We start from the raw sequence: 72,089 nt of genomic DNA, 5'->3' as shown, positions 1-72,089 counted from the left end.
CTCGGTGGATACGTAGGCAGCCCACATAGGGACTCGGTCATATTGGGGTAGAATTTTTTTTTTTTTTTTTTTTTTTCCTATTTGCATGTTACCCGAACTACGTTTGACCTGATTTCCTGCCGGATACAGGATACGTAGGCAGCCTATATAAGGCCCGGTCTTATTTATTACAAATTTTAATATTCCCCAAACGAAGGAGCATGAAACTGGGACAATTTTGGAATGCAACCCAAAACATTTTTCAAAACGTCCTAAACTGGGGCAAATTTTTTTAAAAAAATATGCTGGAATTGGTAAGAATTAACTCGGAACCAAGCTTTGGCGTTCGATATGAGTCAACCTTTTTTTTAAAATGGCATGTTCTACTCCAATGTAGTTTTCTTTCTTCCGATTCATTCTCAACCGTCAGAGCTAAATAGCTGATGATTCATTGTCGTCCATTCGTTTCCTTTATATGACTCAAGTCGTCTCTAATCTAGAGCCTGTTTAATTAGATCACTTAAAAAAAAAAAAAATATCTATATCTATATATATATATATTGTTTATGAAGCTTTTACTTCATGCACTAACATTTTATTTTGTTTATGAAGTTTTACTTTTCTCTTTAAAAGGTTGTCTGGCATTGAACATTGTTTTGGCTGCGAATCTGCATTAAGGACGAGACTATAATGGCAGAGAGATTTGAAGCTTTCAACATCGGTATGGGTTTGGTGCAAGAGCAAAACGATAGCAAGGGAAAGGTGGTTCGAAAAAATATTGTAGCCAATCTGGGAAATACCTTAAGCCTTCTTCCTAACACAACCCCAACTTCCAGCAACGTTTCCTTAGCCATTTCGCCTCACTTAGATCCTACCTATACCATTACACAAATACCTTCAACCTACACTCCCGATCAAGTAGCGATAATTCCTAATCCTCAATTTGCCATAACCACCGCTCAATTCGAGAAAAGTAAGAAAAACGAACTGGCAATATCCCCATACAGGAGGCCTGGAAAGGAAATCAAGTCGCTTTACCATGAAGATTTGGGAAAAGAACTCCACAATTTGAGGAAAGTCATTAATGAAGAGTTATGTTCAAGGAATTTCCAGATTTTGAAGTATGAAGATTTGTGTGTGCATCCAAACGTTGAGCTTCCGTCAGGGTGCAAAATACCTAAGTTTAACACTTTCAATGGGAAGGGAGATCCCGTCGCTCATTTAAAGGATTATTGCAGCAGATTAATTGGTATTGGACATATTGAAGCCATACGAATGAGATTGTTCATTCAAAGTTTATCAGGATAAGCACTCTATTGGTACACTAAACAAGATTTTAGCAAATGGCTTACGTGGGAAGATATGGCCCGCGGATTTATAAAGCAATTCGAGTTTAACAATGGAGGCGATCCGCACATAGCCGATTTGCTTAGAATAAAGAAAACGCCACATGAATCTTTCCAAGAATATGCCATACGATGGAGGCTAGAAGCTTCAAAAATACATCCTCCATTATCCGAGAGGGAATTGATCTCAACCTTCATCCAAATTCAGGAAGACTTATATTATGATAAGTTGCTCGGAGCTTGTGCACACAACTTCTCTGATTTGATTAGGATTGGTAGAGAACTAGAAAATGCCATTCAAGAAGGAAGAATTATAGATAGCTCAGCAACACAAGACGTTCACCAAACCTTCCAAGCGAAGATACTGGGAAATCTGCAAAGTGAAATGAAGGAAAACCAATTTGCTTCCACGACTATGCATCAAGCGCAATGCCATAAAAGTCACCAAATTTTTCAATCTTACGCCACCATGCAATGTCCTCGTCAGCAAAACTCCCAGCAAGGCCACCAACAACGGTTTCACCAAGCACAATCAAGCTCTCAACATCAAAAGAAGAGGAAATCTTTTTGCTTCACTCCTCTAAATGAACCACTGGCAAATATATTTGAGAGGTTGAGTGCTAAGGGTATTCTACAACCAAAGGAGGGATTTATACCTAAGCATCCACCGTCAAACTTTGATTTATCTAAGAGTTGTGCTTATCACTCAAACATTCAAGGACATGACATTGAAGAATGTCCAGCACTAAGATTTAAGATTCAAAGCATGATTGAAAGTGGCAAAATAAAGCTACAGCTAGAGCCTTCAACCAGTGATATTGCAAACACAAACACAACTGTTGTTAAGGGCGATTCATCGAAACTGGCACCAAGGCATTTGAAAAGAAAGCGTGCAACAAGTCAAGCCGACTGATAGGGACATCATCTCGACACTCGAGAATATCATCCTCCACATGCCCATCTTTAGGAATAGCCGCTATCTTGTAATCTTTTCTAGACTTTTTAAATGAACTACGGTCGACCTGATTCCTGTTAGTAGCAGGATACGTAGGCGCCCATGTTGGGTCCGGTCTCAATAAATAAAAAATTCCAATTTCCCCCCCAAGTCGAACTGGAGAAATTTTGCAGACGGCTTATCCCAAGCCATATTCACATAATCAGATTTCTGCAATGGCATAGCAACGAGAAGCACAGATTCAAAGCCAAAGCTTCAATGTTCAACGCAAGGCAACCACTTTCTTTTATACTAACAAATTTCCTTTGAGTAACGCAGAACCGATTTTTAGCTACTCCTCAACGATAATGCACGGCATACGAATCTTAGCATCAAGAGAACCTTACGAAAGTCATGAAGCAAAGGGTGATTCAAGGATGATTCAAAATCAACACAAATTTCGAAACTCATAATTTTCTTTGAGCGCAGGAATTTTATTCATGGAAACATTTTAGCAAGGTGAAATATCACCAAGGCTTCCAGTTGCGGAAGCTGAAGTATGCTTACAGCTTTGCGGGGACTGCGCAGCGAGCGGTTTGGAATCCTCCTATAACACGCACAAATATTATTGCTTTAAATGCCCCGCACTGCATGCACTATTATTTTAAATACCACGCACTGTTGCTTTAAATTCCCCGCACTGCATGCACTATTATTTTTAATACCGCACTGCATGTACTATTATTTTTTAATACCACGCACTGCATATGCACTATTGCTTTAAACTCCCCGCACTGCAGGCACTACTATTTTAAATACCACGCACTGCATATGCACTATTGCTTTAAATTTCCCGCACTGCATACGCACTACTGCTTTTAAATGTCCCGCACTGCAAAAGCACCGCACCTGCATTGCATTGCATTATTACTTTCAAATGTCCCGCAAAGGCACAACATCATTGTTCGCAAACGCACAGCATTCGGGTTCTTCCACCCTAAAATAGGATGCTTGGGTTCTTCCACCCTAAAATAGGATATTGGGTTCTTCCACCCTAAAATAGGATATCGGGTTCTTCCACCCTAAAATAGGATATTGGGTTCTTCCACCCTAAAATAGGATGCTTGGGTTCTTCCACCCTAAAATAGGATGCTCGGGTTCTTCCACCCTAAAATAGGATATTGGGTTCTTCCACCCTAAAATAGGATATTGGGTTCTTCCACCCTAAAATAGGATACTTGGGTTCTTCCACCCTAAAATAGGATATTGGGTTCTTCCACCCTAAAATAGGATGCTTGGGTTCTTCCACCCTAAAATAGGATGCTCGGGTTCTTCCACCCTAAAATAGGATATCGGGTTCTTCCACCCTAAAATAGGATATCGGGTTCTTCCACCCTAAAATAGGATATCGGGTTCTTCCACCCTAAAATAGGATATCGGGTTCTTCCATCCTAAAATAGGATATCGGGTTCTTCCACCCTAAAATAGGATATCGGGTTCTTCCACCCTAAAATAGGATATCGGGTTCTTCCACCCTAAAACAGGATACCCGAGTTCTTCCGCCCTAAAATAGGACATTTCGGGCTCAACCACCTTTCATATGATGCAGGGGTTGCGCACCGCCCTTTGCATCGTTTCCATATATTGCCTGGGCCATGCACCGCCCCTTTTAAAATTTTTGCATAAGGCTGCGCACCGCCCTTTGCATCATTTCCATATTCATATACTGCTTGGGCCATGCACCACCCTATTTAAATCCTCTGCATAAGGCTGTGCACCGCCTTCCATGTTCGCATGGGCTGCGCACCGCCCTTTGTAGTTTTTGCATAAGGCTGCGCACCGCCCTTTAAAATTTCTGCATAAGACATCGCGTCGCACCTGCCTTGTTTTATTATTATTTTCAAATGCTCCTGCGTGCGCTCGCAGCCGCATTGCACCGCACTTGCATCGCTTTACTTCAATGTTTATTTTTACTGACTATTTTATCTAGTTTAAAGTTTCGCAGGAGCTTTAGCGCAACGTGGAACTATTTCTTCGGCAGCGAACTGGGGCAATACGTCGGGAAGGATAAGCAAACTTCCGACAAGGGTCAATGATCTACCTCGAACACTCGGCTTCAATTCCAAATTTTCTGTTCGCATTCCAGCACACTCAATTTTCGGAGTTCTATCACAATACTCAGTGTCATCATAACTCGACACTGGGACAATATTTTTGCGAAGATTCGCATCAAATCGTGAGTTGCCAGTCATAGGTGTCGTAGTCTTCCCAGAACTACACACGGCCTGATTCTCGTGCAGCCCGAGATATGTAGGCGATTCAGAGACCGGAGTTCGGCCGTAATTTTCTTTACCCTTAGTCCTTCATAATCCTCTAGCCGGGACAAAATAGGCTACTAAGTCAACGTCTTTGCCCGAAAACTCCTTCATCATTATCAGGCAAAGAGGGACAAGTTGTTGACACCCAATTTTGTCCCGCCTCTCCTCCGAAATACATATTTGCGCTTCTAATATTAAAAAATAAATAAAATAAATAAATAAATAAACAAATAAAAAAATAATAATAATAAAAAAATAATAATAATAATAATATATTATGTTTACTATAGTTATTAGCCTCTTATCAATAACGACGTTTTATTATTCTGTTACAACTATTATTATTATCATTATTATTAATATTAATAACTATTATTATTATTCTTAAATTATCATTATTACTAATTGTCATTATTATTATTATTGTTAATTACTAATCACTATTATCAGCGTTATTTTGTTATCAATTATTAATCATCATTATCATCGTTATTTTATTATTAATTATTGTCATTGTTTTATCAATAATTGTTATTTATTTATTATTATCATCATCATTATTATTATTATTATTATCATTATTATCTTATTATTACCACTATTATTGTTATTATTATTAATTTATTAGCGTTTTGTCACTATCAATAATTGTTATTTATTATTGTTATCTTGTTATTAATTATTATCATCTTTATTATTATTATTATTAATTATTATCATTTTAATTATCAATGTTTGTTATCTACTATTATTATTTTTATCGCCATTATCATTATTACCATTATCATTATTGTTATCATTATTAGCAGTACTATTACCGCTAGTCATTCGCTACGGCTATTTAATATTATTGAAATTGGCATTTCTCGGCATTTTATCAACTTCCGCATACACATCGCATTTATTTAGCACATTTTAAAATGATAGCGTTTATTTATTGTTAAAATACTATTGCACGGTCATTGCAACATCATATATATTTTTATTATCCGGATCTCTTATAATTACACGTTTTTCGCATTAGATAATATTCTGACACCCTTAGTACACCGTTAATCAAAATAGGTCTTTTATTCAAATTTAGAAGCCAAACTATTTCTTGCACTCGGTCCGTATTTTGACTTACCGGACCCCAAATCAAAGTCCGATTAACTCCTAATATTTTTTGGACTAGCCCATATTTTTTATCTCAATTTTTAGACCAATCTATGTTTTAATTCACTAGTCTATTCTTTTAATACCCAGTCTAAAAATCGACCCGGTCCACAAATGGACCGGGTCCGGCCCATTTCCCACTTTAACAAAGGGAAACCCCTCATTTTCCATCTTCGTCCGCTGCCCTTCTTCTCCTTCGTCTCCTCTCTTCCTCCTTTCAAAACCCTAGCGCCGCAGCCCTCTTTCCCCCCACTTCACTGACACCCCACCTTCTCCTGCTCCCCACGCCCCTCTGTCGACTCCACTTCACCATGTTCCCCCTCTCCATGCCTTATTTTTTGTCATCACCCATGCTCACGCTCCTGACCCCATCCCTCTTTGTCCCTCCGTTCCTCCTTCTCTCTTCCTTCAGTGCAAAGCGAAACCCTATAAAAGGGTGGTGTTTTGAATGGTTGAGGGGACGAAAAAAAAAAGGGCAAAAAAACCCCCTCCCCCTAAAAACCAAAGATTTCAGTCAGAAAAAATACCCTAAAAATCGAGTCCTACCAGTTCCTTCAAACCTCGTTGAAAATCTATTAAGTTTCGTACGTTTTAATCGAAGTCGTTCTGATCCTTTTTCGTTTTTTTTATTGTTCCGAGTCTGAGTATCGAGAGTTCGGAGTGTTGTGTTGTTTCGAGGTAGTTCGAAGACTCGAAGCCTCACTTCGCTGCACCCGAAGAAGGTAAAAAGTTTCCTTCGCTGAATTTATAGTGTCTTAGTATGTTTATGTATGTTGACGATTGTTAAGGTTGGATTAATTGTTAGTTTAGCATATTAGTGAGTTTAGTATTAGAAGTTTTTGTTTAATTTCGTATGAAATTTTTAAGTATCTGCAGGTTAGTTAGCGATTATTAAGTGATCATTATGGTTTAATTTAAGTTAATTTAGCTTAGCATCTGCCAATATGGGTAATTTTGATCAGTTATTAGCTTATTGATTAGATCTTATGTAGCAATATTTGTCCTGGGTCGTGCCTAATGGTCACTTGTACCTCTAAAATAGTTGATTAGTAGTAACCTGAGTCATTTGTATCTATATGAAGCTACTTTGCTGTTAGTTGTCCTTCATAGCTAGTATGATTTTCCCCTCAGTTCAGTTAACCATGAGCTGGTCTAGCTGAATATTGATACCAGTACATTCATCTATTGGCATAGTTAAATAAGTTCATGCTAATATAAATTATATATGGCTGGCTTGCTATTTTTTTTTAGAATGATGTTTGCTGCAGGCCAAGGTCAGTAACTTCATTTTCTTTTTATCTTCCAGTTCTGGTGTGAGTCTGTTTTCCATGCTTAATCAGCCGTTTAGTTCAACTGTCGTTAGGATGTGCTCAAATGCTTATATGACGTAGTTTGTTATTTCATCTGGTTGTTTGTTATTAGTTCACCTATGTTCTATTTTAGTTCAGTTTAAGACGTGTCGAATGTTTCTGATTAGTGTTTAATTTGTCTTATACTTCTAGTATGCCTGTTATAGTTTTAAGTCTATTCATGCTTCATCCTATTTTTTTTCTTAGAACTTGTTTGGTTTCATGTTTGGACAATTGGACGAATGATTTAAGTATGAGACCGACCAGACATTGCTGATTGCTTATAGGTTCAATTATTTCAATTTGGTTTAGGCAGTTTGCTACTTTGACTAAATGTATGATGGTTTAAGTTAAGCATTGGTCTGTCACCTGTCGCTATAGTTGTAATCCCAGCTAGTCAAGTTATTAGCATATGAGGCAACTCTAACGTGATTTAGTCCATAATTTATTGACAAGTTGGTTGAAATATGTAGAGAATTTCTATCCATTACATGCCTGTCATGATATTTCTAAACCATTTGCAGTTTCAGATATTACCTGTCTGTTGTAACTTTAGTTGTATCTTCAGTTCATTATGTGCTTTCCTCAACTTTTGTTTAAAACCCGAAATGATTCGATTTCGATGCTTGACTGTCTTACATATTCAACCAGTTGGTGTATAACATTTATGAAAACAACTTTCTGTTCGAATTATGGGGATTTTCTAGTTTTTCTCTTGACTGCTCTCTGGATGGTTCAGCATGCTTTCTTCTATGGTTATTGACTTCATCTAGAATGTTCGTTTTACCTGAAGAAGGATGGAATTACATATCTTCATTTTATTGTTTTTTTTTATTTGAAAAAATAGGAATAAGATAGTTTTCGATACCATATTCATTCACATCAAAGGGACCAATCAGACATCAAATGAATATTTGTGGTCGCATAAACTATTGAAATTTTCTTTAAAATCATGTGCTGCTCCTTTAATATTGCGTTGGTGTTTCCATTGAGATTAAAATAAGTGTTGAAGCTCTGAATAAGTGAAATATGCTAACATTAAGTGTTTGCCTAACTTAGATCCTACTGCTTGTGTTGTTGAGTTTAAACTAGATGCTGAATTGCCTAGGAACCCCTTAAGTATTAACAAACAAGTATAAATTTGGCACATCATGCGTGCGGCCTGTTTTCCCTTTGTATATTACCCTTCTCTTTACTTCTGTTCGATTGAATCCAAGTGGAGTTATGAATGATAAGAATCTTTAAATGCTTTTCTTGGTCAGATTGAATTGTGGAGATGTTAATGTGTTCAACCATTATTGTTTGTCCTCTCTGTGTTGTCCACTCTTGAAGAGAACAACTGATTTTGGTTTCAAAACAAATCACCTTCTCCTGTTTCTGGTTAAATGTTTTAATAATCGATTGTTATTTTCAAAAATAGTAATAACGTAGTTGAGGACCTTTCTGTATTTTTTTCGTCACTGCTTTTTCCAGTTTAAACGTGAACAAATCTGGCGTTTCGATTCTTTTTTATCTCCATCATGATCTGAAATACTTGATCCAATAACATAAGGTATACATAGAGTATACATAAAATATACACAATCTGCCAGTTCGTTTGAGTTTATATTTCATACGTTTAATATAATTCATTGATCGTATACTAATCTCTTTCTTATCTTTCTTTTTTGCATGAACCTCCCATACGAGTCCAAGAGATTCGTCCCCTTCCGCATTCGGTGTTGGGCTGAAAGCCCAACATAATCTCCTCGGGTCATCTTCCCTCAGCCATCCGCAGCAATCCATATATAAAATTGTTATTGGTCCAAAGCCCAACAGCAGTCCCCTTGAATGCAGCATTTTTAAAAAAAAACGTGGGCTGAGGCCACTGCCACCAGTAGCCCAATCAGCAGCCCTAAAGTGGGCTGGGCCCATTTTAATACCTTTTGCTCCTTTATTTCATTTTATGCATTTAATTTGTATAATGCAACTAACTCTTTATTTTGTTTTCTTTTGTTTCTCGACTTAGAGGAATTCTACTAAATTAGTGGGTTTAGTTTTTTGGGATAATGGTAGTTAACTTAAGGAAAATCAATAGTTAATTACCTAAGATTTCTTCTCTTTTGTTAAATTTTTCATAGTATTTATAATATTTATTTTCATTAGAATAATTAACTTTTCAAATAGCACGAGCACATGTTTTAAATTAAAGGACTCCTTTTGTTTCTTTATTATCTTAAAATTGGAAATGTAGTGGATATGCCAAAAATGAATTCAAGCATATTTTATAAATAACTCTTCAAATTTGGAATCAATCACACATCATTTTAGCTAAGCATGATTAATAAAGTTAAAGAAAGGAAACCCTTTTTCCATCATATTTAAAGAAAAATAAGTCTTGGCATTTCTATATCACCATATTGATACAATATAAGTTTCATTTAAAATTCACATTAGCTATTTTGTATTTTTGCTTATGCTCTTAAATCGTAAAAAAGAATCATTAATATCTCACCCTTTGAGTTGTTTCAAATATTTATTAAAACACTGCACAAACTCGCGTTTTGTTTTCTACTTATATATTCTATGCAAGTCTTATTTTTAAATAGCATTATTATTTAAAGCTTTAGCAATTTTTATAAGTTTTATTCGAAATGGCATTTAAAATTTTCTTTATGCAAATTATTATATTTTCTCTAACTCTTATCTTAAGCAACGTTCTTATATTTTTTCTTTAAAACTTTAGCAATATTTACAAGCTATTTTCTTGAATTTTAAATATTATATTTGTATCTTTAGCCCTAATTAATTAACCTAAGTTTGGCCGGACAACCGTAGTTAGCGGATTCTAAAGGATGCCTAACTCCTTCCCTTTAGAATAATATAGAGCCCTTACCTAGAATCACATCGGTTAAGCAGACCATTAACGGAGGTTTAGTTTTAACTTTACCTTAGTTAACATCTAGGTGTCCTAATTCACCGTTAAATTAATTAGGTGACGACTCCTTAAAACACAGCAATTTAGGAATCTCCAATATGTTGTACTCTACTTTAACCCGGGTTAAAATGGGGTATAACAGAGTCCATGGCCAAACTTGTCACCCAAATGGACCTTCTGACAAAGCATGTCATGGGTGGCGGAAGCAAAAAGTTGAACGCGGTAGAATCCTTTGAAGGGGGTCCTCCGGATGAGCAATGTTTCCAAATGTATGATGAGGAGGCGAGTTATGTCAACAATCTAAGGGAGAGTTCCCGTCCGAACTACTAAGGTCCAAATCAAGGATCTTGGCGGCAAGGTCAAGGGAATCAAGGTTGGAACAAAGAACAAGGTCACTCTAATTGGAGAGATAATCGTGACAACAATCAAGGGGGGTACAATAGCAATTACAACAATCATCGGAGCACAAATCCGTATGTCCCTCCAAAGGGAAATCAACCAAGCTCTGTTCAACCGCCCAATAGCGACTCCGCTAGTTCAAAAATTGAAGATATGTTGTCAAAGGTATTGAGGAAAGTGGAGTCCACCGACACCTTTTGCAAGGAGACTAGAGATGAGGTCAAATCCATGGGTCAAGTTGTAAGTTCACACTCCACCTCCATTAAACAATTGGAGTCTCAACTTGGCCAAATCTCGGCAATCCTAAACCAAAGGTAGAAAGGCTAACTCCCTAGTGACACAGTTGCAAATCCACGGAACGATGGTGAACATAAATGCAACGCAATTACTACTAGGGTGGCAAAATGATTGGGGAAAAGGAGTTGGTGAAAGAGAATGTGTTGGGTGATGAAGAGAAAATGGTTGAAGAACCCATGGTTATTGAAGAATAAGCAAACCCAAAGAATATGCGGGCTGGTATTGAAGAGCCCATCGTTAACAAGGACTTTCCGGAAATCAATGATGCCTCGGAAAGCAAGGAAGCGGCGGAGGAGTTACCAAGGGCTTCACCGCCCGTTATGAGGCCTCCCCCTCCTTTTCCCCAACGATTGGCAAAGCAAGCGGAAGATGGAAAATTCTTCAAGTTCATTGATCGATTAAAGGGGCTCTCAATAAATATCCCCTTGGTTGAGGCACTTGAACAAATGTCGGGTTATGCGAAGTTCATGAAAGATCTGGTCACCAAAAGAAGGAGTCCTGGCATTGAAACATTGGGGGGCACTCATCATTGTAGTGCAATCGTCACCAAAGCTTTGGTGCACAAAAAAGAAGACCCCGGAGCATTCACAATTCCATGCACCATCGGTAAATACAAGTTTGCTAAATCTTTATGTGATCTTGGAGCAAGCATCAATTTGATGCCGCTTTCTATATTCAACAAGTTGGGATTGGGCACCCCCCGTCCTACCACGATGAGATTACTTATGGTGGATAGAACCGTAAAGAGGCCCATTGGTATTCTGTATGATGTGCTTGTAAGAGTGGATCAATTTATTTTTCCAGCCGATTTTGTGATCTTGGATTGTGAAGTTGACTTTGAAGTTCCCATAATCTTGGGAAGACCATTCTTAGCCACGGGGCGTGCCCTCGTGGATGTGGAAAGAGGTGATCTGAAATTTAGAATGAATGATGAAGAAATCACTTTCCATTTTGTAAGTCAATGAAACAACCGGCGGACATGAGTGTTGTGTCGGTTATTGACACAATTGATGAAGCAATGGAGACAACCATAGAACATGAGCATATAAGTGATATGTTGGCTGCGGTGATAATGAACTATGAATGGGACGATGAAAAAGAATTTGAGGAGATGATCAATGCATTGATTGGAATGGGGTCTTACCACCTCAATCCAAAGAGACTCGATCTTGACTTGGAAAACCGAGCAACTCCTCCTGCAAAACCTTCAATTATTGAGCCTCCTAATTTGGAACTCAAACCTCTTCCTTTACATTTGAGGTATGAGTTTCCTGGACTCAACAACACATTGCCCGTGATTATATCCGCCCGGTTGACGGATGAGCAAAGAGAGAGGTTGATGGTGATCTTGAAAAGATACAAAAAAGTTATCGGGTGGAGTATTGCGAATATTCAAGGGATTCCACCCGGTATTTGTACGCATAAAATTCAGCTTGATGAAGACTGTGAGCCAAGCGTTGAACATCAAAGGAGGTTAAATCCTCCTATGCAAGAGGTTGTCAAGGTTGAGATAATCAAGTGGTTGGATGCCGGGGTTGTGTACCCCATTTCGGATAGCTCATGGGTGAGTCCAGTTCAATGCGTGCCCAAAAAGGGTGGGATCACTGTGGTTGCGAATGATAAAAATGAGTTGATTCCCACTCGCAAAGTTACCGGATGACGTGTTTGCATGGATTATCGGAAGCTGAATAAGTGAACCAAAAAGGACCACTTCCCAATGCCATTCATGGATCAAATGCTTGATAGGCTTGCGGGTAGAGATTATTATTGTTTCCTTGATGGGTACTCCGGGTACAACCAGGTCACCATAGCACCCGAGGACCAAGAGAAAACTACCTTCACTTGTCCTTATGGGACTTTTGCTTTCAAGAGAATGCCTTTTGGGTTATGTAATGCACCTGCAACATTTCAACGTTGCATGACGTCTATTTTCTCCGATATGGTTGAGGAGTCCATTGAAATCTTCATGGATGACTTTTCCGTAGTTGGGGATTCCTTTGATGAATGCTTGCAGAATCTTGCCCAAGTATTGAAATGATGTGAAGAGACAAATTTGGTTCTAAATTGGGAGAAGTGCCTCTTCATGGTTAGAGAAGGCATCGTCTTGGGGCACAAGATTTCGGAAAAGGGGCTTGAAGTCGATCAAGTTAAAATTGAGGTTATTGTTAAGCTTCCCCCTCCAATTTCCGTTAAAGGTGTTCGTAGCTTCCTTGGGCATGCTTGTTTTTGAGAAGGAGTCGAAGTTTGAGAAGGAGTCGAAGTTTGTTTTTGATGATGCTTGTTTGAAGGCATTTGAGGCTTTGAAAGAGAGACTCACATCGGCTTCTATCATCAATTCCCCGGACTGGTCTCAATCCTTTGAGCTGATGTGTGATGCAAGTGGCTTTGCCATGGAGGCTGTTCTTGGCCAGAAGCGCGAGAAGATCTTTCACCCAATTTACTACACAAGCAAGACTCTCAACAGTGCCCAAATGAATTACACTGTCACAGAACAAGAGTTGCTAGCTATTGTGTTTGCCTTCGAGAAGTTCCGGGCTTATTTGTTGGGCACCCATGTGATTGTTCACACCGATCACGCAGCCTTACGTTACCTCATGACAAAGAAAGATGCAAAACCGAGGTTGATACGTTGGGTCCTTCTCTTACAAGAGTTTGAATTTGAAGTCAAAGATAGAAAGAGATGTGAAAATCAGTGGCAGACCACTTGTCTCATCTTGAAGAAGGGGGGCGTCCATTAGATGGCCTAGAAATCAATGAGTCATTTCCGGATGAACAAGTAATGGCAGGGTCGCATGAAATGATCCCGTGGTATGCCGATTTTGCTAACTTCCATGCAAGTGACATTATGCTGGTAGATTTGAACTTCCACCAAAAGAAGAAGTTTTTGAGTGATGCCCGGAAATTTTATTGGGACGAGCCATATCTATTCAGGGTTTGCGCCGACAACATCATAAGGAGGTGCATACCCGAAGTAGAAATGATGCCCATCATCGAAGCCTGTCACTCATCACCGGTTGGTGGACATCATAGTAGCTCAAGAACGGCAGCCAAGGTTTTTCAAAGTGGTTTTTATTGGCCGACAATTCATCAAGATGCTCATGACTTTTTAAAAGCTTGTAATCAATGTCAAAGGCATAGGGGCATATCAAGAAGGCATGAGCTACCAATGACACCGATTCTCGAAGTTGAATTGTTCGATGTATGGGGCATTGATTTTATGGGTCCATTTGTAAGCTCCTACAGCAACAAGTACATTCTTGTGGCAGTAGACAACGTGTCCAAATGGGTGGAAGTCGTAGCACTCCCCAACAATGAAGGAAGAAGCGTCACTGCATTTTTAAAAAGAGTTATCTTCTCAAGGTTCGGAACTCCGAGGGCAATCATTAGTGATGGGGGCTCTCATTTCTGCAATCGATTATTCAAAACTCTTCTTGAGAAGTATGGGGTCAAGCATAAAGTTACCACCCCATATCATCCCCAAACAAGTGGCCAAGTTGAGGTTTCAAATAGACAGATCAAGAGCATACTTTCCAAAACAGTGAATGCTAATCAGACTGATTGGTCGAAGAAATTGGATGATGCTCTATGGGCATATCGAACAACCTACAAGACCCCAATTGGCATGTCTCCATATCAATTGGTATTTGGAAAAGCTTGTCATCTTCCGGTGGAACTCGAACATAAGGCGTTGTGGGCCTTGAAAAAGTTGAATCTAGAGTGGGGTGACGCCTCAAACTTGAGGTTGGAGCAGATTAACGAGCTCGATGAATTTCGACTGAAAGCATATGCGAGTTCTGCACTCTACAAGGCCCGCATGAAACACTTCCATGACAAGAAGATCTTGCAAAGAGAGTTCAGCATCGGGGATCGCGTATTGTTGTTCAACTCCAGGCTCCGGTTGTTTCCCAGAAAGTTTAAATGCAAATGGTCTGGCCCGTTTGAAATCACACAAGTGTTCTCATCCGGAGCAATTGTACTTGTTTGCCCAAGTGGTAATAAAATCAAAGTGAATGGGCAAAGGGTGAAACATTACTGGGGATCTCAGAATGAAGCAAAAATTATTGAGGTCTTCCTCCTCAATGAGCCATGAAAGGGCTGAACAGGTATCAACGTCGTGCCGTGACGTAAAATCAAGCGCTTTTTGGGAGGCAACCCAAGTTTTATTTTCACGTATTGTTGTTTTTACTTTTGTGATGTTTTTTATGTGTGTCCAAGTGTGTAGGAATAAAATGTGTGTACAAATAAGAAGAGTTTGAAAAATGCCAATTGGCATGACATGCGACATCACCTGCGATTCGCATGTCATGTCCGCGAATTCACCTGCGAATCACGGGTGATGCCAAAACCAAGTTCATGAGAGCCAAACTCTCTGTCAGCATCTGCGATGGAATGGCACAACATGCGACTCGCATGTTAGACATGCGACATCATCCGCGAGTCGCATGTTGTGCAGGTAAGTAAAATTCGCGGGTTGCCCGACCCGACTCGAATCGGTTTAATTTTAAATAAAGGAATCGTAACTGATGAATAACATCAGTTATGACCTTCAGTTTCCCTCTCCCCCCTTCTCCCTCTTCCCTCCTACATCATCCCATAATTCCATTTCACTCAAATCACTCTAATTCACATTATCAAATCTTAAATAGTCATCCCATTCCTTTTACCCTGAAAAAGATTTCCAGGTTTCCAACTTCCATTAATTCTCAAGGTATGTCAACTTCGCTTTTCTTTACATTATGTGGAACTTACGAACTTCTCAATCCCATGTATTATCATGCCTTAACACTTGATATAATTAGTTAGTTGACTAGGTTTCCCTTATGTATTGTGTGGGTTGTTGGAAATTGATAGAAAATGGGGAAGTCTTGAGTACCCATGCTTGTGTAGTCCTTCTAGGAAGTGGTTGTTGACGCTAAATTAGATAGCGACTAGGGAATTATGAGGCATCCATTTGTTGTAAGAACTAATAGTTGACCCACGCTCGCCAGGTGTTTGACGAAATGCCTAAAAGACTGTGTGAGTGTTTAAATGTTGTGCAAATAGGATCATTCGCCAATATGGGGAATTCTTGAGTACCCATGGCACATTACCTGTAAAATAGGACCCGTGATGCCTTCTGAGTTACGAAGTGTCATTGTCCTTTGTGAGGGACAACCATCGAACATAGGTGCGGGTAATTGAATAGATTTTCCCAATGATTGACAGGGTGACAACGCGCTTAAAGGAGAAAGTTACGTAAATATGTTCTGGTGTGTGTTCATCTGTGTTGTGTGTAAAAAAAAAATAAAAAAATCAAATCTGATCAAGTGTCTCACCTGCGAGCATCATCCGCGATTCGCATGTTTGACATGCGAATCGCACCTGCTGCAGCAGGTGTTGCCAGTGAATAACAAGTGTGCAGACATCATCCGCGACACTACCTGCGAGTCGCATGTCACACATGCGACTCGCATGTGATGTTTCGCAGGTGGTGCCACCCTTCAATGTTTTGTTTTTGTTTTTCTTTTATATACCTCTTTCTTGTTGCTAAACGAACACCATAAATAATGGGTATATGTTTTGTATGTGTGCAGGATGGTTCGATCAAATCAACCTCAAAGTGGGGGAAGACGAGCAACACGACAAACCTCCACCTCTAGAAGAATCGAAAAGGCACCGGCTGATCCCGTCCCCCAGTCTGAAGAGGGGACACATAGGGCTTCCTCTCCTGAGCTCGAGGATGCCGTATCCAGAGGTCAACGAAGGGACGCAATGGAGCAACGGTTCACCGTGCCTGGATCCAGGGAACTGTATAAGTCTTGGAACACAATTAAACCTGATGGGAATCCAGTCCGGGGCCTCATTGTCGAAAAGAGAGTCACTCTACAGGGGCTGCAAGATCAATGCCCGGGCATCATTCGCAAGCTTGAGGCCTTGAGATGGACCTATTTCATGCAGCCTACTGAATACTGCCCGACCTTGGTAATGGAATTCTATGCAGCTTATGCGGCCACATTGAATGCAAATAGGACGCGCCGCACACCAAAGAAAAACATGGAGCACCTCTGTTGGGTTCCGGTTCGGGGGAAGGAGATTGATTGTACTGCAGACACCATAACATCTATCCTATATGAGCAACGCAGCGAAACAGACCCTGTTGAAGGTTGGCCTCCGGTGAGTTCGGAATATGATTTGAAGATGAAAAACCCAGAGGAACATCGACACTGGGTTGCTTCAGTGATCGCCTCAGGGACTCCACCATGGCTGGATCCATCTGTCCCGATTGAGAAGAACACTTTCAACCGCGAAGCCAAGTTTTGGCTATCCCTAGTATCATCGCGGGTGATCCCTTCTAAGCACAACACTGACATACCCATTACAAAGTGTATTCTCATTGCATCACTCATGTCCGGGTACCTTGTCGACGTGGGGGTAATTATCCGAGACGAGATCAAGAATAGGTCCACTCAAAAGAACACATCGCTCCTTTTTCCTTGTTTGATCACTACATTATGCCGCCGGAAAGAGGTTCGTGATATTCCTCGGGTGGACAGGAATTTACCGGCTGATAAAATGATTGATTACACCAAATTAGAACCGGGGACTAGAAAGCGAAAGCGGGTGAGCACAGAGCCAAGAGCTTCGGGAACAACACTTGATGCTCATATTCTTGAGCCCGAAGACTTGGCCACCGATGATGAGGAGACATCTCCCACCACTTCCCCTCAAGTACCGAGGTCTGACCCTCCAAGTTCTTCCACTACAGTTCCCACTGACACGGTTCCGCCATCCACCACAGCAGCCCGTGGAGTGTCTACCGAAGGTATGCGAGTACTTCGGGCAGCAGATGCTAAAGTTAATTGGTTGGTTGAGAGGCTTCCCAATTTTGTGAAAGAGGCAATTGAGGCAGCCATGGCACCCTACACTCAGGCGATCACAGATATTAGGGCGGAGCAGGACAAAATTAAGGAGCATGTTCGCCACATTGATCGTCGGTTGGAGCAGATTGATGGGGGCAGTGTAGGCGGCCTTCCGGCCATTCGGGCGGACCTAGCTAAGGTCAAGGAGGACATTCGAGTATTACAGGTCCCCGACATTGAGCTCAGTGCACCCATTCTACCTTCCGGTGCCTCCTTATTCTCCACTGGGCCCATAGCGCCTGCCATGCCTTTGGGAAAAGGGGTGGTGGAGCCAACTGGGGAGGAAGAAGACACTGAGGAAGAAGAGGAAGAAGAGGAGGAAGAAATTGATGAAGAGTTTGATGAGGAGCTGGAGGTTGACCCAGCTGTTGAGGAGGCACGTACTTCCGCCCGGGCTGCTGGTATCGCTGAGGATGAGATTGACACATATGTGGCGATGCAGCAGTCCCTAGAGGCAAGCAGGAAATCCAGGGGGGCATCTCGACCCCCGAGGGCGGGTGAGGCCAGTTCATCCACCGCTCCTCCAGCTGACACACCATTGCCCCCGTCTGTGGGGCCTGAGATACTGACACCCGGGCTGGAGGGTGACACTGCCCCGCTTCCATTGATTGTACCTCCATTGGAGGTCCTCCCTGCTGATCAGTCGCCATCGGACGCCTGATGCGTCCATCGTGAGTTACTCATCCCTTGTACTACATTTTGATGCATTGGGGACACTGCATATTCTTTTTGTTGGGGGTAGGACAGCTCACGCTGTATGTTTGTTTTTATTGTTGTATGATATGTCATATGTTTGTTTTTATTGTTTTAGGATAGCTCATGTTTAAGTTTGTGCACTTGTAGTTTGTCATTGCCAAGTATAATAGTGATGGTTGATCGGTTTTTAAATTTATAAATTTTTCTTATTTTGTTTTTCCATCATATTTTGACCACACCCCTCCCAAAAATTCTTGCATATGTACTCAGAGGGGAGGAACAACACTAACATGACTCATTTGGTGACACACAAATGTTTTGTAAGTCTAGAATGATGGGTTGAGAATTAGTTAGAAGATAGCAAAGTAATCCATGTGCCATGTGTGTGAAAGGTTATTGTTCTAGTCTTGTGCATAATTGTGATCTAGAACTTGCCCGGAAAGTATCTCAAGGCGAAATACTAAACTACACTTGTTTGAAAAAGGATATTAGGCTTTCTTTGGACCGCCACTAAACCTAAAAATTCCTACCCATTGCATTGATATCCTAGTTAACCCATTTTTTAGCCGTAACTTTGTTTTTCTTTTCTTTCATTACACCCTTGTGACAGGCCCCATTCCTTTTGCCCTTGTTTACCCACCTTTTTGCATCCTATCTCCCTAAGCAAATGGAATACGCTACAATTGTCTAAGCGCTTAAGTTTGGGGGTGGTAGCTAAAAAAAAAATGTATATGTAGATATTTGTGTAAAGAAAGGTGTGAATAATGGTTGTGATGTAAGAAATAAATGGAAAACTAGAGAAGAAATAATGATATTGGCAATAGGACGCACGAATTGGCGGATAATGCTTAAATGCTTCAGAAGGAACGGATTAGGTGAAGGAAGCGTATTCGGAAATGCTTAGGGAGACGTCAAGTCACTCTTACCCAAATTTCACCCTACCTTAACCCCAAACCTTAACTATGACCCGCAAGTCCTAATTGATTTTGAACAAAGTGTGTTGATATTAGTGGAGAAATACTTAAAAGGCAAGCTTATGGCACCACATTTTTTGTACTTGTACATTTTCTTTTCTGAGTGTGAGTGGTTCTCTCCTTACTCGTCTTTTGTCCCAGTTGCTATTCATGAATATGTGTGTGTGGGACTTTCTTTGGTCTTATTGTGAGGGCATGTGGATTACTAGGCTCAATGAAAGAATTACTTCTTAACGCCTCATTTGAAGTCGTTTCTTTTAAAGATAGAATAACATTATGTCATCAAGTGCATCAGTTGGTTAATGCTCGCCTATTGAGGAAAGGCACCATGTTTCGCAACAAGAGGGAGGGGAACTCGTATTTTGAACAATTATGTTTTGGCTGATTGCGATCATCATTGTAGTACCTAGCAATTGGCATATATGGTAGTTCTGTTTTAAATGCTTGAGGATAAGCAAAAGTATAAGTTTGGGGGTGTTGATGAGTCGTGAAATTACGGCTCATTCGACGCCAATTACTTAGTCTTTTGTAAATCCCCAAGTGCTTTTGATGTCGTTTCTCGTGTTTTTGTGTCAATTTGTAGAATAACATGTGCCGGAAGCAATTTGAAGCAAAACGAAGCAAAAACCCAGCAGAACTGAACAATGGCACCACCTGCGAATCGCAGGTACCACATGCGAGTCGCAGGTGGTGCAGCACCTGTTGACCGAGAGGACCAAATAAGACACCACATGTGACACCACATGCGACACCACCTGCGAGTCGCAAGTGTAACATGCGAATCGCGTCTCGTGTCGCGGATGCTGCTCAACAAATAACTGAAGATGCGACACCTGCGATGGTCTGGTGAAACCTGCGACTCGCGGGTTGAACATGCGACACTATGTGCGAATCGCACCCTATGCACAGGGGCATTTTTGTCTGGAAATTGTTCCCGTTTTGGACATGCTATAAATAGATTGCTAGGGTTTTGGATTGGATTATCCTGCAGTTTTTAGCATAGACTCTTGTGGAGTTCATTTATTGTTGGTTGGTGAAGTATTTAAGAGATTTCTTTTGGCTTTGTCATCTTCTCTATCCAACACTTTTTTAAGATTTATGAATACATTTTACTTGACTGATTTACTTTTAATGAATATCATTAGCTAATCTTTCAGCTAAGGTTGTGGGATCCAATGTGTTAGTTATGTGATTGGGTTTCATATTCATACTACATTTATATGCTAATGGTGTTTTCTATTAACTCTTCAAGCATTAATGTCTTGTGATGGTGTACAACATTACTTGTGCCTTAATACCATTACTTTGCTTGAAAAAGAAAGTAGAGGTTAGGAAAAGAGTTAATAGCAACAGTGTGGGTCATTAAATCCATCTAATAGCTTGAGCTAAGAATAGGAAAGCTAATTGAGGCTACATGGGTGTTCTCTTATAAAACATTCTAGGGCTTGGAAAAGCCTAAGATGAAATTTGCTGATTTGGTTGGAAAACTTTTGGCAAGAATCGCGTGACCCCTGGCTTAATGCACCTAGGCATGTAAATAAGTTGAATTGATACTCAATCGCATTACTTTGCATTGGAACCACAACCTTAGTCCCATTTACCAATTGGTTACATCTTATAAACATTCTCAGTTATTAATGAACAAACAACAATCAAACTTTTATTATATTTCCTTTCCCCTTGAAATATAGACTAACAGTCGGGTGTTACACTTATTGAGTATATTCTTCATTGTATTCTCTGTGGGATTCGACCCCAACCTTGTTGGGTTCTATATTTGACAACGATCGCTTACTCCTGATCTCAAAGGTGTAATATGGGCGTATCAGTTGGACAAAAGTAAATATACAAACATATACAACAGTATATGCTCACATATACAAATTTATACAATCATATGCAAAAGCATGTCTGTGTATGTACATTAGGACATATACTCCCACTATACACAATTAAACAAATATATACAAAATTATACATTTTAAGACAGAAAAATTGGTAGTACCGTGTCTTTCAAAGGTCGACCACTATGTGCAAACGCCTCGAACCGGTCCTTCTTGTTTATATGACAACAACAACAACAACAACCCAGTGAAATCCCACAACGTGGGGTCTGCGGAGGGTAGAGTGTACGCAAACCTTACTCCTACCAAGGTAGGATGGCTGTTTCCGATTCTTGTTTATATGACACGAGCCAAAAACAAAATCTTCGGGGAGATCATTTTTTTTCCGTCACGATACAGAGTTTTAGGGCTTAAAAATCATGAAGAAAAGAACACCATCAAGACATTTGCAAAAGTGTAAAAAAGAGAACATAAAAAGCTTAAAATGAGTAAAAGTTAACGTCGTGTCATATTCATCCCATCCTCAATGAATTCCACAAACTCTTGGGCCAAATCCGACAAGGGATAAAATTCATCAATGTCGCTCATGAAAGGGTGCTTGATATCAAAAATACACTTGGATGTACCCGAATCAAAATCTCCCACATATGGATCTGGGGCTAATTTTCCTGGAAATTTCTTTCGTGCCAATTTTTCAGGAGTCACGTCTTTTTCTTCAACTTCCATGACGAGTGGTCTAGAAAGCCCAATCTAGGACATCTTTATCTTAGCAACCTCTTCATCACTAATATCCCAAGGTCTAGGGAGCACAACCTGGGACATCTTTATACTGGCAAAATCTTCATCAGTAATACCACACCAGGGATCGTCCTTGACACCATCAACTACTTCCACTTAGAAAGAGGAAAAAGATTAATAAAAAAAATATAAAGCAGAGAAAGAAAAAGAAAGTTCATTTTAGTGTTCAGATATGTGCATTTTTTCATGATCAGGGGCAAAATGGGAAATATGATTTTTTGGTCGGAAAAGCTTAGTGGGAAGATACATATTGATGGAAACAATCATTTGCAATTTTTTTGGGTGGAGAACCTGGTGGTTATGACATTTGCTAATTTTGGCTTTCCTCATACATGTCACAATAAGGACAGTGTGATACTGCTGGTTTCTGATGTCTACTGGTGTTTTTCCATTATGTAGAGGAGGAATTTTATAGGAAACACAAAGGGTCATATGGGACAGTTGAATGACTTTATACACATTTGGAGTATGAGAACAACTGATGTGGTATACAAGATCACAAGCACAACAAATTCTATGTTGGTTGCTGGTTTTTCAGACACCAGTAACACGTATTTTGCAGGCACCATTGATCCAGTATTTGCAGCTGCTCAGATGCTGAAATCTACTGTATGGTGGATCTTGGAAAATATTTGGTGGATTTTTGGAGCAGTTCAAGGTGCTGGTTTTCAATATTTGCAGTTTGGAAATGGTTTAGGGGCTGGGAGCAGATATATTCAGAAAAACCAAGGCTAAGCTGCAGCTTTGAATGCATACGGAGACACAAGGGTTCTGAGGTGGAGAGGAGTAGGGAGCACTATCAACATGTTCAAATCCTATGGAAGGAGAACATGGTGGTAAAGGAGAACATAGTGGTAATTTTTACTAACTATGGTTTCTTTTTTTGCAGGACTGACTGCAAGGAAAAACTTAAACACCAGTTGTGCAGTGTCTCTGAGCATAGTAGGGACAGCTTCAGACACTGTTCTGAAAATAGGAACAAATGCTATATGGACAGGTTGTTACTATATGTATCAAGGATCCTAATTTCATAGGATATGATTTGGTACAGGCCTTGAATATTTGGTACAAATCTATTGATCTTATCACCATAGGAAATGATATAGATGGTTATAAGCAAATGTTCAAAAATGAAACAAGTGATATAGGAATTCAGAGAAACAGGCAGCTTTACTTTGCAAAAATTAGTATGACAGACCTGATTTGCTGGTTTTCAGGAAATATAGGAAGGGAGCTAATTAGTTAGACAGAGAAAAAGATTAATCAAAAGTTTTCAATCCGAAGGCAGAAAAAAAAGACCAAGTACAGGACGAAAATATACCAGGAAGACCCTCAGTAATTTGCTGATTATGCACACCGGGGGGGGGGGGGGGGGGGGGGGGGGGGGGAACATCAGTAACCTCTTCATTTCCCTTGACACTTGACATCTTTATATTGGAAAAGTCTTTATCAGTAATACCACACCGGGGATCGTCCTCAACTGCTTCCACTTAGCATGAGGAAAAAGATTAATAAAAAATGTAAAGGCAGAGAAAGAAAAAGAAACTTCATTGAAAAATACCAAGATGACCATCAGTAACTTCCTCATTTTTCTTGACACTTGATTTTGTTTGGTCAGGTTGCATGTTTACATCATGCACTTGCTCGGGGGGCTCAACACCATCATTTGCTACAACTTAGACAGAGAAAAAGATAAAGGTTTCAATCCGAAGGCAGAAAAAAAAGACCAAGTACAGGACGAAAACATACCAGGAAGACCATCAGTAATTGGTTGATTTCCCTTGACACATGATGCATTTTGGTCAACTCGCAAGTTAAGGTCATACACTTGCTCGAGGGGGGGGGGGGGGGGGGGGGGGGGGGGACCATCAGTACCTCTTCATTTCCCTTGACACTTGACGTTGTTTGGTCACCTTGCATATTTAGATCATGCGCTTGTTAGGGAGGGGAGAGGGGGGAAGGAGTCAAACCCATCATTGCCTTGATCAGATGTACCGTCCTCATCAGCATTGCCTTGATCACTCAGTTGCTTAATTTTCAGATGCTTGAATATGATTCCAAAGGAAGATACGATGTAAGTGTTGAGCGCCTCAACTTTACCAGTAAGCTAGGAAAAGGAAAACAACATAAATTAAATTAACAAGCATTTGTATACGAAAAAAAAAACTGACAACCTACAAAGATGTAGTACCTCTGAAATGTCACTCTTCAACTGAGCAACTTCAACCGTCAACCCATCACTGCTCCCGGAAGGGTCGCGTCTCAATACGGGTTGTTGCTTCTTATTCTGAAGATGAGGTTGTTTAGGCTGCTCCATATTCTGAGGATGTGGTGGGGGTGAAATGTTAGAATCTTTATTCTGAAAAACGGGCAAACCCCGTGAAGAAACATGGTCGGCATTGATATCTTCAAAGAATGCAGCAATTTTTAAGTTTATTTTTTCCTCAGTGGTAGGAGAAATGTTGCAGTACTTCATCTACAAAAAGCAAAAAATAGGTTAATTTTGTATAGTATATATAATCTTGTATCAGAGAATTTGATAAAAAAAAGGATACTATAGGCATTTTACTTTGTCGATACTAGGCATGGGCACATCATCAGCCAAGAACGTATACGTCGGAGAATCAGTCACTTTCCAGTTAAGAATACACGGCACATTATTGCCAACACGAACAACGAGTTTTTTATCGACTGTAGAGCAACATTCGAAAAACCAAGTCTGTAGTGCAAGCGGGAACCCTCCAAGCTTGTACATTGTCAAAAACGCACACTGTTTATCCCTTGTTGTTTTGAGAATCTCTTCAAAGCATTTTTTCCCCCAAGCATAAAGTCTGATATTCACCACTTTCAACGATATCAAAATCTGCTTTGGAGATAGAGTGATCATTGATATCTGAGAATAAGAAATGGTGGATGAATACCATCAAACCCATCTTGAATGCATCATCATCCGACTTCCATTCCTTTTCCTTAAAGCGAGTAAGCAACTGCTCCCTCATTATTGATGTGTTTTCTGGAAAATACGTTTCCATCAACCTACTGGTGCTTGGTTTGTCATACATAGTTGCATCATCTTCAACACACTTCAAACCAGTAATAACAGCAAACTCTCCAATACCAAAACTCAATATACAACCGTTGAGTTTAATCCACAACTCTCTTAACACACCGGGGACAACCTCCCTCAGTAACATGCAATGTATAAGCTGGTTCTGAATCTTAAAAGGAGGCAGGTCTAAGAAATATCCAAAACAACTATCACGGAAGATTTGAAGCTGCGTATCACTCAAGTATTCCCTCAAAAAGCCGATAATATCAGTCTTGGTATGACAACTAACCCTAGTCCGAAAATGTTCATTCGGTTGTATATAAAAGTCACCAACCTCCATTGAAGAAAAGAGAATAAAGAAATCAGTAAACAAAAAGAGATACAAACACAGTTGAGAAAAATATCAAAAAAGCATATACGTATACAAAATTATACAAGCCTATACAAACACTATACAAGCCTATACAAAACCAAGTATGCTAACCAAATTGACTACATGCTACTCATTCTCAGTTAAACTATGTTACTTCAAATGAAACATAGATGCTAGACAGATGAGTGATAGAAAGGATACCTTCAACTAAGATTTTCTTTCATTAAATTTACATCGAATAGATTCCCTTTGTTCTTTCGATAATGCATAAGAGCTACATTCAGCAACATTGACGACCTTTTTTTTTTCTTCTTTTTGGCAGCATCATCTTCATCAACAAGTTTCAACCTCACTTTAGCTTTCTTAGGTCGACCACATTTCTTAGTCCTCGGCTTGATATTCTTAACCTTCTTCGTTTGTGAGCGGGTGATTCGCTTTGTTTCTTGTTGACAACTCTTTGTAATAACAACAGGGGACTCGAAATCATCATCATTTGCAACATCAGGAGTCAAAGGCAAATTGCTTGATGTGCCGGCATTGTATTTAATCCCTCTACCGGCAATCTTCAAACAACTTCTAGATGTAGACATTTTGACCTTCATACTCCAGGAAAAAGCAAACATGATAGTTAGAAACAAAATTTAGAAACAAACCCTAAAAAACGACCAAAATCGACCCACATTCTACCAAAATTTAGAAACTAACCCTAAAAAACAACCAAAATCTACCCACTCTACCAAAATTCAGAAACAAATCATAAAAACAACCAAATCAACCCACATTCTGCCAAATTTCAGAATCAAACCATAAAAAACAACCAAAAGCAACCCACATTCTACCAAAATTCATAATCAAACCATAAAAATCAACCACATCTACCAAAATTCACAAAAAAAAAAAAAAACATAAAAACGAACATGCATACTAAAATCGAAACAAAAAAAAAACTCAACAAAAGCTACAAAAAAGAACAAAAAGAATCCTATAACCAATGTGAAAAAATGAGGGAAATAATGATAGTTGATATACATGTATGAAGGAAAACATAGATAAGCAAAAAAGAAGAATGGGAAGTATCATTAACTGAGCTTGAAGTTGCAATCGTGAATAAGAAGTAGGAACAAAAAAGAGAAAGTAATGGAATTGGGGCCCCTTCCTTTTTTATGATTTTTTCCCGTTCGATTTTTTCCCTTTCTTTAAGTGTAATGGGTCTTTAAGTGTAATGGGCTAACAGAATGTAAAGTAAATTAAGTTAGAATTTTTTACTTGTGGTAGCTTCTCTTAAGACATATTTATTAATAATAACTATCCTTTAATTTAATTATAAATAGTAACTAAAATACTTTTTAAATTTACCACACATAGCTATATCAGTAACTCCTAGTTACTGGGTCAAATACACGCGTAACGGTTAGTCAATTAAATTCGTCGGATTCTCTCTCCAGCAACATTAATCCTTGCCTTTTTTTTCTCCACTATCTTCCTTCACGTTTCATCATCTTCTAACCATTATTGCGAAAATTGGGGAAGTTGTATTTGGATTGGTTTTTATATTCTATTAGTGTATTTTTGTTCATAATAACTTCCTATTTTCAAAGATTTTGAAGCGTATTCAACTTCCAATCCTTTCTTTTTTCTTCTCCAATACCTTCCTTCACGATTCTTCATCTTCAAATCATTGTTGCGGAAATTGGGGAAAGTTGTGTTTGGGTAAGTTTTTTACATTCTATTAGTGTATTTTGTTCATAATTACTTCATGACAGATTTTGGTTCAGCTTCAGGTATGTATTTTATTGATATTTATTAACGTATTTTCAAGTATTTATGTAACCATATGTTATTTCTTCATTATGCATTACACAGGAAGCAGTTCATCGAAGATCCATGTGCCTATTTTTGACAAAAAAATTCCATTTGAGAAAGATCCCATAACCGGTCCACTTGATGTACAGCTTCTTGATCAATACCGTGCGTGGCTTCGTCAGGGATTAATTGTCAGGCACGATAACAAGTATGTTTTTTTATCCACAAGTACAGATTTTGGTTTTTGGGTCATCTTGTTCTTTTGTTCTAAGTCATGTTTAGCTGTTCTTTTGGTAGTTGTGTGTGTTATTATTATTTTTTTTCGTACACACCACTTTATTTGTCTCTCTGTATGTGTATGTGTTTTCGAGATTTCAAAACATAAGTGTTCTTTGGGTTTTTTGGTCATCTTGTTCTTTGTAAAACTTACTAGGATATCTTTTTTTAGCTGTTCTATTGGTAGTTGTGTGTGTCATTTTTTTTTTTTTGGCAGACATACTACTTTCTTTGTCTCTCTGTATGTGTATGTGTTTTTGAGATATCAAAACATTAAGTGTTCTTTGGGTCATCTGGCTCTTTTGTTCTAAGTCATGTCTTGTTGAGTTTTGCGTGAAAAAATGACTTTTTTTAGTTGTTCTCTTGGTTCTTGGATTTGGTGGATTTTTTTGGGTAGTTGTGTGTGTTATACTGTTATATTTCTTGTTTTTTCACACATACCATTTCCTTTGTCTCTGTATGTGTATGTGTTTTTGAGATGAAAACAATTTTTGAGGATTTTGTTGCAATGTCTATCATGGTGTATGGTTTCCACAAGCCCCACTTAAAGCACACCCACACAGGACACAAGTACCTTTTTGGGGCTTGGATTATACTTCTTAATTATTAGCTTTCTTTGTTGTCTTGGTTATTCTACTTTACTAATCATTTTCTTAATTACTTGTTGTTTCACTCTTGTGTTCTCAGTATCTTCTTTGTGATTGGTAATAGTGATTCTCTTTATTCCAAAGTTCCTTTCTTCTGAGTTTTTTCCTATTACACAGAAGCTACAATGAGCTATTCCCAAAACATAATGGATGATGAGTATTTATGTATTTTTCTTTTATATAAAGAATAAGGATGACCATTACAAAAAGTAGATGGCAGTTTTTGAGCATGGGGGCGAGTACAATTTTGGCATCACAACTGTCGCCGATAAAAATTGGTTCTACCTTTTATCAATGCCTTGTCAACTCTGGAATGATGAGGTGCAATATAGCTGACTATATACTTAGTTATTTGAAATACTTCATGTATTTTTTGGTGTTTTTAACTACTGTATTTAATGATTGCAACACATTGACGTCATTTTCTACTACTCTCGAAAGAAAGGCAAGTATGACAAAAGGACCAATTACAAATTCACTACGGTGGACTGTGTATTCAGGCAGAAGGTTGATGTTGTCTATAGTGCCTATCACAATCTTGAAACTTAAACCAATGTAGCCAATGAAGAGAAAGTGTTGTGCGAGTACGTGAAGGGGCACAGGATTCTTGCAAATGTCCTGTGGCATACGGTTGACAATGTGCTGATTCCAGTCAACATACAAAAATAAAATCACTGGATATTGGTTGTGCTTTCATTTAAGGACAGATAATTTTATATATATATATTTTGTTAAGATAAGTGTTGGATGTATTTTGAATGAAGATACTGATACCTTTTTCTATGCATATATTTTTGTGTGTTTTGGTATCGTTATTTTACGGACAGGCGTCTTTATGTGTACGACTCGTATCAAGCAGCAGGGCATAATGCAGTTGTTAAGGCTGAAGTACAGAAACTTGCTACACTTCTACCACATTTCCTACATATTGGTGGATTCTTCATAGACCAAAAAGGCATAGATTTGGTCAAAGACCCAGCTTATACGGATAAGGCACAAAATGATAGTCTTGAAGTAGTCTATGCTGAAAAACTGCCTCAGCAAGCCAGTGGTAGCATGTAAGTTGTTCATGTATTTTTTTTAAAGTATTTATGTATTTTTCAACAATTGATAAACTGAATATCAAGCGCAAACATTTTTCAAATACATGTACACATATGTATTTGTAGTTATTATTAAATGTTTTTTGACCTTATCAAAGTGTACAGTATTCTTAATCTTTCTCATACATCTTTTTTCCAGGGATTGTGGTGTTTACGTGGCATCATTTGCTGAGAATTTGAGCTCAGGTGGAGTGGTTCCAACTACAGTTGATGCAACGATGATGCGTATGAGATATGGTGCACTCCTATGGGACTACGCAGAACGAAAGGTAGCTGAAGATGCTCAGAGTGATAATGAGGTGCCACCAAGACCAATTAGGCCAACCATAGATTACGCATTCGTTGATGCAATCGATGTTTGATTAGTACTAATTTATAACTTTGGATTAAATACCAGATTTGTGACTGGTTTTAAGTGAACCTATTTTGGCATACATTTTTTGGTTTTAGATGTATTTACAATTTGGTTTCACTCAATTTTCAATTTACCAATCTTTTGCTATTATTACTGCATTCAACAAACCAATTTCATGTATTTTGCCAATATTATTCTACCTTTTATCAATGCCTTGCCTACAGTTAGCTATTGTTAATGCATTCAAATATATCCAAATACACAAGATGCATGTGCAGTTGTATCATATGTTGGATTATGCACTTAACAATCTGGTCACTCAATTATTCAATTTAACAATCTGGTCACTCAATTTTCTATTGTGTCCCAGCTGTCCACAAGTGCCGCAAGCATGTCTTTTTTTTACCAATAAGCAATTCCCTTAACGGCTTATCACGCTTCTTCTTCGGCCTATCGGGCGGTCTCTTGTATCTTGGTGGCAAAACTACATCCTCCGAGATGTATGTGAGAATCTTCCATTCACGCTCGTCAGGGAGAGGATCCACAGGTATATCATATGTTTTCATCACAGTCTGCGGTTTGAACAATTCTGAGCAATAATCATCAGCTTTTAGATTTTTCTTTTTTAAGACAGCCCAAGCATGTGGGCAAGGAATTTCATCTATTTGAAACATACGACAACTGCAAGTTTTGTTTTTCAAGCAAACAACGAAACGCCTTCCTCCATCATGGACTGTGTACACGTATTCGGTTGATGGTTCCACCTACAAAAGTCATTAGTTGTATTTGTTGAGTATGCAGTTAAATAAATATAAATACATAAATATGCTTTTAGTCAAATATATATAAATACATCCTCAAAGGATAAAACCATTATGTCCATGAACATGCTTGACATACAAAAAAAAATAAGCAACCGTAGAATTTCAACATCGGATGCAAGTTATCTTAAGATTGGATTTAAAGGACAGGATGTGTAATAAATAAAAGGAAAAATCAGGAATACTACCTTAAGATTGGATAAATACATAAAGGTGCTTTTTAGCCAAATGCATATAAATACATCTTCAGAAGATAAAACCATTATGTTCATGAACATGTTTTACATTAAAAAAAATCAAATACATGACACACATATACAAACAGAACCTGACTAATACAACCAAAATATACCAAATACATCACAAACCTACAACCGACAATTACAAAAAAATACATCAGATACGATGAAAAAATTTGAGCAGCCAAATACAGTGAAATAAATCACACACAGCTAACGATAATTGCAGGTCACTAAAGTATATTTTAAATGAATTGAACTTAAACCGTATATGACAAAATACGGGGATGACTTGTGGCTAGGGGTGAAAGGCCAACCAAGATCGGATATAGCTGGTTTTCCGCGAAATCTATTTCAGTAGAGCGTATGATGTCGATGGCCGTCATACGTAAACATAGATACTCATTTATTGACAGCATCTCCTAGAACTTCTTAGAGAGTGTTGTGAACGTGTATGTACCGTTCCTCCGGTTAGTGTAATTCCATCTCCCAAACATCTTCCTAACTTCTTCAAGAAAATCAAATATAGGCAGTTCTCTTGCCGCTACAAGGTGATGATTGATACACTCTGCTATGTTCGAAGTCATGGTCCACCCTCGGTTAACAGATGCATACACTCTAGCCCACTTTTCTCTTCCAGCTAATTCCAAATACTCTGTCACCCGAATATTTGCCTTAACAACCTTCGCCATCAACTCATCAAATTCATCCCGTGTGTATGCCTTTGCCATTGCATAAAACACTGGACTCAAAACATCTTTACTCTTCTTGTAATTCTTACATACGTTACCCCACAAATGCCATATGCACGCGTAATGCGGAACATTTGGATAAGTTATACATACAACTTTGTTTATGCTTTCATGCCTATCGGATACGGTACACATATTCTCTCTAACTCCATAGACTTCTCTGAACCGCTCAAAGAACGACGTCCAAGACCTGTCATTCTCATAATCTATCACACCATATGCTAAGGGAAGTATATTGCCTGCACATACAGTTGCATTTAAACAAAGAATTCAGTATGTATATATTCATTTAATAAATACAATATTTATTGCATATCAAATATATATGTGTTTTTGGCCTACCTGCACCGTCTAGTGTGCTTGCTGAAACGAATGTGCTGTTGTATGTTGTTTTAAGGTGGCTCCTGTCTACTATCACAATGGGTCTACAACACTCAAAGCCCTTGATAAATGCATATAATGCAATAAAAACATACAAGAACTCGTTGTCGTGGGATTTGCGCATTCGTATATGCGACCCAGGGTATGTTTTATCCATGATATATAGATATCCGGGTAATTTATTGTATGATTCTGATGGCTCACCCATTAAGTATCCCTCTCTTTAGCCCGCCAAGCGACCATGTAAGACACGTTCATGCCAAGGTCCTTCAATACATCATCCGCTATGTCATTAGGTGTGTATTTCCTCTTATGGTTGGCTACTTTTGGTTTAACAATCCCTCCTATTAACCAACTTGTGGCATGCCGTTCCGAATACACTTTATCCTTTAGCGGACATGTATGCTTGTCACGGAACTCCCTAACTAAGAACATTTCGGATTTCCTAGCACTTGATGCCCTGAATTTCCAATCACATTCTTCGGACATACACACACAAGTGTATAGCTACAAATAAATAGATCAACATAAATACATTAAGTAAAAAATACATCAGTCAATAAAAGGCATATAATATGATAGAACAATATAATACATAGCACAATTTCTGACTAAACAAATTATTAGAATAAATTTACTTATACAATATAAATACATAACATTATACACACCATAAAACCTTTGATCATACCTTATTGCATTAGACCTCTCAGTACAAAAATTGAACCTATGTGAAATTGCATAATTTGCCATCACAGCTTTTAATGTATTTTTGTCCTTGTAAACTTGATCAACAGCAACCTCTTTTTGGTTTTTGTCTTCGATAATTAGATTGGTGTCTTTTTCAAATACGCAACAGCCTTGCCATAACTTTAAGACGCCAAGTCTACACACCCGATTGTTTTCATAGAATTGAGCTGATTTGTGTATCCAAGTTGCAAAACCTCTCCTTGAATACAACTTTCATCAGATACACAGTTGTCAAGGCTTTTATCATTAGTAGTTATGCACAAAGGATACATTGCTAACTGTTTATTCTCTTTCTTCAAATCCACGTAAACTCTGACCCCCATATCATTGTGTATTTCCATCGGTATATCACTACCCTCCACCATGTATTTGATGTATATTTCTGTTCTAGTCGTGTCTAATTTCAACGGAGTTGCAATTGTCTGTAACAAATTCATATACGTCGAATACTCTTTGAAAACAACAGCATCGATTTTGAAATTCACGTAACGGTTCTCATCGTTCCAAGTACCACAGTGTCTAATCAACGAAGATATAGACGACATTTTCCAACAATCGAATTTAGTGTGCTTGGTAAAATCCTGAAATACATTATCAAATAAAGTACGGAATTATTATAGAAAACAACTAACAATGGAGAAAATCAACACATACAAAATATATACAAATTATGACACAAAGATTTGAATGCATATGTATTTTTGGACACGTAGTTCCTTGGTGCATCAAATACACTAACACATACATAAGGACAATACACATACATACACGAAAATCTGAACAAATACACGCTCACAAAATATACAAACAAATATACAGATCATCACTGATTCACAAAAAACATACACGAATTTGACTGTCTGTGTATTTTTTTTATCACATTGATGAACTGCACGCACTACACATAGATATGAATAAATCACTGCCTAAAATATAAAAATTAGATACGAACTCACTATTCAGAAGGAAAAAAAATGAAATAACAATGGAGATAATACAACATAAAATCGAAAATCAAATACCACAAAACGATCACTCACCAAAATGCGATTTTATGACGCAACAAATGGAATGCGCGCAACAAAAGCGGTACTTCAATTGTTTGTTTAGTGAATTTGATTTGTAAAAGATTTTCTCCGAATTACCTTTTGTATGATCAAAACCTCTGTTTTTTTATGATTCCTATGTTTTGAATGTTTTTGAAATTTGATTTTACGTTACCATGAAGAATAAGGAGAGAGAGAAGGAGAAACGTGTGATTAATGGGAATCTACTTTGCTGGAACAGATTGTAAAATATTTAATTTCACCTTCCATATTTAACGCATGATTAATGCCTAATATCCAGGGATTTGTTTTTAACATACATGTTCTATACTACATATCCGTGTATTTAAAGACTTCCAAATACACCAATTTAATACGTATTTTCCTATAATATTAGCTACGAGCTGTAATATTGGAATGGTAGCTATGATTGGTTACATCCAATCTTAAGGTAGCTATTCCTGTAAGTTTGCCAATTAAGTTTACGCTGAATGTGGGCTACTGCGGGTTTCAAATATGGGCCCAATTTGGTTGTAATTGAATCCCAATTAACATACAGTGTAATTAACTCAAAATTAAAGACCACCCCAAATGAAGGGCAATCCGCGCAAAAAAAAAAGCATATATAGTATTTATTAATTTAGCGTAAATTATCAAATGTAATAAAAAAAATCCTCCTCATAATTTGCTGGTGATGGTTTTATGGCTACTGAGTAACAGCCAACAGGCATGAGCTGGTGATTTCTAAATTCCTAATACTCTTTCAACTTCAACCAAATATGTCAAAACGTATTCCCAAAAAAAAAAAATGTCAAAACGCCTAATCTATCTTTGTAATAACACTAAGGGCTCGTGTGGTATGATGGATAAACAAAAATAGTCCTGTGATAAAATTTAGTGCCGCCTTATCCCATGTTTAGTTGGAACAAAAACTCGGGATAACTAATCCCGGGAATAGTTATCCCGGGTTTATAGTGTTTTTTTATCCCACCTTGAGGGTGGAATAACTAATACCGGAATAACTTATCCCGGGATTAGTTATCCCGGGATAAGTTGTTTCCAACCAAACGAGCTACGTCTTTGCTAATCTAGCTCAACAAGAAGCACTTCCAAACTTTGCAATGCCAAATTTAACATGCTACTACTTCCAATAGCAAGCCCTCACAGCTTTCTGAATTGCAAATCCATTAATCCGAGTTCAAAAGAAAATTATAAAGATTACAAGCCTAAAAGTACTGCATACACTCTCTAACTTGGACAAGACTCACTAAAGACTAGATTCAATAGATTGAATTTCAGGAGAGGCATACACAAGGAAAAGGGCAGTTCCAAACGAGGGACTCAGTCTCAAGGGGCAAGCTTCCCGGTGTCCAAGTGTCAAGTTCCGAGGGCTTGTGTCCGCCGAAAGCACGTGGCGGCATTTTGGACAAACCAAAACGAACATGCATGGAAATTAGCACCCAAAATCACACTGCAGCTTCCAAGACTGCTTGAAATTGAGAAGGCACTCGAAGCATGGGAGCTTGGATTTCACCTGGTTTACCTAGCTGACCACAGGCGGCCATTTGATCGTCTCCTCTACTCCATCGGAAAAGCACGACACATCCTGCTTCAGCGAGGATGTCTCTGAACTCGAGTATCTTCTCTTTTTTAGTCGGTTTGAAGAAAGATCCAGAATGAGGGTTAAAAGTGATCAGGTTAATCTTGCATGGAATGCCCTGGACAAGATCGATTAGTCTCTTTGCATCCTCAACACTGCAATAAAATTTCAACAATGAGAATCTACAAAGATACAGCAAGTAAACAGAATCTCATATTCTGCTTGATTAAGCAAGCCAACTGATTCTGAGAAAGCTTGTATCTAGAGGGGAAAAGCAAGTATGTGTCCTGGGTAGGGGCTACGCAAGTAAATCCGAAACTAAATAAGAATATCCCCAAATTCATCGGAACGAAACATCCTGATAGTCATTCTCCATGAAGTCGGAAGGAGGGCACTAATCCATGAAGCAATTGGATTCATTAGCATAGGAACAAATAGATACATGACCGTTCAAAGTGTAAGAGAGGAATTGCAACAAACAACAACTACTACACCACAAATCCCAAGCAAGTTGGGAAGAGAGAGTTGCAATGGCTCTTTTGTTTTGCGGAGTGCACAAGCTATTGGATTGTGGAGGGGAAGTAGAAGTAGGAGGAAGTTATGTGATTGACTTGCACCTTAATATGCAGGATGGAATTGCAAAATGTAGTTCATTAGGGTAGAGTTGGCACAATTATGCTGCAAGTCCAACCCCACAGCCCATGCTTTTCATTTCCAATGTAAATGTATTTCATATCTCCGTATATTTACTCTTCCACATCAAGGCTTTTTTTATAACTGAGAATCCCCACGGGCCGGTGGCTAGACCAAAGCCCTTTGGGGCTCATTCACATCAAGCCTTTTCAGCATTCATTTTCTTTTCAAAAAGGCTTTTTCAGCATTAATTTTGAATATATTTACAGTTTTCTCTATAAATACTTTTTAATTTTCTCCCATTTGCTTAACTAATCATCATCTTTTCTACTCTTATTAGCTTCATCAATAATTCATTTCTAGAAACACGAGTATTTCCCCCTTTTTTTTTTCTTTTTTTTTTGAGATGGTAACACGAGTATTTCTCTTTCTAGAGATAATTATCTCGCACAAGAATAACGACATTATCTTGCACAATTCACATTGGCAGAATAGATGGTAGAAATGCTGAAACAATCAAAGTAACGCTGTAGACCAGATTTTGCAGAAGTAGAGTAGTTTATGCAACCTCGAGAAACATTCATCTCAGCAAAGAAAGTAAATTACACTTGTAGTGTCCCTTCTGGTATTTTGCTTTAGACTTTAAAAGTAACAAAGGCAATTTAACTGTTACGGCAGATAGTAACTCCAACCAAAGGGCCATTACCCTTCCTCTCTCCAGGGTAGTCACTCTTTTAGACTGAGAAGTATGAGAGCCCGTTTGGATTGGCTTATAAGTTGGTCAAACCACCTTATAAGCCATTTTAAACTTATTTGGGTGTTTGGTAAAATAGAAAACAACTTAAATTAAGTTAAAAAGTGCTTAAAATAAGCCAAAACCAAGAAGTTGCTCAACCCCAACTTATTTTTTTTGGGCTTAAAAGCCATTTTGGTTTGACCAACAACTTTACCCTTTTATCCCTTATATTTTCTGTTAATTCCAATACTACCCTTACTTCTAAAAACCCTTTAAGCACTTTTATCCAAACAAGTAAGTGCTTATTATAAAATAACTTTCAGCACTTAAAATGTACTTTAAGCATTTATGCTTAAAAGCCACTTTTTTTCAGGTAATCCAAACAGGCTCTGAATAAGTTTATATGGCAAAGGTTTACAACAAAAGGGAAGTAGTAGAAATGAGAAAAAGCCCCAAATAGTCCCTATGTATGACTGTCGGCATATTTTGATCCTCATTATCTACCCATGGAAACAAATAGTCCTTTATTTGATCAAATCAAACAGAACACATCCAAACTAACAGAAAGCTCATTATTTTAACGGACGGATGCTGAAGTTAATAGCAAATTGGGTATCAAAGATTTGAAATTGCAAAACCAAAGTTTGATGATGAAATGGCTATGGAAATTTGCTACAGAGGAAAACATGCTATGGAAGGAAGTCATTACTGCTAAATATGGTTTGGAGGACAAGTGGATGACAAACATGGTTAATACTCCATATGGATGCACTGTGTGGAGGGCAATCAGGAATCACTGGCCAATAATGCTTGCAAGAATTAGATGTGAAGTTGGTAATGGTTTAAAGGTATCCTTTTGGAATGATATATGGTTGGGTGACAGAGCTCTAAAGGTGAAATTCCCTGTCTTGTTCATTCTTAGCCAAAAGCAACATGCTACTGTTGCTGAGATGTGGACTGGACAAGGGTGGGATCTGGATCTGAGAAGACACTTGAATGATTGGGAAATGGAGATGGTAGCAGAATTCCACAATACAATGGCAGCATTCATCAACTTAACAGGGGAAAGGGATACTCTGGAATGGAAGAAGGATAGCAAAGGAATTTTTACTGTTAACTCAGCATACAAAGACCTGAATGTATCAAGTTTTCAAGAAGAAGGATGGCCATGGAAGATGATATGGAAGACAAAAGTATCTTATAAAGTGAACTGTTTTAACTGGCTGTTGGCAAAAGAGGCAGTGTTGACTCATGAAAACCTGAACAAAAGAGGTTTTTACTTATGTTCGAGATGTTTTTTGTGTGGGGATCAAAATGAGACAATCAGTCGTCTTTTCTTGCACTGCAAATGGACAGACCAGCTATGGAGGATGTTTATCAACCTGAGGAAGATCAGATGGGTGAAGCCTGGGAGCATATAAGGAGTGTTAAAATGCTGGAACAGGGATGGGAATGTAACAAGAAAAGAGGAGAGATGGAAGATTGTCCCATCATGTATCTGGTGGACTGTTTGAAAGAGAGGAACCAGAGATGTTTTGAGAACAAGCAGAATAATTTACAGAAGTTAAAGATGAACTGCCTAGCTCTTTTTTATTTTTGGTGTAAACAGGAAATTCTAGATCAGACAGAAGATATTTTTGATGTGTTAGATCTCTTGTGGGAATAGACAACTGTAGAGATCAATGCTGTAAATGTAACCTTTTGGAGGGGGACTACATATTTTGATGTAGTACACCTGTGGATATATAGATTAACTGTTACAAGTCTCTAAACAAAAAAAAAAAAAAAAAAAAAAAAAGATGAGGAAATCAGTCATCTAGCCAGCTTGGCCATTTGAAAAGAGAGAGAAACCCTACAAAATCAAAAGGCCTCCTATCTGCTCAGTCTATGTCTCTTCCCTCCTCCCTCTCGCTAATTTATTTCAGTCACTTCTTCGTATGAAAATTTCTCTCAAAACTCAAGGGAAAACAACTCTCTTTCTTCAAAACAGAACCCCATTGCTCCTGCATTTTTTCACTCAACATTCCCAAAAATAGTCTTAAGAGAACAAAAAATTAAACACAGAGAGAGAGAGAGACCAAAGCATCATTTAGTATGAAATCTCCCACTCACAGCTGTCTCCCCATAATATTATACAAGCAACTTTTTTTCTGTTGATATTTTGCATCTGGCAGCTTATCCTTAGTCAACGGCGGATGTGAATATGTGGATATTTCTGGGAGCGTTAACTTAGATGAATTTTCAAGTTTGAATTTTGAGGGGAAGTAAGTTCCTCTGATAAATCAACTGGTAACCGAAGAGACAACGATAGTGAATATTTGGAAGACTGATTTTGACACCAAACTAACAGCAAAAACTAGAGCATGTCTCAGTAGAAAGCTTGAAGATGAATAGGCTTTTTGTCTTTTGTTTATTTGTTTAGTTTGCCAAGGTTTCGTTAAGTTCTTTCATATTTCAGTTAGTTGAAGTGTGTTCCATTTGATGGGACCAGAAGTGACTCTTTTTCACAAAGATAAAGGACTATTCATGTTCAAGACATACGCTGGGGACTAAAATAAATACTCTTGAAGGAAAAAACAAGGTATGTACCTATCATTAACTCCAGCAAGCATTACATACTCAAATAGAACTTTGTACTTATGTTTTGATTGAAGCTCCTCTCTTAGTGTTCCAAGAAGCAAGTTCAAGTTAAATTTGCGGTTAATTGGCATGATCCAGCTTCTGACCTGCAATATTTCGTTAGTGTGAATCAACATAGGACGCTATTTGTTTCTCCATTTGCCTCACAAGAATTAAGTTGCCCGAGGGAAATACCTCATCAGTTGTAGCGTTCAAACTGACTGCCAAAGCACAATTAGACTCGCGAAGAAAGCGCTTAAGCTGGGGCACAAGCCCACTTGTAGAAACGGTGACCTTTCGAGGACTAAAATGAAGTCCTTGTTCATCGACCAATATGTCTGCAGCTTTTATGACATTCTCAATGTTGTGAAGTGGTTCTCCCATTCCCTGGAGTCAGTTATTTGATCATGATTAGCTAATAGCAAATACTGATTGCTTAGGAAAACAGACAGAATAAAGGAAGAAGAGACAAAGGGTCTTTTATTCTAGTTCCTCATTGACATAGAGCCAAAATCTCAGGCAGGACTTTGTAATATATATAGCTATATAGCGTGAAAGAGAAGGATTAGCAAAGCTGGCCACATTGCATCAAGCAAGGGTGTTCAGCTTACTAGAAGTTAATAAATGGTAATCCTGGTAAAATTTTGGGAGGTATGTTAAGCATGTTCAGCTCAGGAAATCACTTCAATCATATACATACCATAAACACAACATTGCTAATTGGCCCAACTTCACTGGATAATAACCGTCGAGCTAAAACAGCCTGCTCAACTATCTCAGAAGTAGATAAATTTCTCTTCAGACCCATTCTGCAAAGTAGATTCGTGTAATTAAATAAAGGGGGCTAATTGAGAAGATGTTAATTGGAAAACAACCAAAAGGCTAAAAGGCTGCTAGAGCTTACCTGCCAGTGTAGCAAAACTGGCAATTCATGGCACAACCTACTTGACTAGATATACAGACGGTGTTCCTGCCCCGCTCACAAGGTATCAGAACAGTTTCTATTACCAGATCATCTTCCAACTTGAATAACATCTGTAAGATCCTGTGAGTTATATTTATCAAGTGATGAATCAAAAACAAATAAATGGCACCATAGAAACTATAAATGTGCTAATAACTGAAATTCTACATATGACACAAGCTATGTCTACCTTTTTAGTTCCATCAGACGCTGTCAGAATTTCTATCAAGTTTAACGTCTTAAATTCAGCATGTTCACTCAACATTTTCCTGAAATCTTTATTCAAACCTGGAAAAAATAAAAATAATATACCATTGATGAGACATAGCTGTAGCTGTAACTACCATCAAATATCTAGAAAATTATAGGTAAACACGGCAAAATGCATATTAAGGAAGATCCAGACAGATTCAGAACCCTTTTCTTCCATAAGTAATAAACGCTATCAACACTATTCAACATAGAAACTTTGACAGCAAGAATATGTGTACGGGAAAGCAAAATACACCTTCTAGTTCCTCACTGCTTTGAGCCCAAATATTATCCCCATACAGACGTTTCCATAACATCAGTGCCTGCCCAGGCTTATAACCGTGTGACTGAACCCATTTCTGTTAAACAAGAAAGCATAGTGACATTAGTAACCATGGTTGGACATTGAACAATAGAATCAAACACAGATATCAAAACTGATCTCAAAATTCCAAAACAAGATTGTAGCTTAAGCCAAGAAGAAGACAATCCATTCTCAATCTTGGAACTTTCCTCAAGTTTGCAAGGTTAACTTAAAATACAGGGAACGAACAATTGAAGTATGAATTCTATGACACAGCTAATCTCATCGATCCAAAAAAGCTTTAAACCTTTAAGCAGTAAAAACTAAAAAAGACTAAATCCTATCAAGATGGCAGCTTTCCTCAAATTTCAACAAAGTTTACCATAATACACAACAGGAACAACCAAATTCGCATGCCATTAGACACAGCTTTGCTTATGTTCGATTTGTTGAGGCTTGCTTGACTCTCAGGCTGTATAACAGCTTATACTGCTCGCCTTTGTTTGATATGTTCATTTAGTACTAGTACAAACAACAACTACACCAAAGTGGAAGCGCTAGTATAAAAGCTAAAAGTAGCTAGCCTATAGTAGTCGGCGTAACCAAAGCCTCACAACAACATAAAATTAGGCTTAATCTCAAGAACGCAAACCAAGTTTGAATACTTAAGCAGTAAACAAGCCTAAATCACTATCAAGATTGCAACTTTCCTACCAAAATCAACCTGGCCAACCAAAATATACCACAGGACCAACCGAAATATCAACCTGGTCAACCAAAATATACAGCAGGGCCAACCGAAATACACTTACCAAGTGAGTGAACTTAATCTCAAAAATGCAAAACAACTTTGAACCTTTAGCTGTATAGATTAAAAAGGACTAAATCCCTATCATAGGACTAAATCCCTATCATTCTTGCAACTTTCCTCAAATTTCAACAATGTTTACCAAAATACACAAACAGGAACAACCCAAATACACCATGAGACAGAGCTTAATCTCAAGAACGCAAAACAAGTTTGGATCTTTAAGCAGAAAACGAGACTAAATCACAATCAATATTGCAACTTTCCTCAAATATCAACCCAGTTAACCAAAATATACAGCACTACAGCAAGACCAACGGAAATACACTTATCAAGTGAGTGAGCTTAATCTAGAAAACACAATCAAACAATTTTAAACCCTTAAACAGTAAAGAAGATTAAACTACAATCAAAATGGCAACATTCCTAAGATATCAGCCTGGTTAACCAAAATATACAGCAGAACCGACCAAAAAACAGTTACCAAGTGAGTAAGCTTAATCTCAAAAACACAAAAACACAATACTGAACCTTTAAACAGTAAAGAAGATTAAATCACTATCAAGATTTCAACTTTCCTCAAATATCCACCCTGTTAACCCAAATATACAGCAAGACCAACCAAAAGTCCAAAACACATTTACCAAGTGAGTGAGCTTAATATCAAAAACAAAACAACAACAACAACAACAACCCAGTGAAATCCCACAACGTGGGGTCTGGGGAGGGTAGAGTGTATGCAGACCTTACTCCTATCAAGGTAGGACGGCTGTTTCCGAAAGACCCTCGGCTCAATAGAAAGCATCAAAAGAGGTCAGATAAGGCCAAGAAATTCAAAGCGATATGGAAATGAAAATAATGAAAGCGACTAAGCCATGATGAAGCAGTTTGCAAAGGGGCAGTAGCTATCACAGATAAAATAAGATAATCAAAGTACCGAAAATAAGAAATCAAAGCGCAAGAACTTATATCGCGATAATGCGACTACTAATATGAAAGGATAATATCAAAAAAAAAAAAAAAAAATTGAACCTTTAAACAGTAAAGAAGATTAAATCACTATCAAGATTTCAACTTTACTCAAATTTATACTACACTAACTAACAAATGAACATGTAATTTATTTCGGAAGATTAAATCACTATCAAGATTTCAACTTTACTCAAATTTACACTAGGCTAACAAACAAATGAAACACACATACCTCAAGATCAGTATATCTCATCCCTTTCAAAACCACTTTCGAATCCTTCATTGGATACCCATTTTGTCCATCACCTCCTACATACAAAAAAGACACAAGAAAAGTAAACACATAAGCAAACAAGAACTTCTGAGCATATAAACATAAGGATAAACAACAACAACATCGCCAGTGTAGTCCCACAAGTGGGGTCTGGGAGGGTAGCCCTACCTCTATGGGGGTAGAGAGGCTGTTTCAGACAGACCCTCGGCTCAAAAGAAAAGACAAAGATTTGAAGCATGATATCAAGATAAATACAACAAAATATCAAGACAAAAGGCAAATGGTGCAACAAATAGTAATACACATGGAAGAAATTAAACTAAGCGAATTACTACCTAACACTACTACTAAAGAGAACAAAACATAAGGGTATTTACCAGAAAGGTTGTTAGTTTGAGGTGTTGGTAGAACATGAGAGGTATAAGAAGAATGTTGAGCTGTTGTAACTAATCTATAATGGGGAGTAGTGAAAAGGGGTGTTGTTGAAGGAAACAACTTTAGAAAAGATTTGGGTTTTACTGAACAAGATTTTGTGTAATTGGAGAATAGAAAAGTAGTTGTTCCAAGCAAAGCAGAGGTGCTGCAGCCATTGGAGAAGCGAATTCTCCTCATCCTCACATACACAACTCTGTCATCTCCACAGCCGCTATACCAAGATTTTGTCAACTGAAACCAAGGTCTTAAGGAGTGAACAGTTTTGGTCCCTTATGTTTGAGGTGTGTTTAAAATAGTCCCTTAGGTATACATTGAACCATTTCGGTCCTTTTATGTTTGTTGATAATTAATATTTCTAGTCTTCTTCAAATATTACTGTTACTGTTGGATTCGAGGGGATTATGAAAAAAGAAAAGAAATTACTTACACTTGGAGATACAATTTTTATTGTTTATGCTATTTTTTACTTATTTCTAGATTCTAGTGTAGTTTTTTGAGGTGTGATTTTGCTATTTTGATTTATTTTTAGAGTCCGGTGCATGCAGCTTTTTGAGGTGTAATTTATGCATATTTATTACTCTCGGCTCTTTGTGTTGCATACTTTAGAATTAGAAGAAATTTTCTTGATGGTAATGATTAAATCTTCATTTTTTTCGTTGTTTCTATCAAACATAACGAATATAAATTGTTAATACTTAGCAGAAGTTAAGGGATCGTTTGGTACGAAGGATAAACATAAATAGTCCTGGGATAAGAATTTAACAATTTCTTATCCCTTGTTTGGTTAGTAATCATGGGATAAGTTATCCCAAGACTAAAAATAGTGCTGGGATAACTTATACCTGCCATAGGGTAGAATAAGTTATCCCGGGATAAGGAAGAAACCTCTTCTTTTTAGAAATTATCCAATGTATAATACTTTTAGTTCAACATACTAAACAATCTATAAAAAATAACTAATCTCAGCATAACTTATCCCAACGTAATTAATCTCAGCATAACTTATCCCAGCATAATTTGTTTTTAAACCAAACGACCCCTAAAAGTGTTTCTTTTTGTCAAACTTAAAGGACCAAAATTATTAAGTGTATGCTTAAGGAGTATTTTGGAGCTAGAAGGCATCGTTTTGTCTACTAGGAGTAATGGTATTACGGCGATGACAGCCAGCAAGCGTTTGTAGTCCAACGGTTAGGATAATTGCCTTCCAAGCAATAGACCCGGGTTCGACTCCCGGCAGACGCAACGCACGTTTTTAAAGAATTTTCCTTTTTTTTTTTTCGTTTCTGATCAGATTTTGCTCGTCCATTATTCCCAAAATTCTTCGTTCAACTTGGAATATAATGCGCTCTTTGAATCAAAAAAAAAAAAAAAACTTTTACGAATATGGTTGTGTAAATGCTACATGCTCTAATATATAAAATGAAAAGCTTACCTCAGATTATTTCATTATATCTTAGTGAGACTTAACAATGCGTCAATCTATGCAAAAGATTTATGTTGACGAACCCATTTAGTTAGGTCTGTTTGGCACCTCCTAAATGGGCATCCAAATTGGACCGAACCTTTTGTCATGCTATGGTTCCCTCAAAGTTATGGAGTAAGACATCAATTTCTCAACAAGATCAATTTTTATGATTGTATGATGAACTCCCTTGAAAAACATTAGTGCCCGTGTAAACGAGTTGCTCTACTAACTGAGCTATAGCCCTTAGTGCTTGTGATACATATTTTACCATGTAAATAAATTCTTGTCAAGATAAATATTCCATGATCCAACATCAACAATCTTTGATCTCTTTGAGTGGTATTCCTTAGATTAGTATTGCTTATAAGTAATATAATATTTATAATCCATCGACAGGATGGGTTTCATTTGGTTCTCTTTGGGATGATAAATGACCTACTTAACCCAGTGGTTAGAGTACTGCTTTCATACGGCGGGAGTTATTGGTTCAAATCCAATAGTAGGTAAAACTTATTAGATACCATTGACTCTGGTATCTAATAAGGTTTACGACCCACCCTTAGTGATATTTATTTTTTCATTTTGTATCTTTTCTATTTCATTTTTGAATTTGAATTTTTACATTAGAATTGGATTCTGTTTGATTATATTTGATTGTATTCACCCGACAGAATCTAAATAGGATTAGAAAGAGAACTTCTTTTTATTATTCGAACGTACCAACGAGTTATGAAATCGGATTGATAGCCTCCACCCGTGTTCTAGCTCGTCGGAGAGCTAGATTTGCCTCAATTTTTTGTCTCCTTCCTTCAGCCTTTTTCACATTAGCTTCCGCTATTTCAAGGGTTTGCTGAGCTTCTTGTGGATAAATGTCACTACCCTTCTCCGCATCATTTACTAAAACAGTAATCTCATTATTGCCTATTCTAGCAAAACCACCCATCAGAGCCATCGTTAACCATTGGTCGTTAAGGCGTATTCTCAAAATCCCTATATCTACAGCTGTGGCAATAGGGGCGTGATTTGGTAATATGCCAATTTGACCACTATTAGTAGATAAAACAATTTCTTCCACTTCTGAATCCCAAACAATTCGATTAGGGGTCAGTACACTAAGATTTAAGGTTATTTCTTCAAATTGCTCTCCATTTCTAAGTTCATAGCCTTCGCGGTAGCTTCATCGATATTACCAACCAAATAAAAGGCCTGTTCAGGAAGACCATCTAATTCTCAGGAAAGGATCAATTGAAATCCTTGAATTGTTTATGCTAGACCAACATATTTCCCTGGAGAACCGATAAATACTTCTGCTACGAAAAAGGGTTGTGACAAGAAACGCTCAATTTTTCGCGCTCTTGCTATGAGTAAACGATCCTCTTCGGACAATTCGTCCAATCCAAGGATAGCTCTAATGTCCTGAAGTTCTTTGTAACGTTGTAAAGTTTGCTTAACTCTTTGGGTGGTTTCGTAATGTTCCTCACCAACGATCCGAGGTTGAAGCATGGTTGACGTTGAATCTAAAGGATCTACTGCTGGATAAATACCTTTGGCAGCCAATCCTCTTGATAGTATGGTAGTAGCATCTAAATGTGCAAATGTCGTAGCAGGGGCAGAGTTAGGTCTAGTGATCTAAATGAAGCTTTTAATTTGCTTAAAGATTTTGATATCCGTGGGAAATGTAGTAATTTTTTGGTGTTGGAAACCCCCTACTTTATCCTAAAAGACAATTTAATGAGAAAAGATTGCCGAAAATTGTGTTGTTACATCTTATTTAGGACCTTCAAACGAAACCTATGCATGATATTATGAAAACTGATCATGTTAAAAAGATGAGATAGGCTTAAAATCGCGTAAAAAAAAAAATGAAAGGGGTTCACAATCTCTTGAAATCCATGCGACACAAAATAGAAGCAAAAGATGCTGGTGATTCCAATTAGTTAAGATTTATGCTAGTCATAGTGGTATAATAATAAGATATCATACAACTACTAACCCTAACAATTATGTATATAAACTCAAATACTTTGAAGTGGCAATGGAAATAATTCTGTTAACTGCAATTGCCAACTGTTGAAACAGCTCCCTCATATATAACAGGAATGCGAACAATAATAGAAGAACAATTGTCATGTAACAGAAAACCTTCTTCTATAGCAATAAATTTGTGAATGAATAAACACATATCATCATATAGTGCAGTTTACAACTATAATTATACCAAATGACAGAAAGGGGTGGAAACCAAACACAAAAATAAAAACAAGAGTCTCCACAAACTTATCAAAGAATGTTTGATACAATACGATAAAAATATCAGTTTCTTAAACACTCCTTTCCTCAGGGATTCTTCACCTTGATCCTCAACTTTCTGGCAATTTGTCCTGCTTTAGGATGAATAGGACGTTTATTCGAATCAAACTGTTCCACTTCTACCCAATTAATCACTTTAAGCAAGAGTGATTGAGGGACTTTGCCAGAAGCATCTAGTTCCGCTTTTCCTTTAGCCTTTTTCAGCCCTTTCTCCAGTGCCTTTTCAAGAAAATCCATAAACCAACTTCCTGATTCACTCTCAATTTGCTTTCCTAATTTGATTGTATTGGAAATGCTGCTGCTAATTGAAGACGAAGCTGGTTTCTTGTTCTCATCGTTCTCATTTATGTTAGTATTCGATGCAGCTCCTTTTCTCTCCTTGGTTGATGATCTCAAATGCTTTCCAAGAATTGACTTTTGATCAGTCCTCTCAGGAAATACTGCAATGGATTTGTAAAGTGCAGCTCTCCTTTTTGATGCATTAGATTCATTGTCCCGTGATTCTTCAAGTGAATTCTGCACTATTTCGTGTAAAATAGGGCCCCCGCCATTGTCTTGTTCAGCATTTTGTGACGTTTCGTTTGAAGCTGTTGCTGCTTGAATTGATACCATTTCCGCTACAGCTTGCACGATTTGCTCATGAAACTCGAGAAATTTATCGAAACAGGCTGCTGGGGCATCCGGTTTTGCAGCTCTACTCAAGTTCGAAAACATCCTTCATAGCCATAGCGATATATATAAATCAAATTCAGGTCAAAATGTATTTTACTACTAAAAGCAAAGAAAACACAACTACAAATAATCAAAAGCTCCATACTTCAAAGACCGCACGAGATTTTCTGTAGCTGATGCATCCCTTAGTGCTTGAAGAGCAATTTTCTGTGCATTTTCCCTTTGCTGTACAGCTTCCTAATGAACATCACAAATGACTTATTTGAGCTAAGGCTAATGTTCCAACAAAAGACAAGAACTGTCCATATAAATATTTGTCCTCCAAAATAATAGCCAGCAAATGTATAATATACATAAAATATACATTTTTGATACATAATAGTGTATATTTTTGTGTATTTGCCTAGCGAAATGTAATTGTTTTTGACAGACCGCCCAAATCTGTAACTTTCCCTATAATTAAACAATGCAAAAAACCGCGACGAAGATGTTACCTTTCCCAAGATACTAAGTTTTCCAGGCAAATTTACAGTCAGACTGGTGTTGTCATGTGTTGAATCAATTGGCTGAGATTGTTGTTGCTGTTCCTGAGAAGACTTTTTCGAATTGGTAACTCGTTGAGACTCTCTGCCTACTGTTGGAGAAGCTGCCATTCTTGCACTCCTTAAACTTGGTGGTGGAGTTGAACTTTTCTTTTCTTGTGTCTACACACACCAAAGAAAAAGAATCAAATTGCAACATATAAGATAAGACACATTGAACTATACAGTCAAACCTCTCTATAACGACGTCATTTGGAGAATTTTTGGCTGCTATATCGAAATACAGTTATAGATAACATATAATATAGTAATATTAATGAAATATCGGTTCTAAAGAAACCATTAGCTATTATAATGAAATGTTGTTATGGAGAGGTCTGATTGTACATACATAAAGGGGAAAATGTACCTACACTTGAGTTTAAAGGTGAATTGACAATTCTTTGTTCTCTATCGCGATCTGTTACACTTCTGCTCCTAGGAAACTTCATCATGCTAGGTGTAGCACAACTTTTTCTCACCATAGAAGGACTTTCCCCTTTAGCTTCCATCAATTTACCCAACAACGCACCACCAGCTGATGACCTCAATTTTCCACGAATAACAGGTGACATTGGAATAACTCGAGCGAATTTAACAGCACTAGACTTCTCTTTTATTGGTGTACATTGATCGAAATCAATAGGAACAGGCTTCAAAACTTGAGGAGATGAAGCAACAAATTCTCCTCCCCCACCTATTCCCCAAGAGCCCCTTCTTGGTGGAGCTGACATATTCTGATTGTTTTTTTCTCCAACTTTTTCGCCTTTTTCTCTTAACCCCATTAATGGTTCTGGAGTTCCAACAAGTGGATGCCTACCAGGGAGTGGTTTCGCGCCTTTAACGATAGGAACAGGCGAACCAGGCTCTAATTTATCGACATAAATGAACTGTCCTAGCTGCATTTTGTTGCTTAGTACTAAATCATCTTGTTCATATGGAAGACTTACATAAATGGAATGTGAAGAATCTGAAACTTTGATGAAAAATCCATGTTTTGGCCATAGATTTTTCTCATCAAGATCTGCAGGAACAATATCAGTAACCTGTAAAAGTGAACTCCTATGTTCACTTGTTGGCTTTACACCTGATTTCATCCCATTTAGTAACTTCAACAAAATCCCCGGTGCTAATGCTGCCATAATAATCTTGAAATTTTTCTACAACCCCAATTCACTCAAATTCTTGAAATTTTGGAAATTACAGAAAGTTAAGACCTTTTAGAACTTTTCAAGAAAATAACATCAAGATAACCCCAATTCACTCAAATTCTTGAAATTATAGAAAGCTAAGAATTTTTCAAGAAACAAAAATATCAAGACAACCCCAATTCACTCAAATTCTTGAAATTTTAGAAATTACAGAAAGTTAAGATCTTTCATAAATTTCAGGAAAAAAATACATCAAGACAACCCCAATTCTTGAAAATTTAGAAATTACAGAAAGCTAAGACAATTTTCAAGAAAGTTGAGTAGAGCGAGTCAAGAATAAAATGTATGAGTAATATATCAAAGTTGACACAAAGCTCTTAAAGATTGATTAATACAAAGAAGAAATTGACTATTTCAGAGTGTTTCTTGTTGATTTTTTTAAGAGCTATGGTTCAGTGAATATGTGAGGTTTAACGGTAAACTAGTAGAGAAAGATGAAAGGGTTTAGTGGGTCCCAAATGAATGAATTTTTAAAATTTGTGAGTTTTGGAACGTTGAGTTCGTGTAACGGTCATATGCTGTGAGTGAGCGACATCAATGTTTTTGGTTTCTTTTTTTTTTTCTTTGGATGTTTAGCGGAATTAAACTTGATGCCCGTGTCCCGCTTTATAGTAGTAGTAACTTTTTTTTTTCTTGCTTTTTTGTGGTTAAACTTTTGTGAGTGGATATTTATGACTTTTGCATTTTTGCATTTATTTCCTAAGGGGTCGTTTGTTAGCTGGTTAGGATTTTGGAGGTATTAGTAATGTAGGTATTAGTTATGCAAGGTTTAATCATGCGGGGTTTACTTATGCATGAATTAGTTATGCATAAATTATTTATTTGAATGTTAGTTTGTTATATTAAAAGTTAATACATATTATATACTTTTTAAAATTAAAATATATATATATATATATATTTTACAAAATATTAAAATATTATATTAAAAATTGTATAAAAATATTGTTTAGAAAAGGAAAGTATTTAAGTGAGAAATGATAAGGGTAAGATTGTCATTTCAACTTTTTATTCATGTATTAATTATTCCATCTTTTACTCCGCATAAAATAATACATAGATTCCCTCATAACTTATGCATGTATTAGTTATGCGGGTTTCGAAATTGCAAACCAAACGTTGTACTAATTTTATACATGAATAACTTACTTCTTAACTAGTTACCAAACGTCGTACTAATTTTATACTTGAATAACTTACTTCTTAACTAGCTACCAAACGAGGTATAAACATGTAGAAATTAATACATGAATAAGGCAGGGGCGGACCCATGTGTAAAGTTTGGGTGCTCCGGCACCCATTAAACTTAATCACGGAGTGTATAATTGTATAGAAAATATAAAGGAAACAGATATAAATAGTTAATAGAGCACCCCCGAACTCAAAATTCCTGGGTCCAGCACCCCCGAACTCAAAATCCTGGGTCCGCCTCTGGAATAAGGTGGTTCTTACTAGCTACCAAACGTTGTATTAGTTATGCAGAAAATAATACATGAATAAGTGGTCTCTTAACCAGCTACGAAACGACCCCTAAAGAGCCTAAAACTTTTCTAACGAGCAAAAAATTTACCACAAATCAGTTGTTTACACCAAATTAATAAATGTATGATACTGTGTCTTACATATACAATTTTTACTATGAATTGTTAACTCTTAAGATTAGTTAAGTATAAACGCCCGATACTAATAAGATTATACCAGTCTCTTGCTTCTCATATTTGTAAATAGAATAAAAAGGAACAAGACTTCCCAACTATCAAATATAACCTGTAGAATTACAGAATGTTTGCTTCTCTTATTTGTGGATAGAATGAAAAGGAACAAGAAGACTTCCCAACTGTCAAATAAAACCCAAAGAATTAGAGAATATTTGTCTATTTACTTCTATGGTAAGTCTTACTTGTTGGCTTCTTATATGGGTAGATGATTCTAACACTTTTTCTCTATACTTGCTTAATAGTGGATTAATATAAAATCAAATAAAACGATATGGATAAGTGAATATTTATATAACTGATTCTAATTTGATTGAAATTGAGGCGTAGCAAAATTGAGGCGTAGTTATTATATGAGTAAATGTCAAAGATTTAGCATATATGAATATAAAATATTTTATGAATTAATAATTAGGGGTGTACAAAGAAAATCAACAAACCGCACCAAATCGATAAATCAAGTCAAATCGAGAAAAAAAACTCGACTAGCGGTTTGGTTTTGAAAAAAAAAAAAAACTCGACCAATACTGATTTGGTTTGGTTTGGTTTTAGCTAAAAAAAGTCAAACCGAACTAAACCAACCCGACATTACATGTATTCAATTTTTAAAATATTTTATACATAAAAATATTTATTTGTAATGTAATTTATAAATATTACTTAAATTTTTTCATAATTTTTTGCCTTTTATCATATTATTTCAAGCTTGAACTTAGAATTTTGAATGTCAATAAGTTTTATATCACATGGATGTTAATAACTCAACTAAAGTTCAAACCAAAATCAACTCAACACTAATGCTAACAAAAGAAATTCAATTCTAACACTAGAAATGACAATAATATTGGATATCTATTCTTTAGTTTTGCATAATTGGTTTAGAAAGTGAAAATACATAACATAATTTTTTTCTTTGTCATGTAATTAATACTTATTAGCTTTAATTTATAAATATTACTTAGTGTTTTTAGATTCTAGTCATTTTCTTTATGGCTTATTAATCAGCAATATTTATTTTAACCGATTTTATTATCTTTTTTATTGAATATTTTAATACAATATCATCACTCATGTCACATTTTGTGTTATTTTCTTAAGAAACACCTTAATATATAGTTGTATCTTACTAGGATTAAAGAAATATTTGAAGTAAAAATTATGTGTTTTATATGAAGACTTCTCCGGAAAAAAAATCCGAAAAACCCGAGAAAACCGAATAACCAGAGAAAACCAGAAGTTGAAAAATTCGAATTTTATTAGTTTGGTTTGGTGTATAAATTTAAAAACCCGACGCAATTGGTTTGATTTGGTATTTAAAATATTCGAACCAACCTGATCTATGTACATCCCTATCGATAATTAATTGAATTTGAACTGAGAACTGTATACGGTAAAAATCGGATATATGTTAAATCGGTAAGACCGGAGACCGAGGGAATAAAGGGACAAGCACGTGCACAAAGACTTTCTTTCTGAACCGGAGGAGTGCTTGAACCGAAGCAAAGGAAGGGCATCATTTGGTCCGACTTCTCCATAGCCGAGTAGGTCGTGGCCGTTGGTCCATTTGATCGTGGCCATTGGTCCGTTTGATCATGGCCGTTGGTCCGGGTGATCCGTTACACAATTGCCACGCGTCAATACCGTTCTGCCATATTGTACTGCCAATCGTACGGGTGTCAGACCGTACGACCAACCTTATCCATTTTAGGGTTTTTCTTCATTCTTTAGGACCTTATGTTGTATGAAGCCCATGAGGCAAAACTATAAATAGGGGTCATTATCCTACTTTGAGGGGTTGGCTTCTCAGATCTAGAATATATTGTAATAGCAAAATATACAACATTCTCCTACTTATTATTTGATTTTGGTCCGGATTTGTCGTGTTCTTAGGTTTATTCAATAAAGCAATATCATATATTATTTAATACACGCATTATAACAAACCCTCAATCACTATTTAGAGTATTCATAGTTCATCTTAAACTATTTTTCTCTCAATCAAGAATAGATTAAAGTTCAATCACATATCCTATACCTCACTCATAAATTTAATTGATTATCCAAATTTGGGGTAAACAGTTTGGCGCCCACCGTGGGGCTAGGATAATAGTGGTCTTTGATCTTACACATCTCTTACCCGTTAGAATCGAAAAAAATCCGTTCTCTGTGAAAACGGACCAAATGGCTAACAGTGGACAATCTGGTCACGTCAGCAACAACGAAATCGTGGCCGAAAATGAAGACAGTGGACCATGAGGATTACCAAATCCTGCTGACCCGAACACCGTTAATTCGAGGGAGGGCCTCAACCGGCAAAACACCGTAGACCAGGAGAATGCCGCCCAGCCGGCCACTGATCCCTTAAATACTCACAATTCAATTACTTTGTCCCAGACACAGGCCCGGAAAGAACCGGACACCCCGAATGAAAATATTGGCTTACGTTTAATTTTTGAAATGTTGCAGGAACAGAGAGCAGCGATTGCCGAACAAGGAATCGCGATAGCCCAGTTGCAAAACAGAAGAGATAAAACGACCCCGAAGAAGGCGAAGGGCGTTGCTAAACCCAGAAGAGATGAGGCACGGATGGTTGAAAGCAATGGGTCCGGAGCTGGTTCATCCACCGAGGTTCTGAGAATGCTCGAAACACTAGCGAAGCGGGTAGACTCGACCGAAAAGAGAGTGGAAACCTATAACTCTCGGGTAGATCAAATCCCGGGGACTCCGCCTATTTTGAAAGGGCCGGATTCGAAGAGGTACATCCAAAGGCCTTTTCCTTCAAGTGCGGCTTCGAAATCGATCCCGAAGAGGTTCAAAATACCGGATATCCAGAAATATGACGGCATAACGGACCCTCACGAACACGTGACCTCATACACCTGCGCTATAAAAGGCAATGATATGGAAGAAGATGAAATCGAATCCGTGTTGCTGAAAAAGTTCGGGGAAACTCTGTCAAAAGGAGCATTGACCTGGTACGACCATCTGCCCGAGCATTCAATCACTTCTTTCGAAATGCTCGTCGATGCGTTCGTAAAAGAACACGCCAGAGCCAAAAAGGTGCAGGCTCGGAAGGCTGATATTTTCCGTATAGCCCAAAGAGACGATGAGTTACTGCGTGAATTTGTCAACCGATTCCAAAGGGAACGGATGGAGCTCCCCCCGGTTCCGGAGGAATGGGCTGCACAAGCTTTCACAAAGGGGCTCAATGTGCGGAGCTCGACGGCTTCGTTCAAATAAAAGGAAAGCTTGCTGGAATACGAGGCTGTGACGTGGGCAGATGTCCATAACCGATACGAGTCAAAGATTCAGGTGGAGGATGACCAACTCGAGCTTCCCCCGGGGCCAGTAAATATGAACAAAAGTTTTGAGAGACCAAGGAAAAATTATGAACCGGATGCCAAATCATCGAGGGAAAGGTATCGGCCATATTCTCATTCGGAAAAACCAAGCTTCAGGTCAGAAAAATCCAGGGTTGGCCCGAGCCATTTCTCCGGTCGAGGTAATAAACGGGTCGAGCGCCCATCGAACAGTCGAGGTCTCTCATTCAGGAGCGATGCCGGAAGCTCTGCCGGCAACAAAGACTTGCCGAGGATATCGGAGTACAATTTCAACGTCAACACCTCGGACCTCGTCTCGGTTATTGGCCGTGTCCCGATGTAAGATGGTCGAGACCTCTAAGGTCGGATCCGGGCCAACGGGACCCGAACATGATGTGTGAATATCATGGAACCCATAGACACAGAACTGAGGATTGTCACCAATTAAGAGAGGAGGTAGCCCAGTTACTGAAGAATGGCCATCTCCGAGAATTGCTGAGTGAAAGAGCCAAAGGTCACTACAAGGAAAGGGAGGCTCATAAAAGGGCCGAGCCAGTATAACCCCAGCATATAATCAACATGATAATCGGGGGCACCGATAACCCACGAGAGTCGGGGATGAAACGAACCAAGGTTTCTGCTGTGCGTGAAAAGCGCGGCCGGGATTATATATCCGAGGGTTCCATCTCTTTCAGCAACGATGACGCAGAAGACATCATTCAACAGCACAATGATGCATTGGTAATCTCTATTCTTATTTTTAAAACTCAAATTAAGCGTATTTTGATTGACCCAGGTAGCTCGGCCAATATCATCCGGTGGAGAGTGGTCGAACAGCTAAGGCTACTCGATCAGATTGTACCGGCAACCCGGGTACTCAGCGGATTCAACATGGCGAGCGAAACCACAAAGGGGGAGATCTCATTGCCGGTAAACATCGATGGTACTATCCAGCAAACGGTGTTCTATGTAATCGAAGGAGATATGAAGTATAATGCATTACTGGGTAGACCCTGGATACACGGCATGAGGGCCGTGCCGTTGACATTGCATCAGCTGCTAAAATTTCCGACTCCGGAGGGGATAAAAACCATCCGAGGTGAACAACCCGCTTCAAGGGAGATGTTCGCGGTCGAGGAAGCGACACCTCAGCCCAAAAAATCGGACCAAAAGGAAGAAGATCTAACCGGGGGAAAGGACACCAAATAGCAATCAAAGCACTCGGGGTTAGATCCGGGGTATGAAGAGGATGACTTCGGTGTACCCAGATCATTCGTCATGCCAGATGACTCAGATGCAACCAAGTCAACAGTAGAGGAGCTGGAGCAGATCATCTTGTTCGAATATCTACCGGACAGAAAGGTATACCTAGGCACGGGGTTAACCTCGAAGCTCAGGGACAAGTTAATTGAATTTCTTCGAGCTAATGTCGATTGCTTCGCATGGTCCCATATAGATATGACAGGTATACCACCGGAAGTAACAACTCACAAGCTCAGCTTAGACAGGAGGTTTCCCCCGGTAAAGCAGAAGAGAAGGCCCATGGCAGAAGCAAAACACGCCTTCGTAAAAGACGAGGTAACAAAGCTTTTAAAAATAGGCTCTATCCGGGAGGTAAAGTACCCGGACTGGCTAGCTAACGTAGTAGTGGTGCCGAATAAAGGTAATAAATTTCGAATGTGTGTTGATTATAAGGATCTAAACAAAGCATGCTCGAAGGATTCATTTCCGTTGCCTCACATCGATAGAATGATCGATGCGACGGCCGGGCATGAGATGTTAAGTTTTCTCGATGCCTACTTCGGGTATAACCAAATTCGGATGCACCCGGAGGATCAAGAGAAAACATCTTTTATTACCCAATATGGGACTTACTGTTATAATTTCATGCCTTTTGGATTAAAAAATGCTGGTGCAACTTACTAATGCCTAGTTAATGGGATGTTCGAAGAAAAAATAGGGAAAACAATAGAAGTTTATATTGACGGCATGGTGGTCAAGTCCCTGGAAACAGAGGACCACTTTAAGCATTTGCAAGAAACCTTTGGCGTACTCCGCAAGTATAACATGAAGCTCAACCCGGAAAAATGTGCCTTAGGTGTCCGGTCTGGAAAATTTTTGGGTTTTATGGTGTCAAACCGGGGGATTGAAATCAACCTGGACAAGATCAAGGTCATCGAGGTAGTGAATAACGTCAAAGGAGTGCAGAGGCTCACCGGAAGGATAGCGGCGCTGAGTCGCTTCATATCGAGATCCTCGGACAAGAGTCATCGCTTCTTCTCCTAACTGAGGAAGAAGAACGACTTCGTTTGGACACCGGAGTGTCAAAGAGCTTTACAAGAATTAAAGAGATACTTGTCCAGCCCACCGCTGTTGCACACACCAAAAGCGGACAAGCAACTTTTTCTCTACCTTGCTGTCTCTGAGGTAGCGGTAAGTGGCATTTTGGTCCGAGAAGAATCAGGTACGCAATTCCCTATTTATTATGTAAGTAGAACTTTGGGGGATGCGGAGACCCGTTATCCCTACTTGGAAAAATTAGCATTGGCATTGGTAAGTGCTTCTAGAATACTCAAGTCCTACTTTCAATGTCATCCGATATGTGTAGTGACTACTTACCCTCTAAAAAACATCATGCATAAACCGGAATTATCGGGTAGACTAACTAAATGGGCCGTAGAAATTAGCGGATATGATATTGAATACAAACCTCAAAAGGCCATCAAGTCCCAGATCTTGGCCGATTTTGTGGCGGATTTCACCCCGGCTATGGTCCCCAAGGTTGAGAAAGAACTTCTGCTAACCTCGGGGAAAGCCTCGGGTATTTGGTTGCTACATTCGGACGGAGCCTCGAACCTCAAAGGTTCCGGGCTAGGAATCGTCCTTAGAACCTCGGCCGGGGATGCCGTTCGACAATCCATTAGAACTGTTAAATTGACTAACAATGAAGCCGAGTATGAGGCTATGATTGCAGGTTTGGAATTAGCCCGAGTATGGGGGCCGAAATAATCGAGGCGAAGTGCAATTCGCTCTTGGTCGTAAGCCAGGTGAACGGCGTCTTCGAGGTCAAGGACGAACGGATGCAGAGGTATCTGGAAAAAATCCAAGTGATACTACACCGGTTTAAAGAATGGACCATGCAGAATATACCGAGGGAGCAGAACAACGAAGTCGATGCATTGGCGAATTTGGGATCTTCAGTCGAATGGGAAGAAATTAACCCTGGGACTACGATGCACTTGTTGAATACGGCGATAGAAAACGGACATGCCAAAATAAACACAATGGGTTTAACTTAGGATTGGCGCAACAAGTACATCAACTACTTGCGTGATGGAAAGCTCCTGAATGACCCAAAAGAATCACGGTCATTAAGGACCAAAGCTGCGCGTTTCTGCTTGGTAGACGGCCAATTGTATCAACGGTCTTTCTTCGGACCCTTGGCAAAGTGTTTGGGTCCCGGAGAGACGGAGTATGTGATGAGAGAGGTGCACAAAGGAACCTGCGGCAACCACTCCGGTGCTGAAGCTCTGGTCCGAAAGATTATCAGGGTCGGTTATTATTGGAACAGGATGGAGGAAGATTCAAAGAATTTTGTCCAGAAATGTGACGGGTGTTAGAGACATGTGCCGATGATTCATTAGCTCGGGGAGTTGCTGCATTCAGTGGTGTCACCGTGGCCTTTCATGAAGTGGGGAATGGACATTGTTGGTCCATTGTCATGGGCACCAGGTAAAGCCCGATTTATTTTGTTTATGACCGACTATTTATCCAAATGGGTTGAAGCACAGGCCTTCAAAAAAATTAGAGAAAAGGAGGTCATTGACTTCATATGGGACCACATCATCTGTCGTTTCGGCATCCCAGCCGAGATAACTTGTGATAACGGTCCCCAATTCGTGGGCGGCAAAGTCAACGATTTCCTCGAAGGGTTGAAGATCAAGAAAATTGTATCAACTCCATATCACCCATGTGCGAACGGACAGGCGGAATCCACGAACAAGACAATAATCCAAAATCTGAGGAAAAAACTTGAAGCATCAAAGCATCACTGGATGGAAATATTACCGGAGGTATTGTGGGCTTATAGAATCACATCGAAATCAAGCACGGGAGAAACTCCTTTCTCGTTGGTCTACGGGCCCGAAGCCCTTATTCACGTAGAAGTTGGTGAACCGACTCTCCGGTTCAGCTATACCACCGAGGAGTCAAACGAGGAGGCTATGGCCATAAAACTCGACCTCACGGATGAACTTCGCGAAAACGCGTTGGTCCGTATTGCAGCCCAGAAACAGAGAATGAAAAGGTACTACAATCAGAGAGCCAATTTTTGACATTTCCAAGTTGGTGACTTGGTGCTTCGAAAAGTTACCTTGAACACCAAGAATCCCAACGAAGGAAAACTGGGTCCGAACTGGGAAGGACCGTACAAGATAACCGAGATAACGGGCGAAGGATCATACCAGTTGGAATCCATGGACGGGCAACGGTTGCGCAACAACTGGAATGTGGCTCATCTGAAAAGATATTACTGCTAAGGTATGGACTCTCCGTGTTTTTCTATTAACCTTTCTTTTTTGCAGGAAGTCAAGTAACGGATAAAGTTAGAATCTAGGCCTGAAAACACGTGTTGTACTCTTTTCCTTAGTACAGTTTTGTCCCAAAATGGGTTTTCCGACAAGGTTTTTAATGAGGCAACAAGTACAACGTGTTACTCGACGAAGACAAGGACAAACGCCCGGAAACTCGGGGTCACACCCTACGAATGAGGACTTAATAGCGCTTACCCGATCTTGCAGCTCGGATAAGCGCTAGGGGACTATTATACCCACTTCGAAGTTTACCCCGATTAGCGGAAATCGGAAGAGCTCAACAAAATAAAACCGGACCTTTTATATTAGGTTTCGATGTAAGGACCAAACGATCAGAATGAATCGTGTCCACTCAGTATTTGCTATGGCAAAACCAAGAACCGGGCCTTCTGCATTAGGTTTCGATGTAAGGACCAAACGATCAGAATGAATCGTGTCCATTTAGTATTTGCTACGGCAAAAGCAGAAGGAAAAAATTCTCATGTATATAAATACTTGCAATGCAAAAATTATCGAAAGTTTGGATAACGATATCTCGGATGTCTTCATGTTAAAACACTTTACCCCGATGATTATCACCGTATTTCGGCATTACTTCATTCATATACACTATTCCGGGCACTACGGTCGAAATTCGACAAAGGCAAAAAGGTCATAGTGAACCGAGCCAAAATCGTTAATCCCACAAACGGGGACTTTTACATCAAAATTTAGCTAAGGCTGAGATTCAGGTGTCCGAAAAATACCGGCCCTAAAAATGCCCATCGTGATTCGGAGACGTCTGAATTCACAAAGCATAAGAAAAGTCCCACGGGCAAAAACTCCATCAAATTCCCGGACAAAATATACCGGATGAAGAGAAAAGCCGATATTCAGGCAGAGTCTAAAATAATGACTCCTTAAAACGGACCAACAATTCGGGCAAAAGTCATAACAAACATTCAAACGAAGTAAAGAATCCAGAAAAATGCATGTTCTATTTATATAAAGGATTTTACATTGGAGACTCCTACAAAGGCAAAAAACAAAAGGCTAAACACAGGCCCTGGTTTATCCGGTATGGCTGGATCCGGAGTGCTCGGACACTGTCCGCTCGGAGTCGTTGGAGTCAGTCCCGAGGGCTCCCTTAGCCTCTCCCTCAACCCTTTTAGCTTCAATTATCAGGGCCGGAAGATTCGCAAAGCCATGCTCGGCTTGCTCAAGGGTCATCCTCCGAGACTTCCACTTTTCATACTCAGCAGCAATAGTAGCATGAGCCTCGGCAGCCTCCACACTCTTTAGAGCTTCTTCCAAATCGGCTTCGGCCTGGGCTAGCTTTGCCCCGAGAACATCCCGATCTTCTTCGATGACCTTTTTCATTTGAGTGGCCGACTCGAGCTCGGCCTTGAGAGTGTCATTAGCATCAATCGTCTCCTCGAGCTCGGTTTTTAGATCATCACATATCTGGGCCCTCTTCTCCGCCTTCTCCTCAAGCACCCTCATATGCTCTTTATACCGGGCACTCTCAGATTCGAGCAACCGATGCCTCTCGGCCATGCTCATAGCATCGGACTTGACAGAGTCCAGCTCCTCCCGGAGTTGAGAGATGGTGGTTTCGAGCTCACCAAGCCTTGAGGAAAAACAGGTGTTGTCTCGGTTAAGGCCGATCTTGTCCGCTTCGAGACGCCGGTTATATTCGACCATCTCGGCCAGCTCACCCTTTAATTGACGATTTTCGGCCTTTGTTGCATCGAGCTCGGGTTGGAGGTTTGAAAGAGTAACTGCTTGGTTCAACTCATCCTCCTTCACCCGCAGAAGGTGCAGATATTTATCCGTTTCTCGGCCTTGAAATCGTCCACCTCTTGCTGGGCACGGATGAAGGCTTCGTTAACGAGCACCACACTCTGAAAAATGAAGCAAGTTAAACACTTGAATAAACGAGATTAAAATTCTCAATGAAATCATGCAAGGATGGCTGATAAACTTACTCGATTGCCCGCGTGCATACCCTCTTTAATGAGGCACTGCCAAGGGACTCCGTTCATCTTTCATTTGTCCGAGTCCAAGACAAGGGGACTCAGGTAGCTTGCCACACCCACCGGGTGAGAAAGAAAGCTGCAATCCTCGGGAACGGTGATCACAGCCGATCTTGTCCTCCTCGATTCCACACTTGGGGCCGGAAAGGTGCGCACCAAGATATCCCTGGCACCGGACTCGGTGGTCCGACTAGCCGCCCTCGTGGCTCGAGGGATCGAGAGATGTCCGAAACCAGCAGCTTCGCCGGTAGCAGGAGGAGTGTCCGAGAACATGTCATCAAACTCATCCGGTCTCGAGGCCGGAGTTGGAGAACTCGGAGGGACTTCAGCAGCTTCGGCAAAGGCAGGGATCTCCGAAGTTGCGGCAGTCTCATAGTGGGGCAGCGGATCAACATCCGTGGGGACTTCGGTCTCGGGGACCGGCTCAGTCCTTTGACCGGCTCCGGCAGCAGGTGCCTCCCCGGATCTTCTTGTCCTTTGCAGAGGGGTTTCTTCGGAAGAAGCATCACCTGAAATATCAACGAATTCAATCGACCTTAAAGGAGCCGGGTAATGAATTTCTTCCCCACCTGTGCGTAATACCGGAGCCGAAGGTCCTTCCCCGGATGAAAGAAATGGTGAAACGATGATACCCTCCTCCGGAATGGGATCCACGGAGGGGACCACACTGATCCTCCGAACGAGGAGCTCGGGCTCTGCTTCATCCCTTAAAGTTCTAACGACGCTCTTCGCCCTTTTCTTCGGTTTCTGCCCTTTGTTCGAGGGCCATTTTCTCTTGGCGGCGGCAGCAAGGATACGAGATGCACCCGCTGAATCGAACTTGTCACGACCCAACCAGAGGGCCATGACAGGTACCCAGTATTAGCTACCGAGCACCCCATATCATATTATCTATCGTTCAACCGGTACTAACATGACTCAACCAGATGGACACTTATCATACTTGCGTTTAGCATATTAAGGGCTTTTATAAATACACGACAAAACACTGTATAAAACTGTCACATATGATATCGCACACAAGCCGGTAAGGCCATCGAAATGCGGGGAATTGCCAAAACGTACTCCACACTAACATAATCAAACGATGACCACCCATGACCCACATACATGTCTACAGGCCTCTAAGAGAAACAACTGTGTCATATGGCGGGACAGGGCCCCACCGTACCCTACTTTGACATATATATATATACATATTCACAACAGAAGGACCTGTACCAAAAGTATAGGCTCCGGAACAAGGGAGCACTTCAAAATAGCAGGATGAAGGTCCTAAGCTGGCGGGTCACCACCCCGAGCGTCTGTACCTGCGGGCATGAAACGCAGCCCCCGAAGAGAGGGGGTCAGTACGGAATATGTACCGAGCATGTAAGGCATGAAATACAATTAGGTAGATCATAACTGAAATAGAAATTCCAAGGAACAAGTATGATAATCAAGAATTCGTTGTACCGGTGCATTACGAAACAAAGTCAAGCATATCATTATCATATATCGTACCCGACCCATTCTGGGACTCGGTGGATAACATCATGTCATCATGTCGTCATGCAATCATATCATCATATACATATATACCGTACCCGGCCCTCTAGTGAGGGACTCGGTGAATAAAATCATGTCGTCATGTCATCATGCTATCATATCATCATATACATATATATACCGTACCTGGCCCTCTAGTGAGGGACTCGGTGAATAAGATCATCATGTGCCCTCCTAGCCGCCATAACATATCATCATCTCATCATATCATCATGTCGTCATATATATATACCGTATCCGGCCCTCTAGCGAGGGACTCGGTGAATAATGCAGTGACAGTGTACACGATAACATACCCGGCCCGGGACTCGGTGAATAATGTAACAACAGTATGCACGAGCAGAGTAGTGAGAAACTATATGCATATAAATCAATTTTCAAGACTCGATAGGTAAGTGCACTAATCGACACTTGAAGGATCATAAACACGTTTCGAGTCAATCCGAGTTAACACAAGAAAGTTATGGACATTATTTATTTCAGAAACCTTTATGAACGTTTCAGAGCAATCCGAGACCGTCTATGAAAGTTAGGGACATCAATCCCTATAGAACCCTTTTTGGAATAGGGACTCTTTATGCTTTGCTCGTTATTCAATCATACAATAAGCTTGATCATATTAAGTATGCTCATGTCAACAAGTGAATGAGAATCGTAAACTTGGAACCTTTAAACATAACACCTTTCTCATCATAGTCATCATAATAATATTCTCATTTTTGACATCATCGTTGTCATTGAAAAACATATCCATCGCTGTTATCATAAGAGCTCACATAATCACAACCTTTGGTTTAGAGAGTACAAATATTTTGGAAAACATTTATGGGTTAACAAGAAAGAAATCATGCCTTGGAATTACAGAATAGAATTACCCCAAGGTGCGCGTCATACCTTGCTTAGCTCTAGGACATGCCAAAAGATGGAAAGGGTAAGCCTTACATACCTTGCCCGCTTCCTAAGCTAATTCGAACTTAAGTATCGGCTTTCGCAAGATCTACAACAACGTCAAAAGATATCAAACATTAGTTATAGATACTTAAGAGTCCAATCCCAAACTAACACTTCATTTACAGAAATTTCGGCAACATTTCCCCCATAAATTCAACCAACCCCGAGAATTCAACTCGGCTAAATCATCAACAACAACACCAACAACCACATTAACAACTTCAACGATTAATTCAGAACGCATTCTAACGTTGGTAACCATTTCTACATAATTCGACGACATTTCATTTATGTTCAAATTACCCACAACAACACAATCCGCAATCTTCCAAACTCAATAAGAACAACAACAACACATTCTTTTCTTCCAAGTTCATGAACTACACCAACAATCTACACATTAGCAACTTCATTCTCATAATTGCAAGAAACCATATTAAAATCACATTAGCTCCTACAAGCACCCACAAACAATTACAATGCCAACTTGAACCACTTAAACCTCCATTTGCATCATAGAATCCACAACAACAACAACTAAAATGCTAAGTAAAATTAATTCATCCCTTCCACACAACACAACACCTACACGGCTACAACCAACACACATATTTTTCATGAATTCCATCCATTTCTACACACTACAACATGCACAAATCATCCATAACACATGCAAGAGAAGATTTAACCTTACCTTTTCCACTTGTCTTCTTACTTGGCTAGGGTTTGTAGCTTGCAAGAGTGGATGTTTTGCTTGCTCCAACAACTACTTCACTTTACTAGGGACCCTCCAATTGGTTGATTTGCTAGAAGAAAATATTTTTTTTGATCGATTTTTACAAGGTTCTTGTTCGGCTAGGCCTTGGCCGAATGCCCTTTTTTTTTTCTTCAAGTTTCTTATGTTGTGGAAGAAAAGATGAAGTGTCTAGATGGTCCTCACTTGTTCATGTATATATATATATATATATATATATATATATATATATATATATATATATATATATATATATAGATGACTCCTACAAATCTAAGGGGAACACATGCCCCCACTCTTGGCTTGAGGTAATTGGCCAAGCCATGGGTGGGGGACCACACGGCCACACATGGCCTTATCATGAACCCTTTCTTTGAATTTCCCTTTTTGCCCTTAGCCTTCCTCAACAATTCCATATCATTAATAAACAGCTTGCGTATTAAAATAAGATCGGGGTTAAGAGCCTCTACCCCGTGCCCTAAAATAATCTCGTAGTTCATGAACAAATAAATTCCTAATTCCAAATTTGTCCTTAATATTCCATACCAATAACATTCATAAGCAAATTGTGCATTAAGATAAAACCGGAAAAATAGTCTTGTCCTTAACTTATCGCGATTATCTTGAAATGTCCGATTGTACAAAATACGGGATATAACAGAACTCGGGTGCCGACGTTGCGGGTTCAGCTGCTGACTCTGGCCTTGGATCCACCAAGCCTTTAGGTAAACCTGAAAATCGAAGATGTTACAGAAGGGTAGAAGATGCAATGAATACGGATAGAAGCAAAGTATTACCGTGGTTCTGGGCAACCCATCGGCCACGTGACAGGTGTCCCCACGTCCGATCGTCGTGGGCATGTTGGCTGAGAAGAGTAGTAACCCATTCGTTGAGATTCCGGACGACCGGAGGAATCCAACCCACGGCTAATATAAATAAGAAGACGAGTAGTGAGAAGGTGGAACTGAAGTTTGACAGAACATACAAAAGCAATTATTAAAAGGGTTCAGACTTACGCTTATTATTCCACCTTTCCGGGAAAGGCATGTAGTTGTCCGGAATAATGTCCGAGGTCCGCACCCGAACATATCGCTCCAACCAGCCCCTGTCTCTATCTTCATCCATTTTTTAAAAAATTGGATTCCGACTACGCTTTGCGAGTTTTATTACACCACCCCGGAACAACCTCGGGGAGTATAACCGTATTAAGTGGGCCAGCGTGAATTCCTTCTCTGTATTATTGGCCAACATCCGGAGACAGGCCACGGCCCTCCAAACAATCGGACCAATCTGTGCCAAGGTTACGTTATAAGTCCGGCACATGTCTAAGATAACCGGATCGACCGGGGGGTCGAGCTTGAGGGTGAAAGGATAAGTATAAACATATAAGAAGCCCTCCCGATGGTCGGTGACCGATTCATCTGGCCCGGGGGGCAAAAACCTGGACTGAGCGGTTGTCCCATCCACAATCAGCCCGGACTAAGTCGAGTTTGTCCTCGGTAATGGATGAGGGATATCGTCTTACATCAAACCCTCTATCAGATACCAGAGAAGGTTTTTCAACCTCGAAATCTTTGTTGAAATTAGGTTTGGACGGAACAATATCTAAAGCAGTGGGCTCGAAGGTGATTTTTGCCTTGGGTGGTGAAGTTGGCTCGGTTCCTTGAGATGAAACCGAGGGAAAATCATGAGAAGTGGTCTCGGTGTTGGCAGACATTTGAAAATATGGAAAAGAGAAATTGGGTGAATTCGAAAAAGAAGTTAAAAAGTGGAGTAAGGGAACAGTCAAAGAATTCAAAAATGGCAAAAAACGAGAGGAAGAAGCAGCAGCACACTCAACAAAAATGGTTAAAGTGGAGAAGTTGGCAGAATCGTTCCTTTTTACGTAGTATAAGCAGCGAATCAGCAAGAAATGTGAGTTGAAAGATGATAAGTGAAGAAGTGAAATGGAGAGGAAGTGAAGAACTGAAAAACAGAGAAGAAGTGAGTTGAAGAGGTAAAAATGTTCAAATGAAGAGGTAAAGGACGTTATATAGGCATGGGATCGAGGCGGTTACAGGCCCCAGCCAACCGGGGAGAGCCATGTGTCCCATAATTAATGAGAAGCAACTTGAAACGACGTGCGTTACGGCGGTTGTCAGAGCTGGCCGCCCGGGATGAGACACGTGGCTGATGACTGACGGGACGTGACGCAACTATTCCTGCCAAAATGAAAAGATAAGAACGAGCATTCGGAACCACCGATTTTTTATTCATCCACTTCCCGTTACTTCGATAAAACTACGGTCCGGGAAGTATGGGGACTATCTGTATACGGTAAAAATCAGATATATGTTAAATCGGTAAGACCGGAGACCGAGGGAAGAAAGGGACAAGCACGTGCATGAAGACTTTCTTTCTGAACCGGAGGAGTTCTTGAACCGAAGCAAAGGAAGGGCATCATTTGGTCCGGCTTCTCCATAGCCGAGTAGTCGTGGCCGTTGGTCCGTTTGATCGTGGCCGTTGGTCCGTTTGATCGTGGTCGTTGGTCCGAGTGATCCGTTACACAATTGCGACGCGTCAATACCGTTCTGCCATATTGTACTGCCAATCGTACGGGTGTCAGACCGTACGACCAACCTTATCCATTTTAGGGTTTTTCTTTATTCTTTAGGGTCTTATGTTGTATGAAGCCCATGAGGCATAACTATAAATAGGGGTCGTTATCCTACTTTGAGGGGTTGACTTCTCAGATCTAGAATATATTGTAATAGCAAAATATACAACATTCTCCTACTTATTATCTGATTTTGGTCCGATTTGTTGTGTTCTTAGGTTTATTCAATAAAGCAATATCATATATTATTTAATACACGCATTATAACAAACCCTCAATCACTATTCAGAGTATTCATAGTTCATCTTAAATCATTTTTCTCTCAATCAAGAATAGATTAAAGTTCAATCACATATCCTATACCTCACTCATAAATTTAATTGATTATCCAAATTTGGGGTAAAGAAGAACTTCCTCCAAATTGAAGGCACCTGAGCAAACAACTAATAAGCAGGCTGTCTGTTTTTTGTGATGTCTTATTCATATGGTAATATATCTAGCTAACTTTCTACTCTTTTGCTAAGCATATTTTGGATAGTTAATATAATAATTTGGCTTGTTTTGGAAACCTTTGTGTCATACATGACGCCAGTAGCTCTAGTAATGTAATCACTGTTTAATCTCGTTATTATATATAACTATCTATTATGATTAAAAAGAACAACGAACTGAAAACTTTTATAAATCATTTAATTTTTCATTTTCTCCTTTACAAGATTTATTCACTATAATCTTCCCAACAGACAAAAGCAGACTGGTCATAATTAAAATTTCTCCTCGTGGAGTGATTCATCAATTGAATGTTGATTTCAGTTGATTAATCCTAACAAGATCCACCACAGCAATATTCTTGTCTTTCAAGAAAAAGTTTTCCAGTTATATCTACTTGCTTAACAAAGGATTTAAGTGCTAAATAAGGATCAAAAAGGCAAAAAAGGTAATAATTCAAATCTTCTTCGCTGCTTATTTAATCAAAAATCAATTCTTTGCCACCAAAAGAGTAAAAAGTAGGATAGTTTTCTTCAAAACTTTCCTTCTTTATTCAAAGGGAAAATAAAATATTATTAACCAACAAAAGTTGTGGTAGAATGGTAAATACTCCTTCTCGATATAGGTACCAGATTCGAGCTCTAGGTACGGAGTCGCATTTGGTAGGGAGAGTGTTACCCCTCAATACGAGACTTCCGGCGCGAATCCAAATCTAAGTGGCTCAATACAGAAGCGAACACCGAGTGAGAAATTAAAAAAAAAAAATATATATATATATATAAATCAGCTTAGAAAAACCAAAATCTATGTGTGGATTTGCTAAAGCAGTTATGCTGGCACGAAGTACAACTGGTTCTTAGTTGAGCTCAAGTAAGACATCCTAATTTTTTTTTTAAAGAATCAGAAGCCTACTCATATATCAATTGTCAAAAACTCTTTTTTATTTTTTGTTTATTCGGAGTGTATTAAGAAGTATTTCCTATAGTTTGCTGACTTTCTCTTGCACTATTTTATATTAAACCATGATATATTAATTGAAAACAGATTAGTGCCTACTTTTTAGAATTTCTATAGTTTTATAGATAAAGATTCTAAATTTGTAGTTTATACATACCACGAGCTTATCACAACTAAATGATGAGCATATCCTTGGCCTAAGATTATGCTTCACCCATATCATTTAATAAAATCCATGCCTATAAGTTAAAGAAAAACTTCTTTGTTCTCCAAATAGTAACTCGGTCACATCAGCTAAAATATGGTACTAATTAGTTTTTTTTTTCTCTTGTGGAAGGAAAAGAAAAACAAAAAGATGGAAGTTCGTTTCCACCAAATGGAAGTCAGTGAAGTTTCTTGTTATTTTCTTTTTCCGAATAAGTCTTTTAGAATATGTTTTATGTATTGATGGTTAAATTTTTTTCCTTTGTTGGGTTTTCCTTTGATCACTCATTTAGTTTGAACGGTTGCAATTTCACACATTTTTCTATTTTCAAGAAAATTCACCAATTAAGTACTCCAAGGGAGCATTCCTCATGAAATCATGGAACAACGCATATTTAGAAGTCAAAAGAGTTTTAGCTTACTATATAGAGAATAAAAGTTGCTCCCTATGTTTTCTTTTAATTTTCCAGTGTATTCAAAATAATTTTTCTATTTTATTTGTTCATTTTACAAATTAAGAGAAATTAATTACTAATATTATTATTTAAATTTTACCTTAATCATTTATTTAAGCATTAGCAGCCAAATTTAGATTTTTCAAGACAAAGTTAATAAGTGTAACTTAGTAAAAGAAACACTTAGTTAATGCATTTTTAAGAAGAGCTAACATAAAATGCATACCAGACAAGTAAAAGAAAACGGAGAGGATAAACCAGAGACCTAATCATAATCAACTACTCCCTCCGTCCATTATTAGTTGCCCTGTATACTGAAAATAGTTGTCCATTTTTACTTGTTCAGTTTGGAAAACCAAGAGATAATTTACCATTTTGTTCCTGCTTTACCCTAATTATTAATTATAGGGTTTAAAACTTCAAAGAATTGTTAGTGCCTGCACAACTTTTGAAGTATATTTGATTGATTTCAATCATTAGATGTCTTAGTTATAATTAAGGGTGATATAGTAAAATTGTCATTCTACTTCTGGCTCCTTAAGGGGTGTGTCAACTCAATACAGGACAAGTAAAAATTGACGTAAAGAGTAATAAGTTAGTACAACTTCAAGTACTTACTTGCTCGATTATTTCATAAGATGCACGCGTGCTGCACGGGATGCACGTGCGGCGCACGAGATGCACGTGTGATGCACGGAGAAGCTAATTTTATTGAATATTATGTTTTTGAAGTATTTATTTATGATATGAGAGTAATATATATGCATATGATAAGAAATGATTTTAGGAACTATGAAAAATAAAATAGTGTATTAGTACTATATATAAATGAGAATCATAGGCGGCGTTGTCATCCTCACAACCACAAGTAATGAAGGGAGAAAAATAAAAATAAAATAAAACTTAATAAATTCAACTAGCATTTATATATAATGGCAAATCAAGGAAGCAGTTACAACTCTTAATTAGCGAAGCGATAAATAGCGTAACAATTAAATAATACATTAGCGTGCACTCATCTGAAATTAAATTATCCTTTTACTCATCAACACCATCATCAGAATTTTCTTGAGTCTCCACCACCACCGCTTCAATATCGGGTAGGACTTCTTGCTTTTTGTTTCTGAAGACCGCGTACAATATCACGAATAAAAACCCTAGGATGTTCGGCATCTGTTCGTCCAATAACAAGAAAAATTAAAGATAAATTGTTCATAAAAATTAAAATTAACAATTCATAAAAATTGAAATGAGATATATAGAAAATAAAGCAGGTTACTTACTGCAATGTACATGTCTTTCATCTAAAGACCATAGAAAAACCAGACGATACCACAGATTGTGAGGAAGAACAAAAGAGGGAATGGCATGCATGAACTCAACGTTGTTTGTTTGGATAACGTGTCTCCGTAAAAAGAAAGAAATGCTTGTATTAGGCGAAATGTAAAAGTATATATTTTTGAAGTTGTATATATATACTATGTATATACATAGTTGGTTTAATTTGATTTTCAATTAACCAAATCATAAGAAAGTAGAAAACAACAAGGGTGACAATTTATCACAAGACAAACGTACCATGATGCTTAAAGGAGCAGCGAAAACGCTGACAAAAAATATGGCACAGATCCATCCGAAGATGATGAGTTGCAGTCACTTTTGACGAGTATATATTCTAGGCCGACAATTGCTCCATATGATCCTATGTTAAACAAAACAAGCAGCTTCGCGATACAAATCTTGGTCTCTCTGGTGGCATATATCAAGAAAATTATGATATATATTAATTCGATTGCTGTTTCGAAGCTGTTAATTGTTATCAACAATGTGTCATTTTGGTTGATATCTCCCTTGAGATAAACATAGTACAAATACAACAGGGCAATTCGCCCTTTTTTTGGGGTGGTATTTAAATTTTGTCCCTTATATTTGTGGTCTTTAAATTTTGCCCTTCGGCTAAAACCCATAGGTTCCGGGTTCGAACTCCCGCTCAGTCAAAAATTTAAAAAAAAATTGCAAAGCAGAGTTTAAATTTCGCTATGCCCCCTCCGGCAGACTTTTAGTCATGTTTAACTAAAAGTTTGCCGGAGACTTTGCCTTGAAGCATATATAATTATTATTATTTTAACTTTTCAAGGTAAACTTTTAGTAATGCCTTAACTAAAAGTGTGCCCCATAAAACATAACTAAAAGTATGCCCCATAAGGCGTAAGTTTTCCTTAAGGCATAACTAAAAGTTTGCCTTATAAGGCAAAGTTTAAATTTTGCTATGCCCCCTCCGGCAGACTTTTAGTTGTGTTTAACTAGAAGTCTGCCGGAGGGGGCAGACTTTTAGTTGTGTTTAACTAAAAGTCTGCCCCCTCCGGCAGACTTTGCCTTGAAGCATATATATATATATATATATATATATTTATTTTTTACTTTTCAAGGTAAACTTTTAGTTATGCCTTAACTAAAAAGTGTGCCCCAAAGACATAACTAAAAGTATGTCCATAAGGCGGAACTTTTCCTTAAAGCATAACTTAAACTTTGCCTTATAAGGCAAAGTCTCTGCCTTAAGAAAAGTTCTTGCCTTATGGGGCATAATTTTGTTATGCCTTAACTAAAATTCTGCCCCATAAGGCATAACTAAACTATGTCTTAGCAAAAATTCTGTCTTATGGGGCAGACTTTTAGTTATGCCGGATCCGACATAACTTTAGCTTTTCCTTAAAGATTGTATGCTGGATCCGGCATACACTCCCCCAGTCCTGCCGGGCGAAATTATTTTTTTATTTTATGCCTGAGCGGGGGTTCGAACCCAGAACTTCATGTATTCGCCCACCTTTCCAAGCAAAGGGCAAATTTAAAGACCACCCCAAAAGAAGGGCAATCCGCGCAAAAAAATGAATACAACATGGTACCGAATAGCGAAACCGAATACGGTATAGGTTGGAATCCTTCTATTGATTTTAGCTTATATATTTTTACTACTATATTAGAAGCACCAGTTGGGGTCCCTTTTGGTCGTCCATCGTCGTCCGTTGTGGGCCCTAAAAAAAAACATTTTGGGCCCCATATTAAACAGGCTCATAAAAAATAAATTGTAAAAAATAATGTGGGCCCCATATATATTAAACAACAACTAATATTAAAAAAAAAATGTGGGCCCCATATT

General features: G+C 38.6%; 4 protein-coding genes, 1 long non-coding RNA gene, 1 other non-coding gene and 1 pseudogene across 15 annotated transcripts; 2 read left to right on the top strand and 5 right to left on the bottom strand.

The window, feature by feature from the left end:
- Positions 1–21,107: 21,107 nt before the first annotated feature.
- Positions 21,108–26,515, bottom strand: LOC132641346 (uncharacterized). Of its 10 annotated transcripts, none has more exons than XM_060358298.1 (7): positions 25,529–26,405; positions 24,475–25,288; positions 24,097–24,381; positions 23,655–24,012; positions 23,467–23,580; positions 23,227–23,394; positions 21,108–22,000 (listed from the first exon to the last, which is right to left on the bottom strand). In XM_060358298.1, exons 2-4 carry the CDS (start codon positions 24,790–24,792, stop codon positions 23,833–23,835), a joined length of 783 nt encoding a protein of 260 aa, XP_060214281.1. In that variant the 5' UTR covers positions 24,793–25,288; positions 25,529–26,405; the 3' UTR covers positions 21,108–22,000; positions 23,227–23,394; positions 23,467–23,580; positions 23,655–23,832. The 10 variants fall into 10 exon arrangements, with proteins under 10 accessions (XP_060214281.1, XP_060214282.1, XP_060214283.1 ...); XM_060358299.1 differs by having other exon boundaries at positions 23,227–23,385; XM_060358300.1 differs by having other exon boundaries at positions 23,467–23,574.
- Positions 26,516–26,832: 317 nt separating this feature from the next.
- LOC132642678 (uncharacterized) lies at positions 26,833–29,607 on the top strand. Its single transcript, XR_009583298.1, has 4 exons — positions 26,833–27,037; positions 27,191–27,338; positions 28,240–29,111; positions 29,296–29,607. It is a non-coding gene; the product is annotated as an uncharacterized LOC132642678 (long non-coding RNA).
- Positions 29,608–34,615: 5,008 nt separating this feature from the next.
- LOC132641348 (uncharacterized) lies at positions 34,616–43,329 on the bottom strand. The gene is made up of 9 exons (XM_060358306.1): positions 43,040–43,329; positions 42,621–42,697; positions 40,561–40,663; positions 40,243–40,340; positions 39,993–40,123; positions 39,789–39,897; positions 39,284–39,475; positions 39,059–39,195; positions 34,616–35,255 (listed from the first exon to the last, which is right to left on the bottom strand). Exons 1-9 carry the CDS (start codon positions 43,272–43,274, stop codon positions 34,967–34,969), a joined length of 1,371 nt encoding a protein of 456 aa, XP_060214289.1. The 5' UTR covers positions 43,275–43,329; the 3' UTR covers positions 34,616–34,966.
- Positions 43,330–44,267: 938 nt separating this feature from the next.
- TRNAG-UCC (transfer RNA glycine (anticodon UCC)) lies at positions 44,268–44,339 on the top strand. Its single transcript has one exon. It is a non-coding gene; the product is annotated as a tRNA-Gly (tRNA).
- Positions 44,340–45,056: 717 nt separating this feature from the next.
- LOC132639714 (uncharacterized) lies at positions 45,057–46,650 on the bottom strand. The gene is made up of 3 exons (XM_060356146.1): positions 46,586–46,650; positions 45,841–46,183; positions 45,057–45,739 (listed from the first exon to the last, which is right to left on the bottom strand). The coding sequence occupies exons 1-3, from the start codon at positions 46,648–46,650 to the stop codon at positions 45,290–45,292; spliced, it is 858 nt and encodes a 285-aa protein (XP_060212129.1). The 3' UTR covers positions 45,057–45,289.
- Positions 46,651–46,693: 43 nt separating this feature from the next.
- On the bottom strand, positions 46,694–50,096 carry LOC132641345 (uncharacterized). The gene is made up of 4 exons (XM_060358292.1): positions 48,500–50,096; positions 48,039–48,248; positions 47,690–47,781; positions 46,694–47,587 (listed from the first exon to the last, which is right to left on the bottom strand). The coding sequence occupies exons 1-4, from the start codon at positions 49,265–49,267 to the stop codon at positions 46,900–46,902; spliced, it is 1,758 nt and encodes a 585-aa protein (XP_060214275.1). The 5' UTR covers positions 49,268–50,096; the 3' UTR covers positions 46,694–46,899.
- A 19,874-nt stretch (positions 50,097–69,970) lies between these two features.
- LOC132639713 (bidirectional sugar transporter SWEET14-like) overlaps positions 69,971–72,089 on the bottom strand; it is a 7,580-nt pseudogene continuing 5,461 nt past the window's right edge.

The sequence above is a fragment of the Lycium barbarum genome, chromosome 5 (genome assembly GCF_019175385.1).
Source record: "Lycium barbarum isolate Lr01 chromosome 5, ASM1917538v2, whole genome shotgun sequence".
NCBI lineage: Eukaryota > Viridiplantae > Streptophyta > Magnoliopsida > Solanales > Solanaceae > Lycium > Lycium barbarum.
The sequence above is the reverse complement of the archived record's forward strand: the minus strand, read 5'-3'. Positions and strand labels throughout refer to the sequence as shown.

Bases quoted from the DNA above. Each gene is read 5' to 3' on its own strand.
- LOC132639714 (XM_060356146.1), bottom strand. From the start codon at position 46,650: ATGAGGGAGCTGTTTCAACAGTTGGCAATTGCAGTTAACAGAATTATT. The intron at 46,184-46,585 runs GTATTTGAGTTT...TTAGATCACTAG, and splicing joins ATTTCCATTGCCACTTCAAA to ACCTAACTCTGCCCCTGCTA. The intron at 45,740-45,840 runs GTTGGTCTAGCA...TAATATCGATGA, and splicing joins TCGGTTCTCCAGGGAAATAT to AGCTACCGCGAAGGCTATGA.
- LOC132641346 (XM_060358293.1), bottom strand. From the start codon at position 24,792: ATGATCACTCTATCTCCAAAGCAGATTTTGATATCGTTGAAAGTGGTG. The intron at 24,382-24,474 runs GTAAAATGCCTA...TGCTTTTTGTAG, and splicing joins CCATGCCTAGTATCGACAAA to ATGAAGTACTGCAACATTTC. The intron at 24,013-24,096 runs GTACTACATCTT...TCCTTTTCCTAG, and splicing joins TGAAGAGTGACATTTCAGAG to CTTACTGGTAAAGTTGAGGC.
- LOC132641348 (XM_060358306.1), bottom strand. From the start codon at position 43,274: ATGAGGAGAATTCGCTTCTCCAATGGCTGCAGCACCTCTGCTTTGCTT. The intron at 39,476-39,788 runs GTATGTATATGA...AACTGACTCCAG, and splicing joins TTAGCAATGTTGTGTTTATG to GGAATGGGAGAACCACTTCA. The intron at 35,256-39,058 runs GTACATACCTTG...ATTTTATTGCAG, and splicing joins CTTGCTGGAGTTAATGATAG to TGTTGAGGATGCAAAGAGAC.
- LOC132641345 (XM_060358292.1), bottom strand. From the start codon at position 49,267: ATGGCAGCATTAGCACCGGGGATTTTGTTGAAGTTACTAAATGGGATG. The intron at 48,249-48,499 runs GTAGGTACATTT...TGGTGTGTGTAG, and splicing joins ATTCACCTTTAAACTCAAGT to ACACAAGAAAAGAAAAGTTC. The intron at 47,782-48,038 runs GTAACATCTTCG...GATGTTCATTAG, and splicing joins AACTTAGTATCTTGGGAAAG to GAAGCTGTACAGCAAAGGGA.